At 37.1% G+C, this 72,089-nt stretch overlaps 1 protein-coding gene across 1 annotated transcript; it reads right to left on the bottom strand.

Moving 5' to 3' along the window:
• Window positions 1-48,184: 48,184 nt before the first annotated feature.
• On the bottom strand, window positions 48,185-64,559 carry MS4A13 (membrane spanning 4-domains A13). The gene is made up of 6 exons (XM_057317217.1): window positions 64,506-64,559; window positions 61,964-62,104; window positions 58,528-58,584; window positions 57,481-57,600; window positions 52,984-53,079; window positions 48,185-48,247 (listed from the first exon to the last, which is right to left on the bottom strand). Exons 1-6 carry the CDS (start codon window positions 64,557-64,559, stop codon window positions 48,185-48,187), a joined length of 531 nt encoding a protein of 176 aa, XP_057173200.1.
• Between the last annotated feature and the right edge of the window lie 7,530 nt (window positions 64,560-72,089).

Raw genomic sequence — 72,089 nt, 5'->3', positions numbered from 1 at the left:
ACATGAATAGATAGATCCCTAAATACAGATTGATCATGTAAGAACATATAGCTTTCTACTCAAACTAAATTGCATTATTTAGTGTACTGTTGAATACCTATCAGTTTAAATTCTGAGTAGAAAATTATACATTCTTATGTGTTCAATTTATACTTTTTCTCTTTCAATCTATTCATAGAATTATGAATTTGATATGTGTGTGTGTGTGTGTGTGTGTGTGTGTTCATGCGGATGTGGCTATTTACCTTCCTTTTGGCTAGAACCATAATTTCTTTTTCAATTTCTTAGTTTGAATCGTTTTTGATATAACTAGAGGCATTCCCATTTTACTGCTCCCCATTTTACAGCTTCCCATTTTACTACTTGGCCATCATTTTCTAGTCTCACAAACTTGACCTTTACCTTGGCTTTTTTTTTTTTTTGAAGATTTTATTTATTTATTTGACAGAGATAGAGGCAGCCAGCGAGAGAGGGAACACAAGCAGGGGGAGTGGGAGAGGAAGAAGCAGGCTCCTAGTGGAGGACCCTGATGTGGGGCTCGATCCCATAATGCCGGGATCACACCCTGAGCCAAAGGCAGACGCTTAAACGCTATGCCACCCAGGCGCCCCTTACCTTGGCTTTTTACCTGGGCCTTAATCTCCTTAGGCTCCTATTCTGTCCCTTAACTCTTCCAGCTATACCTCTACAGTTTCTCCATGGGCAACACCATTTATACCTACAGCTTGGTCAACCACATAAATTTACAGCAATCCTAATGCTGAATCTTTATCTCAGACCACTCTAGTTCTAGGCTTATATTTCCAGCTTCTTACTAGAGGTTTCAACCTAGATGATCCCAAAGCCCTTCAAATAAATATATTTCAAACTGAACTTGTCATCTTACCCACAAAATTATTTCTTTGTCTTTTTTCCGTTTAAGAGCACAACCATCACCTAACTGCCCTGGCCGGGTTGCTGAAAAGCTCTCTCAAATGGAAAAAAAAATCTGACAGTCCTTTTGATATGATATAAATATATGTATGTCCTCCTTTTCTCCATCTCCCAAAATTAAAATTTAGGCAGGCAACACTTACAGCATGAGAGTTTGATATTATAGCACAACATTCATTTCTGCAATAATTTAGACTTAATCCACTTTCTTGACTCCCATTTCCCACAACTGACCCCCACAAAGATTGTGTTCCATTAATTTACTTACCATTCCATAAATATGCCTCGTTTAGTTTACCATCTTAATCTGCAGATTGCTTTGCTGAAATAATCTCTATTTTGAATTAATCTGATAAAACTATTAGGCATAGCAATGGGATTATCAGCAAAAATTTTTCCCTTTAGATTTTCCACTCTCTCGATACTCAGAGGCTACATCTCCATTTGTACTGCAAAAGGCAGTTCCTCTTGAGAATATGTGAGTAAGATGTCATTCCATAGCAATTAGGGTATCGGAAGCCTGACATCTGGGTCGCTGATTGCCTTTCAATAAATTTTCTGTAAAGTTTCCCTCCCCATTGCTAGTTTTTGATATCCTAAGAAACACGTTGCTTGAGAAAGTTTTCCCACATTCTGGTGTTCTATAATTTCCATCATCATACATTCCACACATGACACTTTCACTAGGAATAAAAGCCAATAGTCTTGGGTATCGCTTTCAAAGCTGGGATTTACCCATATCATTCTTCCTCACCTCATAGCTTTGATCAAAGGTCTCCTTGGGCTTTTTCCACTTTTTTCACATATTTGGGCAATTTGTATTTCCATACTCCTATAAGAGCAATGGTTGACTTGATATCAGTCATTTGTACTTTAGTATGATTGTTTCAAATGCCTATCCTTAGCAGATGATTGAAGTGGGGTGATATTATCTGGGTATCAATGGCCTCATTCAAGTACCTATGAAGTTTTAGAACCAGGAATATTTGAAAACAGGAGCTGTAAGGATCTCCTTCCCTCTTTTCTCTCAGATATGTTTTCCTACATCTGCTCTAAGACCCCCAGGTCCTGGGCATTCTGATTCTTACTTGTCATTTCCTAAATCTCCCTATGTATCTGGTCTAGAATTTAGGGACAAACCACTCTCTCCTCCACATTAACTTTGTGCTCCTTCTGAATTGTTCTTATAATTGCATTGATCCTTAAGCCTGGGCCTTTGCTATGGGCACTGGGGAGGAAAGGGCAGATATATCTTTTACTAAAGTTCTCAGATACAGTGATGTTGAGGTCAGTTGGAGATAAAGTTTGTCTTTAGCCCTGAAGTAGCCAATGTGGAGGAAGTAGAAGAATGGCTCTTACTAAAAATGGCGTTTTTACCATCTTTTGCAACTTCTCAGTTACTTCAAAATCATGGTTTCTGAAAACATTAAAGGTTCTGCACTTGGATACCCAACATGTTCTCTCAAACTTTGAAAATTGTGAGACTTAAGCATCCCAAATCCCTGCACCTGGTCACAGCCTCCACAAAGCTTGTTTTTGTTTCCAGTGGAAATGTTTGTCAGACTAAACAGACTCAAGCCAGCAAATCACATATCTTCTAATCCTATTCTCTCACAAGGTGTGAACATAAAAAATATGTAATATGACACACCTTTGGCTAGGGCAAATTATTTGTCCTCAATTATAGAGAAACCCGTGTAGTACACAGGAGTGCAGAGTGTTTTCAGCTACCTATAACACAGCTTAGAGAGGACACTAAATTCTTATCAAAACCTTAGTTCAGTTCTTCAAACAGGGTTCATAACAGAAACCAATATCTTCTAATTCACCAAGGAAGAAACGAGATACTCACCACATCTTTATTATGTGTGATATTTTGCTTTGTATCCCCAGTGGGTCACTGTACACGTCAAAAACAACTCGAGGAAGGTGAATAGGAACAGATATTCTGAAAGAATTTTACCATTTCTCTGTTTCCAAAAATAAAATATACAATCCTTACAGATCTTTATATATTAACATGTTAGAAATAATAAAGGAATTGTACAATAGCAAGAAGATGAAAAATAAAAGAGAAAAACTACCCAATATATCCCCATCCCCTAAAGCCATGGGTATTTATATGTAGTTTTCTTGGTCACAATGATAACTGGTCATTATTGAGGATGAGTATAAGTTGACAAATTTCTGCCAAATGGCTAAGGAGAATCATCGATTGTGTTTTCCTGTGTGCTGTTGTGGATAAGGTCAGCGCATTTTCACTGAGGCCAATGAGCCTCTGGAGAAGATGGAACCGGGACACTTTTGAGGTTGAGTGCGACAGAACTTATTTAACAGAGAGATGTTCAGAATTAGGCCTCTTGTGGGAAAGGGCCCTATAGAGGAACTTACAGTGGAGGAAAAAAAGGTTTGGGTTTGTGACCCAGACTCAGCAGAAGGGCTTATGCGTCCTGTGGGGAGGTGGTTTCCTCCTGGGATTGTGCCCCTGACTATAAGGACCAATAGACCTATATCCTTGCAGGATAGTTGGATATCTGCAGGACAGAATACTGGAAGTCTGAAGCACACAAAGCACTTTTGTGACAAGGCCACCATGGGCTACTGGGGCCAGTTTTCAATCCTGATACCATTTAATACTAATCGAAGCCATGGCAGTGAAATTATGGGTATGCTGATAGACTACTGAGATGCTCTGAGATTCTATCAACTAGAAGTCTGGAGTCCATACAGAATCTTTGGTTCTCAGTGTTCTTGAATAACTCGAGAGGGTCAACAGGAAAGGGACCTCAGGAGGAAGATCTTGGATTTCTTGCTAATATGAACATTGGTGGTTCAAGAGATGAATTGGAAAAACGAAAGAATCAAGATTATAATTACACTCCAATCCAGTAAAATGAGACATTCTTGTTATGTAAATATAATCTTAAGCAATATCTGGAGGTTTATATTTATTTAAGATTTTACTTTAAGGTATCCTTCAGGATATGTGTCCTAAAATATAAGCATTTCCTGCAGCAGTAAGATGGCTCTTTGATGTGTCATTTAACTGATTTCTGCTAGAGCTCAATTTTGTGTGGTGAAGTAACTTGAAATTTAGACCATTTTTTATTAGAATGAATGTTCTGCAAATAAATAGCTCTAAACCCTGAGCAAGTAGCTTAACGTTTCTTAGCTTATTTCTTTAATTGATTCAGAGACACAAATAATTCCTTGAGGAAGTTTATAATCCCACTTGGTATAAAATCACTTTCAAAGCTACGTAGAAATAAGAAAAATCAGCAAAATGCAAAACAACATATACTTTGGAACAAGCTGATTAACCAAGAGTTTGGGATGTCGAAGTAAGGAGAGCTTGCTGTATTAGGCTAAGAATTTAAAAAGAGGCAACATCCAATGGGCTCAATTAGAAACTGAGAAAGAAAGTTGGTTTCTAGGTCTTGGTCAAAGGCCCAGCTCTTTTGACCTCTGTCAAGCTCTGGGTAGGATAGAACAGAAAGACAGGAATCCACAGAAAAGGCTTTAGAATTTATGGTTTTAATTTCTACCCGACTTGCTCAGCACTGATTCTCATCTCATCTCCTTGACCTCCTAGCTTCTTCTCCCCTCCACATGAACAAACCTATATAGTTAAGTGCACAGATATCCACAGTCCCACATGGACAGAAACACAGAAATACACACAGATACTGAAACACAAGCACGGACACACTTAAACAGATTCCCATAGACAGGCAGACTGACAGACACAAAGCAGGCATTTAAAAAATGTCCGTATAGTCATGTGCATACAGAACTGAATATACATACATTCCAAATTACATACTTCTATAGAGTCCAGATTTATTCTGTCTGATGATTACATCCCTGATGAACATAAGTTCCTGGGCCTCACAAGTACATAAGGTTGTTATTTCCTTCTTTGAAAATCAAATCTCGCTATAATAAACTTGATCATTTAAGGCCTAGGAAAACTGACCTCAGAGATGCAGGTACCACAAAAGAACTAAGCTGCCTTTTGTAAAAATATCTTGGATACCAGGTGGGACCGGAATTGAATATAATGCTAGATCACTGAAAATATATCTATTAATATTTATAGTACAGTCCATTTGCTTACTTGAGGATTTGGGTGATCCTAGGTTTAGAAATGTAACCTGTAGTTTGAACCACATTTGTAACTATGTACATACACCAGAGTAAACTAATGGTAAAGGTCACTGTCATAGCTTACATAATACTTAAATACTTTGATTACTCACCAAAGAATTTAAACGTAATTCTAAATTTGTGATGAGATTTTCGTAGAAACCTGGTACTTACCTCTGGCCAAATAGGAGTTCGTGTACTCAAAGTATATATGATAAACTCAAGTGATAGTAAAAGCAGACCGAGCACGGCAATGCAGGCGCTCAGAATGTTCACTATTATGGTATAGGATAGCTAAAATAGATAACAAAAGTCACCGGGTCACTGGAAGTTATCCATATACACCACTGTCAAGTATATTTAAGTAGAAGATTTACATACATTCTGATCTTTTCTGAATAGTAAGGTCATTAAAAGGACTGTCAGAACTGCAGATTTGTCAGGATCCCAATAGAACTGAACAATCTTGGAAAAAATAAAACTTTTGATGTAGCATGCTTATATTTATTCCTTCACTGACAAATAATTATTGAATGTTAGTTCTGTAGCTTGCAACCTATTGCCTGTCTTATTAGATAAAGAGAGAGAAAAGAAGTGGTCTCTGCACTCAAGGAAGACTATTGGGGAAGACTAGCGAGTGCATATTAAATATGACTAGAATGTAAAAACATGCTAACACAACAAACAAAAATGCTAACAATATAGGCAAATTCATAACGCCATACAGGGTCAGGTTACCAGAGACCCAATATTCCAGGAGTTTGCCATGGTTCATTTGACAGTGCAAGAAGGTGAGTCATAGGGAATTTTGTTGGAGAGATAGGTGCTATCTAGATAGATATTTAGGATTTTATCTTGAAGATAGTGGGGAATTACATCACTGAAGGTGCCTACTCTGTGTTTAGGCCACACTCCTGTCAGGCTACGTACTCGGGACAATACATATATATGTAATGTTGCTGCATAATTACACCTTGTCCATATATTAGGTCAGAGAGGTGATAAGCCCTATGATACTGCTTTGGGGGACATCCTTCTCTTTTACTTATTTCCTTGTTCTCATTTGCACCAGTAGAATTCTTTCTATCCTATATAAATTAGATAATTAATAAGAAAACTTAAACTGGATTCTGAAACCTATTTCACTGGATAAATCATATGTTTGTCTATATGCTATTCATTGTTGTACAGTGATCTTAATTTATTCTTTTGGAATAAATCTCCCTTAAAGAGAAATAATCACATTAAAATAAAATGTTCATTAACTCATTTTTACCACCTAAACACCTAACATTATTGGTTAGTAAATTGTAGTATGTAAATGTAATTTCATCTTTAAAGTGAAATATTTTATGAATTTTTAATTAGATGAACAAATGGTTATGACACCATAATATTATATAGAAAAGGAGCCACCCTTATTGAGGAAATGCATTGATAAGGCCACATGGAACAGGTGTTCTGTGCAGCATGGGGTTTTACAGGCAAAAATTGAAGAATTAAAAGGAGAAATAGAAAAATCCACAATCATAATAGATTTTGACATGTCTAAGTAATTGATAAAACAAGTGGACAAAAACTAGGAGTAGAAAATTGAAACATTTGATCTTGTTAACCTTTGTAGATGTATGTACATGTATATACATATTTATATATTCCAGTGTGTGTGTATCTATCTATCTATCTATCTATCTATCTATCTATCTATCTATCCCTGTGTGCAAGCTGGATTAAATACACACGTGCACACATGCATGCAGCAATATTGTCTTGATTGTGGTAGCTATATAAGTCTTAAAATCAAGTAGTATTAGTTTTATACTTTCTTCCCAGGATTTTGGCTATTTCCATATAGATTTTGAAATCAACTTATCAATACTGAGAAAAAAATCCTTTTAAAGTTTTGATTGGGATTACATTGAGTCTATAAAATGATTTGAGGAAAAACTGACATCTTAAAAATGTTTGTCTTTCCATCCATGAACATACCCATTTATTTAGATACTGTTCAGTTTCTCTCTGCAATGTTTTGCTGTTCTCTATGTAGAGGTCTTAACAATATTTCATTAATGCTTAGGGAAAATAACTTCTAAGTGTTTTATTTTTGAGTGTGATTGTAAAGGTGTTTCTACAGATTTCATCTCCAATACATAGAAATGCAATGAATTTTTTATATGAGTTTGTATTCCTCAATGTTAATAAATTCTTATTAGTTGAATTTTTTTTCATAGAGATCTTAGGATGTATAAGGGTGTCTATGATTAAAGCAGGTATTACTGTTAACTTTTAAAACCTTATGCCTTTTAGTTCTTCTTGACTTATTGGACTGGACAAGAACTCCTGCACAATAGCTCTCTCTCTCTCTCTGACAAATAAATAAAAAAAAATTCTTAAAAAAAGAAAAACAAAAACCTCCTGCACAATATTAAACAAAGTTGGTGAAATGGTAATTTCTTGCAACACTTCTGATCCAAAAGGAAACCATTTAGTCTTTCACCATTAAGTATAATACTAGCTATAGTTGTTGTTGTTGTTGTTTGTAGGTGCCCTTTAGCAGTTTGAAGATGTTCTCTTCTATTAATAGTTCAATAAGAGCTTTTCAAAAAAACATTTTTTAAAAAGGTTTATTTATTTATTTGAGAGAGAGGGAGAGAGAGAGAGCGGGGGAGGGGTAGAGGAAGAGGTAGAGAGAATCCCAAGCAGGCTCCATGCCCAGCTTGGAGCCCAATGCAGGGCTCGATCCCACGACCCCAAGATCACCACCTGAGCCAACACTAAGAGTCAGACGCTTAACCGACTGTGTCACCCAGGTGTCCCTAAAAAAAACCCAAACACACCCAAATATTTCAAATGATTTTCCTTTGTCTCTTTAATTACCCTAATATATTGAATCACATGGGTTGTTTTCTGAATGTTGAGCTAAGCTTGCATTCCTGGAATAATTTCCACTCCATTATGCTTTTAAAAATATACAACTGAACATGATTTATGATATTTTAAGCATTTTGACATCAGCATTCATTACGGATAGTGATCTCCTATTTTTTTTTTCTTTTAAGTAAGGTTCTTGCTAATTTTTGGTGTCGGGATTATGCTGGACTCCAAAAAATCAGTTGGGGATATTCCTTCTTCTTTGTTTTCTGACATATTTTGTGTACCATGTGATATCATTTGTTTATTAAATCCTTGGTAAATGTATTATTTAACATGTGTGTCTAGAATTTTCTTCATGGAAAGATTTTTAATGATTAATACAATTCCTTTAACAAGTGCAGAGATTATTATGTTTTCCATTACTTCTTGTTTCTGTTTTGGTAAGTTGAATCTTTCACAATTTCTTAATATAGTGTCATTTGTAGCATTTCCTTGTTATTTCTTACCATCTTTAGTATCTGTAGTGATATTTCATCTTTCATTCCTGATACAGTAATTTGTATTTGATTGTTTTCTTGATCAGTCTTATCAGAGGTTTATCAATTTTATTAATATTTTCAAAGAATAAATTTTCAGCTTTGCTAGTTTCTTTATTGCTTATCTATTTTCTATTTTATCGACATCTGCTCTTTATTGTTTCTTACTTGCTATTTACTTTGTTTTAAATATGCACATTCTATTCTAGCTTTTTAAGTTGGAAATTTAGATAACTGGATTTTAAGCCCTTCATCTTTTCTAATATATACTTTTATTTATTTATTTTTTAAAGATTCATCCATGCATTTTAGAGAGAGAGAGAGAGAGAGAGAGCATGTGTGCACATGTGTGCGGGGGCTGGGGGCAAAGGGAGAGGGAGAGAGTCCTAAGCAGACTCTGCCCTGAGCACAGAGCCCAACACAGGGCTCAATCTCACCACCATGAGATCATGACCTGGGCTGAAGCCAAGAATTGGACGCTCAACTGACTGTGCCACCCAGGAGCCCCTCTAATATATACTTTCAATGTGGTAAATTTCCTTCAAGCATTGCTTTATTTATCTCAAAAATATTGATATGTAGTGTTTCCATCATTCAGTTCAAAATATTTTCTAACTTTTGTGATTTCTTTTTATCCATGGGCTATTCATTAAATGTGTTGTATAATTGCCAAATATTTGGATTATTTCTTGGACATGTAATAATTGATTTTTAATTTAATTCTATTTCCTCTGAAGTTATTTCTATTTCCATTCAGCGGGTTGTCTATAGTAAGACTAGTAAACCTATTCTATAATATTTCATTCAATCTTGTGAAATTTGTTACTTTTTTTTCTGGTTCAGTGTATGCTGTATCTTGATGAATATTCTATGTACAGTTTAAAAGAGCACCGCCAAGACCAATGTCAAGAAGCTTATGGCCTATGTTTCCTTCTAGAAGTTTTATGTTTTTGGGTCTTATATTCAAGTCTTTAATCCATTTTGAATTATTTTTTTTTAAGATTTTATTTATTTATTTGACAGAGAGAGACAGCCAGCGAGAGAGGGAAGACAAGCAGGGGGAGTGGGAGAGGAAGAAGCAGGCTCCTAGCAGAGGAGCCTGATGTGGGGCTTGATCCCAGAACGCCAGGATCACGCCCTGAGCCGAAGGCAGACGCTTAATGACTGCGCCACCCAGGCGCCCCTGAATTAATTTTTTGTACGGTGTTAAGATAGTAGTCTAGTTTCATTCCTTTGCATATGGCTGTCCAGTTTTCTTAATGTCATTTATTAAAGAGTCTGTCCTTTTCCCATTTTATATTCTTGGCTTCTTTGTCATAAAATAGCTGACCATATATGTCTGGCTTTATTTCTGGGCAGTATATTCTGTTCCATTGATTGATGTGTCTATTTTTATGCCATTATCATGTTGTTTTGATTACTATAACTTTGTAATATAGTTTGAAATTAAAGATCACAATGCCTCCAGCTTTGTTCTTCTTTCTCAAGATTGCCTTTGGCTATTCAGGGGTAAATTTCTTGCTTTTAGTAGTGAGTAAAGATACTAAGAAATAAAAACCACAATATTTTACCTTTGCCCATATGTGGTAGGCTAAAAAATGGTTCCATCATAGATACCCAGAAACTGTGAATATGGAAATATGTGGCAAAAGGGAATCTGCAATTAAGTTAAAGATCTTGAGATGGGGAGATTATTCTGAAATATCTGGTTTGGCCTAATGTAATCACAAGGGTCCCTTAGTAAGAGGGAGGAGAGAGGATAGTAAAGAAAAGACAATGTGTTTATGGAAGCAGAGGAGAGGAGATTAGAACGGTATGGTTCCAGCCAAGGAATGTGGCAGCCTCCAGGAGCCAAAAAAGGCAAGGAACAAAATCTTCTCAATAGATTCTGGAGGAAAGTAGTTCTGTCAACATCTTGATTTCGAGATTTTTGATCTCCAAAACTGTAAGATAATACACTTATATCGTTTTAAGCCAATAAGCTTGTGGTAACTTATTGCAGCAGCAATAGTGGACAAACAGACCATGTATTTATCATTTCTGGTATTCTTTATTTTTTCTTGTGTGTCCAGATTTCCAAATATGTTATCATTTCCCTTCACCCTGAAGAACTTTAGCTTTCTTTGGTAGTGTAGATCTGATAATAGAAATTTTATTCAGCTTTTGTTTATATGAAAAGGAATTTATTTTACCATTGATATTGAAGGATATTTTCAGTGGATATGGAATTCTAGTTGACAGTTTTTTCCCAGTGCTTTAAAAATCCCATTATATTGTTTTCTTGTGTCTTTTTCAGAAGATATGTCTTGCATATATTTTGGTATATTTGTTTCTAGGAGTCTTAACAATTTTAATATTAATGTAAATTGTATTTTAACATTAGTTTATCCATTAGTTTCTGCAAGCATATAGAAAGATAACTGATTCAGATTTTATATGTTGAAAAATATTCATAAAATTCACTATTTCTTGAAGTTTGTCACCTAAAAATATTTTTTCTTCTTTCCAATCTTTATATAATATATATCCTTTTTCTTTGACTTACAGCAATGGATAGGACACCTTAAATAAAATACTGAAGAAACATGATGATAGCTTATATGCTTCTCTTGCAAAAAGGTAGCAAAATATTAGAGGAAATGTTAAAATTTTCACCATTAAGCATGATGTTATTTCTCCCTCTCTCTTTTGATAGGGTTCTTTTATTGATTTTATCATTTTTTGCATTCATTGAGTTGATCATTTAGTTTTTATGTTTTTAATGTGGTGGATCACATTGGTCTTGCCCTTCCTTCCTTCTTTCCTTCCTTCCTTCCTCCCTCCCTCCCTCCCTCCCTCCCTCCCTTCCTTCCTTCCTTCCGTCCTTCCGTCCTTCCTTCCTTCCTTCCTCTCTTCCAAGAGGGAGAGAGGGGGAGAGAGGCAGAGAGAGAGGGAGAATCTTAAGCAGTCTCCACACCTAGCGCAGAGCCCAACACAGGGCTCGATCTCACAACCTTGAGATCATGACCTGAGCCAAAACCAAGAGTCAGATATTTAGCTGAATGAGCCACCCAGGTGCCCCCACATTGATTTATTTTCAAATGTTAATCTAACTTTGCATTTCTGGAATTAGACATGATGTATCATTCTTTGTATTTTTCACAATAGTCTATATTTTATTTTATATCTATATTTAAAGATTTTTACATCTATGGTCATGAGAGATTTTGGTCTGTAATTTTCTTTTCTCATAAGATCCTGGTAGAGTTTTAGGATCAATGATATACTATCCTCATAATGGGTTTGGAGGTATTACCTTCTTTTTTTCTATTCTCTGGTTTGAAGGTATTACCTTCTTTTTTCTATTCTCTGGTAGAAACTTGCATAACATTTCCAAACATGATTGTACATTTCTTTTTCTTTTTAATTGTGTCAATTTTTATTGTCTTATGTTGAAGCTACATTAATACATGAATAGATATTTAGGATTATTATACATTATGTTGAACTAAACCTTTTATTATTTGCAATGTCCCTTTCTAATAAAAATCTTTGATAATTTTTGCTTTAAAGCCTACTCTGTATAATATTAATATAGTCTTCTTTTGGTTGGTATTCACAAGAAATATCTTTTTTCCAACTTCTTCTTAGACCTGTCTGTCTTTATTTAAAGTGTGTTTTTAAAATAAGTAACAGTGGTATAAGATGGGGATCCAATTTTATTGTTCTGCATGTTGTGTATCTGGTTTTCCTAGCACCATTTGTTGGAAAGATATCCTTTCCCGATTGGGTATTCTTGAGTCGCTTGTTGAATATTGGGTGACTGTAAATGCAGTGATTAATTCTCGATTCTGTTCCATGGATCTGTGTCTATTTTATGCCAGTACCATACAGTTTTGATTACTATAGTTTTCGAGTATAGTTTGATATCAGGAGGTGTGATGCCTCGAGTTTTGTTCTTTTTCAAGTGACTCAGAGACAATGTTACCTCCTTACTGACCCTCTTTCTTTTGGCAAATAAAACTGTTATCTCTAGAGTTACTACAAACGTTCTGACTTACCAAGAACGTTGAACGCCTCCTCTCTACTATTATTGCAAAGATTCCTGAGAAGATAAACTGGAAACAAAAATCATGTTTATTAATACCCAGTCATTAAGTTTATATATAAAGAGTAAGAGAATTCTGGAATGCTATAACATGAAGAATAACATCTTAATTCTTTAGTGGGACCATTGTGAAAATCATTCAAAAAATAATTCAAAGGTTCTATAGTAGAGATGGGGAAGGCACGAAGTCTCTGTTCAGTAATGTAACACATGCATTGGAAATGGAAGTAGGGGCACCTCAAGTTGACTTCAGAGGGCAAAAGGAGTGTCAAATTTTACTTAGATCTTTGTCAGTAATAATTTATTGATCCCATAAGGTGAATTACAAGAAAATATATCCAGTTAATGAATTTACTAATAGACGATGTTATATCTTGGTGATTTCACATGCAAGTACTTTTAATACAATGTTTAAAACATTTTAGTAATGGAAAATATAATTCAGAAAATATTTAAGTTTCATTCTACATATTTAAATGTAAGATCACATAATGTCTTCCATGAGTTGCTTGTTCTGAAACCTTCCATCATTTCCTAAAACTTGTTAGAAACATGACAGGGTGTATCAGAAATTTATTTTTTTCATTGATGCAACTTTATGCATGCATGGAAACTTCCCACAGATTTAAAAAATTAACTATTCAGTTAGTAGTAAAGGGAAGGAATGTGCTTTCCCCAGAAAAATGGGGCCACTAACATGTCAATACTATGTAGCCTTTTGGGGTCTGGAGGATCTGAATTTGAATTCTTTGCACTTTGCTGTCTATGTGACTCAGTAGGAATTACCCACCCTATCATTAGTTTTGCTCTTTTCATTGGTAAGATGGGGATTTGTATTTTATATCTTTCTGTGTTACTGTGTTGTTGTTGTAATAGTTACATATAGAAGAATTCGCTGAATTATTTATAGCCAGCTTGGTCCTACTAGCTTGCACCTAAGGCTCAGAACTATATTTTCCAGAATTCCTTTCCTTAAGTGGTCCTTGGAAGTATTACAGTCCTCCAAACTGGAAGCAACCTTAATGTCCATCCATTAGATTACTTAAACATGGTAGAGTAATATAATGAAATGTTAATCAGCAATAATAATGAATGTCTGACAGCTGTATCAATAACAAGGATGGGACTCAATCCTAAATTGAGCAAAAAAGCCAGATACAAAATAATACATACTATTTGATTCTACTTATATAAAGTTTAAAAACACTTAAAAGGAATATATAATATCTGAAGTGAGCTTAATGCTTAGGGTAGGAGGGAGAAAGAAGGGACATGAGAGAGACTTCTGAGATGCTAGAATTTTGCTAAAAAATCTTTTTGACCTGGGTGTTGATACACTGATATATTAATTTTGCGATAACTGAGATGTACAATTATGATTTTAGGTTTTTGCGTATGTATGTTTTATTTATACGTTAAAAAAGTTAAAAACAAGGTAACAAACAATAGCATCTAACTCACAAACATTCTCTCTAACAGCCTTAGATAATTCAGAGAATTAATATAGATGTTAATGTACCAAATCTAATTCACTGGCAGCAACTTTCTTTTGGAATATCATCCACTGAGTGGCAAAACTAGAGTTTTTTCTCTCATTGAAATTTTGATTCAATGTTTTAATAACTCTGTGCAAGTAGTAGTGATCTAATGTTTTCATGGTTGTAATATTATTTGAGATATTAATACAATTGACTCTTCACTTAGAACTTACATATTTGGTACTTTTAAAATTGAATAAAGGCTCTCATTTTTGTTATGTGAACTAGGGTGGCCTCCTAGCTTTCTCAAATCTAATCTCTTACTACTCATAGAATGACGACAGTAAAACAATCTAACCATGGCACTGGCTTCAGTCAGAATACTCTTGTCCAGCGCTGCCCAATAGAAATATGATGCAAGGAATATATGTAATTTTAAGTTTTCTAGTACACACTAAGAAAAGTAAAAAGAAATAAGCAAGTGTTGGCAAAGATGTGGGGAAAAGGGAATCTTTGTGCACTGTTAGTATGAATGTAAATTGGTACAGCCACTGTGGACAATAGTATGGATGTTTCTCAAAAAAATAAAAATTAGAAATATCATAGAACACAGTAATTCCACTACTAACTATTTCCTCATAGAAAACAAAAACACCAATTCAAAAAGACATAGGCACCCCTATGTTTACTGCAGCATTATTTACAATAGCCAAGATATGAAAGCAACCCGAGTATTCATTGATACATGAATAAAGAAGTGATGTGTGTGTGCACTGGTGTGTGCATGTGTGCACGCACACACACCCACTCACGCACACACACACTGGAATATTACTCAGCCATAAAAAAGAATGAAATTTTGCCATTTATGACAAGATGGATGGATATAGAGGGTATTATGTTAAGTGAACTAAGTCATACTGAGAAAGAAAAATAGAAATGATTATACTTATATGTGGAATCTAAAAAAAGAAACAAGCAAAAAAACAAACCGACTCTTAATACAGAGAACAAACTGGTGGTTGCCAGAGGAGAGTTGGGTGGGGGGTGGGCAAAATAGATGAAGGGGATTAAAAAGCACAAACTTCCAGTTATAAAATAAGCCACAAAGATGAAAAGTGCAGCATAGGGAATATAGCCAAAAATACTGTAAGGATGTCGCATGGTGACAGATGGTGACTACACTTATGGTGAGCACTGAGTAATGTATAGAATTGTCAAATCAGTATGTTGTACACACAAAACTAATATAACACTGTATGTCAATTATACCTCACTAATAAAAAAATAAAGAGATTTACAAAAGTGTAAAAAATTGCAATAAAATGATTATGTTCATTTTTAATTTTAATGTTCAGGTTTAATTTTACACAAATATACCAAGAAATAAAAGTAAAATTAAAAAAGTAAATATAAACATGTGAAATTTATTTTAATAATTTGTTTTATATAACCCTACAGATCCAAAATATTATCATTTCAACATAGAATCCATTCAAAATTATGTTATATTTTACATTCTTTTTATGCATATTAAGTTTTTGAACTCTGGTGTATATTTTATATTACAGCACTTCTCAGTGTGGTTTAGCACCATTCTGAGTGCTCAGTAGTTACACGTGCCCCGTGGCTGCTGTACTGGACAGTGTAACTCTAGTCCTGGGTCATCTTCTCTATTTTCACCCACTTCCTTGGTGATCTCAACCAGTTTTTTGGGTTTCAAACACCTACCTGCCAGTGACTCCCAAGCTCATATTTGAGGCCTAGCTCTTTTGTCTGAACTCTAGATTCCATATCTAACAAGCTACTCAAGATCTCCAGTTGAATATTAAGTACATATTTTAAACTCAACACGTTCAAAACAAACTCATTATCTTCCCTGAAAACCAGCTCTACCCACAGTCTTCCCCATATCAGTTGATGACAATCCATTCCTTCCATTAGCTTAAACCCAAACTTGAGCATTCCCCTTTACTTCTTTCTCTTATATTCCACACCAATCCATCAGGATATTCAATTAACTCTTAAAAGTATGTTATTTTTAACCACCCTCACTACTACCAACCCTGTCTGAGTCTCATCTGGATTTCTTCAGTAGCTTTCTAAAAGGTCTCCTTGGCCCCCTTCATTATCTTTTCAACATAGCAGCCAAAGTGATCCTTTTAAAACTTGAACCAGATTATTTAACTCAGCTCATCAAACACTACGGCAAGTCCAATTTCACATACACTAAAAAGCCAAAGTCTTACAATGGCTCTTGGAGTCTGTTATTTGGCCCCCATTATTTTTCTGACCTTTCTTTTGCTACTCTTGTTCTTTCTCACTCAGCTTCGGTAATCCTGGCCATACTCTTTTTTAGGAGCATTGTAGGCACATCAGTCATTGAAGACTTTGTTCTAGCTGTTTCCTGTCCTAGAATGTTCTTCACATTTGGCAAAAACTCACTTTTTCAAATATTTGCTCAAATATCACTGTGGTATTTTGAATTCTTGGCCACAATTCTTTACTTCCAGGTAGTTAACATATTTCCATACTCTTGCCATGGTCTCATGGTGGTTGGACTATGTTTTCTGTCCCTCAACTTACAACTTGGTCATTTTATTTGCTTTGGTTGAGGTGTTAGCAGATATGAGCTGAGCCAGGACTAGAAATGTTCTTATATGATTAGGCTTGTCCTCTTGTGTTCCTTCATTTTAGTGTGAGAAGAATATGCCTTCAGTAGACAGCAGTCTAAGGAGAATGAGATACAGGTGAAACAGATCCGTATTTGGCCTGTAGCTTGAGCCAAACCTGATTGGTACCAGCCTAGATCACCTGAATTTCTGCCAGCTTACAGATGCAAGAGCAAGAAACAGATACAATTGGGGTGCCTGGTGGCTCAGTTGGTTAAGCATCTGACTCTTGATTTTGGCTCAGGTCATGATCTCAGGGTCCTGAGATCGAGCCCCGTGTTGGGCTCCACACTCGTGAGGAGTCTGCTTGAGATTCTCTCACTCCCCCTCCCTCTGCCTCTCCCCCCTCCGTGCTCTCTCTCTCTAAAATAATAAATAAATCTTTTAAAAAAATCTTAAAAAAAATAAATATAGTTGACCCTTGAACAAGATGGGTTTGAACTGTGCAGGTCCACTTAGATGTGGATTTTTTTGGATAAGTACAGTACAGTACTGTAAAAATAGTTTCTCTTCCTTATTATTTTCTTAATATTTTCTTTTCTCTAGCTTACTCTATTGAAAGAATACAGTATATGATACATATACAAAGTACATGTTAATTGATTGTTTATGTTACTGGTAAGTCTTCTGGTTAACAGTAAGCTATTAGTAGTTTAGTTTTGGGGGAGTCAAAAGTTATACAAAAAAAGAAAAATATTTTCTTTTTTATTTTCTTTGAGTATAGTTGACACACAATGTTACATTAGTTTCAGGTGTACGACGTAATGATTTGATAAGTCTATACAATATGCTATGTTCACCACAAGTCGTAGCTACCATCTGTCACCATACATCTCTACTACAGTGTCACTGACTATATTCCTTATGCTGTGCCTTTTAGTCCCATTATTTATTCATCCCATAACTGGAAGCCCGTATCTCCCACTGCCCTTCACCCACCTTCCCCGCCCCCACCAGCACTCTCTCCTCTGGCAGCTATCAGTTTGTTCCCTGTATTTATAGGTCTGAGCCTGTTTTTTGTTTGTTTATTCACTTTTTTTTAGATTCCACTAATGAGTGAAATCATATGGTATTTGTCTTTCTCAGTCTGACTTATCTCACTTAGCATTATACCCTCTAGGTCCATCCATGTTGTCTTATATGGCACGATCTCATTTCTTTTTATGGTTGCATAATATTTCTATGTGTGTGTGTGTGTGTGTGTACCACATCTTCCTTATCCATTCATCTACTGATGGACACTTAAGTTGCTTCCATAGCTTGGCTATTATAAGTAATGCTTCAGTAAACATAGGGGTGCTTATATCTTTTTGGATCAGTGTATTTGCTTTCTTTGGGTAAATACCCAATAGTGGAATTATTGGATCATATGGTATTTCTATTTTTAATTTTTTGAGGGACCTCCATATTATTTTCCACAGTGGCTGTACCAATTTACAATGCAACAACAATGCACAAGGGTTCCTTTTTCTCCACATCCTTGTTAACACTTGTTATTTCCTGTCTTCTTTATTTTAGCCATTATAACAGCTATAAGGTGATATCTCATTGTGGCTTTGATTTGTATTTACCTGATGATTAGTAATGTTGACCATTTTTTTCATGTGTCTGTTGGCCATGTGTATGGCGTCTTCGGGCAAATTTTTATTCAAGTCCTCCACCCAATTTGTTATCAAATTGCTTATTTGTTGGTGTTAGGTTGTGTAAGTTCTTTATATATTTTGGATATTAACCCCTATCGGATATATCATTTGCAAATATCTTCTCCCATTCAGTAGGTTGTCTTTTAGTTTTGTTGATGGTTTCCTTTGCTGTGAAAAACTTCTTATTTTCATATAGTCTGAATAATTTATTTTTGTTTTTGTTTCCCTTGCCTTAAAAGACATATCTAGAAAAATGTTGCTATAGCCAATGTCAGAGAAATTACTGCCTGTGCTCTCCTCTAGGATTTTTATGGTTTCAGGTCTCACATTTAGGCTTTTAATCCATTTTGAGTTTATTTTTAAAAAATGGTCCAGTTTCATTCTTCTACATGTAGCTGTCTAGTTTTTCCAGCACCATTTATTAAACAGACTGTCTTCTCCTCATTGTATATTCTTGCCTCCTTTGCCACAGATTAATTGACCATACAATCATGGGTTTATTTCTTGGCTCTCCATTCTGTTTCATTGATCTATGTGTCAAAACAGTATCATACTGTTTTGATTACTACAGCTTTGTAGTACATCTGGAAATCTGGAATTGTGATACCTCCAGCTTTGTTTTTCTTTCTCAGGATTGCTTTGGCTCTTCAAGGTCTTTTGTGATCCATGCAAATATTAGTACTACTTGTTTCTAGTTTTGTAAAAAATGCTGTTGGTATTTTGATAGGGATTGAATTGAATCTCTAGATTACATCAAATCTATAGACAACTTGACAATTTTAATTCTTCCAATCCATGAGCATGGTATACCTTTCCATTTGTTTGTGTAGTCTTCAATTTCTTTCATCAATGCTTTAAAGTTTTCAGAGTACAGGTCTTTCACCTCTTTTGTTGAGTTTATTCCTGTTGTTTTTTTGGGGTCCAATTGTAAATGGTGTTGTTTTCTTCATTTCTCTTTCTGCTACTTTGTTATTAGTATATAGAAATGCTATTGACTTCTGGGTATTAACTTTGTATTCTGTAAGTGTACTGAATTCATTTGTTACTTCTAGTAGTTTTTTGTGGAGTCTAAAACTTTCTATGTATAGGATCATGTCATCTGCAAATAGTGACAGTTTAACTTCATATTTACCAATATGAACGTCTCTTATTTCTTTTTCTTGTCTGGTTGCTGTGGCAGACTGGAAGTCTCCAGTACTATGTTGAATAATGTATACAGATTTCCAATGCACAGGGGGTCAGTGTTCCTAACCTCCACATTATTCAAGGGTCAACTGTACTTTTGGTTGTGTGCCACTGGGTTTTGTCATGGTTTGTTATATAACAATGGATTACTAATAGTAATTTTTTCAATGAGGAGAACCTCTGCTCTCCAGTTTAAAACAATAACCTATATCCTTTTGCTACTTTCCCAGAACCTTCATTCCCTCTTACTCTACTTTTTCTTTTTTACTTCTATAGCCTTATCATCTTCTAACATACTACCCCTGCTAGAATAAAGCTCTCTAAAATCTGGGATCTGTTTTGTTTGCTGATATATTTCAGGCACCAAGAACAGAACCTGACACATAGTGGGTACTCAGTAAGTACTGGTTGACTGGCCAACTTTCAAGTATATTATTGTTATTATTATTAAGATTTTCACTCAGGATTTTGTGGGGACAATGTTGCATCATCCATCATACTGTCAGACACAATAAAATTTTCTTTAGAGATTTCTTTTCAATTCCGCCAAATTCTTCTTGGACCAACAGAACAAAAAGATTTCATTTTTCTTTCCCTACATAAATTCTATACGTCCTACATTTCCTTAGCAATTATACTCTCTCATCTTACTTGCCCCACTGGCAAAATAAATGACCTATGGTAGTGGAACATTCATCAACCATTTTCTATTTTCCCCGAATGCCCCTTGTGCATCTTCTTATTATTCCCCTTATCCAAGGAGCATGTAAAAAGTGTTCCTTTAACAAAGACATACTCTTATTATAAAAGAATATTACTGGTCAGAATCTAGGTTTTTTTCATACTGATATATTCCTTTTCAACTAGATATAAGAACTCATTCATTGAGAATAAGGATTGTGAATTTTTTGTGTTCTATCTCTGACACACTGCTTGGTTCAGAAACAGTTATTAAATGTGATGAATAAATTAATGAATAACAATGAGGGATTAGATTATTCACTTACACATGCAGATGACCAATATGGGTATCCTGTTGCTGCTGAGAGGGGAAGATAGGATTTTCCAAATGCAGAAGGTTGTGAGAGAAACAAATATGTCCAGATCAATCCCACGCCATGAATATTCAGACCAGTCATTATTTGCACGGCCTGGGAGAAAAGAATACCACTAATTACTTACTGTTATTCTGGTCCAACCTTTGAAAGGAACAAACATCAAGGAAAAGTAAAGATGGAGAAGGAAGATGACAACCTAACATGATTTTAGGATTCTCAACATTTAATTCAAATGAGGAGGCTTTGTTATCATTTCAGAGCAGTTTTCGACCATTTACATGCCCCATAAAACTGTAGTAGGAGCTTGTTTATTTACTTGGTTCAAGAGATCACATGGTATGAGCCCTGGAACACTGGAAGAATTGATCTCTCTCAATATTCATCAGTCGCTGTGCAGCCAACAATCCATATCTGCAGATACACCTCTTATGTTCTATACGCTACCAGGCTTGGTATTTCTGACCTTACCTGCCCTTCTCTCATCCTCCCCAAATTGGGATTTGAACCCTTGGGATTTCTGGTTTCTTATAACTCTCCCTAGGAACCATTACCAGGTGTGGAGTTTGAGGAGGATCTCTTCCCACTGAAGCCAGACCAGCTGTGATAGTTTCTGAGTCAAAGGAGGAGGAATATTTGAAGCTTACTACATAGAGCCACAACTCATTGTATTGGTTTTCATATAGATGTTTCTCAGGCATGCTTCCTTCTGGCACAGCTGAATAGACCACCCCTCCCTACATCCCTACCAACCAAACACAGGAGTTAAGCCTGAAAAAAAAACCTGAAGTAGTTATACGGTAGTTCAGAAACTAGCATCTCTTGCCTTACTCATATTTCAATGATGCCTGGGGACACTGACATCTTTTTTCTCATAGATCCTCTTAAACAGGATAACTTTAACTTGAAGTTTGCAATAAACTTCTGTTCTGGTGTGTGATCATGAAGCAAGCCAAGAAGTGGCTAGTTGGTGGGGATATTTCTCTCATTTGGAGAGTACTCTGCCTTCCAGGCAACACACAACTACGCATTTAGTGCCACTTCTGACAGGTTGTGGCATGGGAAGGAAACAAGGGGACACTGGGGTAGATAGGTGGTACAGAGTTTCATAGAATACAGTGAATTTGTTTGAAGTCTGAGTTTAGTGAAGGATATAGGATCTTTAAAAACTTTTATTTTTAAATATTATAAATTCACAGGAATTTGCAAAAATAATACAGAGAGGTCCTGTGCACCCTGAACCTGGATTCTCCCAATAGTTACATCTTACGTAACTTATAGTACAATATCACAATGAGGAATTAGACCTTGGTATAATGTCTGCCTCAGGGAGAAACATGTTTCCTACCCCCCAAAATCACTGTCAATAGGCTGGGATGACACAACAAACTCTTAGTAGAAAATATAGAGGAGAATGCTTCATGACATTGGATTTGGCAATGATTTTTGGAAAAATGAATGAATTGAAGTACGTCAAAATCTAAAACTTCTGTGCATCAAAGAACACAATCAGCCAGGTAAAAAAGCAACCCACAAAATGGTAGAAAAATTTGTGAATCATATATCTGACAAGGAGTAAATATCCAGAAAATATAAAGAAACTTCTACTGCTCAACAGCAATAACAAAAACATACACTCCGATGAAGAAATGGGCAAAGGACTTGACATTTCTCTAAAGAAGATACACAAATGGCCAAAAAGGACATGAAAAGATGCTCAACATCCTAACTAATCATTAGGGAAATGCTAATCAAAACCACAGTAAGGTACACGTTTTAACCATTAGGATGGCTGTCATCAGAAAAGAATACAAGCCTTGAAGAGGATGTGAAGAAATTGGACCCTTTGTGCAGTGTTGGTGGGGATGTAACATGCTACTACTGCTATGGAAAGTTTCTCAAAGGTTAAACATAGAGCTATATGACCCAGCATTTCCATTCCTAGGTGTATATATATAAAAGAACTGAAAGCAGGGACTCAAAGAGATATTGAGTTCGAACACCTATGTTCGTAGCAGCATTATTCATATTAGCCAAGTGTCTACTGATGGATGAATGGATAAACAAAGTGTAGTTATACATACAATGGAGTATTATTCAGCCTTGGAAAGGAAGGAAATTCGGACATAAACTACATCATGGATGAACCTGGGAGACATTATACTAAGTGAAATAAGCTAATCACAAAAGAACAAGTGCTACGTGATTCCACGAATCTGAGGTACTAGAGCAGTCAAATTCATAGAGAAGGAAAGTAGAATTGTTACTGCTAGGGGCTATGGAGAGGGAGAGGGAATGGAGGAGTTATTGTTTAGCAGCTATAGAGTTTTAGTTTTGCAAGATGAAAAAAGTTCTGTGGAGGGACGGTGGTGATGGTTGCCCAACAGTGTTCATGTACTTAATGCCCACTTAAAAATGGGTTTGATGGTAAATTTTATGTTTATGTATTTTATTACAGTTTAAAATACGTATCACTTAAATGTTTTGCTTCAGCAAATCTTCTCCTGTACTGTGTTGGCAAGGACATGGGGGCATGGCTTGTTACTGCTAGGTGGGAGTCTGATACCCTATTCTGCCTCTATTGACACTGTGGGGGAGAGGGGCACCTTAGGGCTCCCTACTAAGCTTCCGCTGATATCACCATGGCTGGTTGGGGTAGGGTCACCACATTATTGCTTCCCCATGTGGCCTCTACTGACATTGGGGAGGCTGGGGTAGAGGGCTCATTCCTGCTGAGGGATGATGAGGGTCTTAGCCTCCCACTGAGCTGCCTCCTGACACCACCCCGAAGAAGGGGGGACTTGTTATAGTCAGGTGATGGGGTGATGGTGGAAATCTAGGTTCCTGAATGGCCTTTGTTTATGGAGGTAAGGGTGGGGCTATAGTTTTCTCCTATGATGTCTTTGGCTAGAGTAGGGCAGTTATTGCCTAAAAGCTTTTCTGCTTTTCTAGGCTGTCCCTTTCTTCAATCTATGATAGGCTTTTTTTAAAGCCTCTGCTTATTAGTGTTTCTGGTTATAGGCTTCTTGAGCACTCAGTTTTGGATAAAGCAAAAAACCAAAAACCAACTAAACAAACAAACAAACAAAAATCACAAAAAACCCCACCATGTCATTCCTTGGATTCCAAGGTCTCTAGCTCTTCTGCCTCCTCTGTACCTTTCAGAGTCATCTTTTAATGCCCAAAGTTTTAGCTGTAATTAGTGACAGAAATAGGGAGAAGCGCGTCTACTCCCTCTTGTCCAGAACTGGAAGTTGGAATGTTTTATGGAATGAAATCAGACCTGAACCCTTGGATAATGGTAGATCTCATTAGAAGAGTGGTAATGTGGTAAGTAACAGACCTATTTATTCTCAGACACACTTCATTTCTTCTCAATACCCAGACCAGATAAGTGGGCAAGGGGGTTAGGAATCAAAATCTTTAATATCATAATATTGGGAACGAGGAGAGAAAATTTTGGGTTCATTGCTTGCTTTAATGTAAAATTTAGTTCAATTCTAGCAGGGGATTGGGTAGATCTTAAATAAGTGAAGGCAATAATAGACTTGAGATGTTGGAAATATCCTTGGACCAAGCTTTAATCCTGTTGGTTGGTTCCTAATCTGGCTCTATCACCCAGCAATACAGGTAGATAAAGCAAAAGGATATAACCTGCTACATTTGATGGGAGTTGATTGGGAAAACAGTGGCATGTCTGGGGGATGAAGTCAAGAACATAATGACGTTTTGATCACTTATGTCTGCAGGTTCTGAATATAGTTTCAACAATCTGACCATCTCATTTGGGACCGTGTTATCATTAGCTTAGTGTAAAATAATTTATAGATACCCAAAAGGATTTTCTACCCATTTCCAGACTCAGAGTATATTTTCTGGGAGTATGATGAGGTTGTGATGGGTTGGGGTTATTTAAATGTAGTTGATAGATTAATAAGCTCTGCTTTATTTAACTGTAGCCTGATATACAGCTTATCTGATCAGGCTGCATGTGGAAATGCAGGTATGACATAACTCTTAACTCTCTTCCATTTGGAAAGGTCATAATAGAGGTGATTAAAGTCTTCTCATTAGTCTGTAGTCATTTACTTGCTCAAGTAGCATTTAGTTCTTACCCCCAACAATCTTGTTTCCTCTCTTATCCACAGACGACGTCTTGGCATTTTTCACTAAAGATACAGAAGAGAAATGAAAGGATAAATATGTTTCTCTTCTGTAAGAAAATATGAGGACAAATTAATATTAATGATGTTCTTGGGTAAGATGCTTTAAATCAAGAGGAAAATCTATTTCTAGAGCTGCTAATTTTTCACTGTTTTGTAGTCTCCTAAGAGATGTTTTTCATCAAACCATCACGTTGGCTATCTTGAAAAAAATCCAATAATTATTTGATATTATTTGCCATCCTTGAATTGGACTTTAGCAAATTGTATGGGGTGGCTGCTCCGATCCATCAATCCCTCTAGAAAATACCCATATCCCTGCATTCATGGGGTCTGGGAAATTGGATTTTTGTTTGCTCTGCTTTCTTCTCTTACTCCATGTTATTTCTTTCCAAATTATCTCTGGCGCCGGGGCACCCAACTGACAGAATCCATTCACATGCCTATATCGGCTGGGAGGGAAGCTGAGAAATAAAGTGTTATATATTCTACTTTGGAAAGGTGGCTTCACAAGGTAGGGACCTACAAAAATGTAGGAGAGGTGTTCATAGGCAAGCCAATTAAAACTCATAGATATCTATAATTAAAGTTGTGGATAACCTTTAAGATTTCTGGAATCCTATCAGTCCTCCCTAGAATGGACATTTAATATCCATGAGAATTTTTCCTGATTGGGTGTAAGGTGAACATCTAACTCAGATTGGGTCCATAACATACTCTTTCCCGGGTTGTTTGAGCTGGTCTAATGAGAAGATCTAAAACCTTGGGAGCAATGGTTTGTCATACTCCACCCAAATGGACAAAATGGTAGAGAAGATGCATTTTGAGTGTGAGATGAATGGAAATGACACTCAAAGACACGAAGACAGAGAGAAGGAGCAGAATTTCCTGAGTTTCTGATGGCTTTCAATTTTCTCCTTCCTTTTGGAAAACCGGCTGACTTCTTGCCCTTACATTATGTACACATATCTGTTCATATATTACAATAGTTATATCTTCATTTTGCTGGAACTAGTAAGAGATAGTTTCCAATTCTTGCAATGCAAGTCTTTTTATTTTTATTTTTTTTAATGGCTGTGTCTCCTAACTTTCCTCACATGGCTTTGAGAATCTGCTCTCCAGAATCCCTCATGTCTTATGGCTCTTCTTTTTTTCTTCAACCTCTTATCTATAGCCATACCTTAAGGCTAAGACCTGTCTTCAAATTTCTCACTCACAAACTTTTCCTTCCATTTACATAAACCAGCAAATCTTACAGTTTGAGTTGAGTCCCTGAGATGGACTATTGACGCCTGAAACTCAGAAAATGTAGAAAGGTAGAGTGGAAAGAAACGGAACTTCAAATTTTGTCCTTAACCAGTTACTACGTGGCCTTGCCCGTATTATTTATTCTTTCAAAGGTTGTTTTCTCAGCAGCAAAAACAAAACAAAACAACCAAAACCCCAAAACCAAATCAAAACAACAACAACAACAAAAAATTCCAAGCCAAAAAACCCTGTAGGATTGCGTTGGGGAGCAAGAAAGAGAAACTGGCACAGCACTGAAACTCACACAAGAACCAGCACTGGCAGCGCCTGCTTCAGAGTGGTCCTCACTGACCAGCCCGGACCCCCGCGGTCCCTGGATCACAAGGCTAGAGGGGCGGGATCTCACAAGTGGTGCCCTCAGTGCCCTACCTCTCGGGCTCCTCCCGGAGGCCCGGCAGCAGCGCTTGCCCAGCGGGCGCGGCTTCTTCAGCGGCGCCCCTCATCCCCCTCGCGCGGTTCCAACGCCGCGGTTGCGGTGGGAGCGCGGCTGGGCGGCGCAGCGCGAGGAGCCCCGCGCGGCCAGGGGCGCGGTGCGGACGTCCCAGTTCTGCGGAGCGCGGGCTCCCACAATACTGGCTGGCATGAGATGGGGAGCGGAGGGGAGGCTGACACAGACTCAGCCTGTCCCGGCCGTGTTAGCACGGCGCTCCGAAGACGGGTCTGGGCTGCTCCTGCTTTCCCCGGCTGCCTCGGCAGAGATCTCGCCATCAAACAAATACCCTCCTCTCCACTCTAGTGCTGGGTCAGCGTCAGCAAAAGTCCTTTCTACCTTTAATTTCCACACAGCGTAGAGGAAAGAGTACTGGTCAGCAAACCTGGGCTGTGGTCCTTAACGCTCCTTCTTTAGATACGTGAATGCCTGGGAAGAATATTTCTCTTCCCCGTTCTTTAGATTGTTTCTCTGCACAATGAGATAATCTGTGTTCCCTGTACTTCCCACATTCACCATTTACTCTGAAAACCAAAATCAGGTCATACAAGCTCAAAATTTGCCGTAATCAGTTCCCGACAACTAAGATGTTAGAGTCCTAACTTGAGTGCCATCTCCGTGAGGCCAGGTATCATTTAGAAACTTTTTTTTTTTTTTAAACAAACAAATCACTGAACACTCAGGTAAGGGCACTCTGGCACATAGTAGAAATGAATAAATGAATCAAACGTCATCCGCTCAAATTCCCTTGTTTATACCTAGTCCCAGTTTACCAGAATAAACGCTTTGCTTTAACTAAAGACAACCTTATGACAAGGACAGGAACTAACATTTGTTGAGGCTTTAAGTGTCAGCTGTCTTACATGTTGCATACTTTATTGAGTAAATTATTCGTTAAGCAACACTTTGTGTCAGGTATGTTCCACATATTGGGGCTAAGTCCTGAAGAAAATACATGTATGTCCCCGAACCTCATGGAGCTTACCTTGGAGGTAGGTATGGATGGAGGAGACAAGTGCCTACCTTGGACGTAGGTAGGGATGGAGGAGACAAGTGCCTAACTTTTATGCCAGTGTTAGGAGGTCAGGGAAATGAATACGACTCAGCATAGGAGATGAAAAGCATGGCCACAAAAGGACCTGAGGAGTTCTGCAATCTAAGAAAGAAAGTGCGAAATTATGGTAAAGCCTTCTGGATGGTCAACTAAGATGAGCACTGAGCATTGGTCATTAGATTTTGCAATATGAAGGTCACTGTTGTCATTGACAAGAGTAATTTTAGGGGAAAGGTGGAGGCCAAACTAACTGGAATGGATTAGAGAGAGAGTAAGAGGAGATAATTGGGGAATAGTTAATACAGACAGTTCTTTTGAGTTTTGTTTTTAAGGGAAGGAAAGAAGTGGGGTCATAGTGAGGCAGAAAGGATCAAGAGATTTCTGTTTTGTTTTGTTTTACATAAGAGAAAGAATTACACATTTATATGTTGGTAGGGGTCATCCAGAAGAGAGGGAAAAACTGAAGTCATCAGCTGAGATGAGGGCGGAGTGGGAAGTCTTTCGACTGTGTCCTCCGGAACCTGCTTTCTAGTGCACACAGACTCCTGTACATTTCTCCACCACTTTCTTTTTTATTTATTTATTTTTTAATTATAATAATATTTTTTATTATATTATGTTAGTTACCATACCGTACATCTCTGGTTTTTGATGTAAAGTTCCATGATTCATTAGTTGTGTATAACACCCAGTACACCATGCAATACGTGCCCTCCTTACTATCCATCACCAGTCTATCCCATTCCCCCACCTCCCTCCCCTCTGAAGCCCTCAGTTTGTTTCTCAGAGTCCATAGTCTCTCATGCTTCATTCCCCCTTCTGATTACCCCCCCTTTCTTTATCCCTTCCTTCTCCTACCGATCTTCCTAGTTCTTATGTTCCATAGATGAGAGAAACCATATGATAATTGTCTTTCTCTGCTTGACTTATTTCACTTAGCATTATCTCCTCCAGTGCCGTCCATGTTACAGCAAATGTTGAGAAACCGTTCTTTTTGATAGCTGAGTAATATTCCATTGTATATATGGACCACAACTTCTTAATCCAGTCATCTGTTGAAGGGCATCTTGGCTCCTTCCACAATGTAGCTATTGTGGACAATGCTGCTATGAACATTGGGGTGCATATGGCCCTTCTCTTCACTACATCTGTATCTTTGGGGTAAATACCCAGTAGTGCAATGGCTGGATCATAGGGTAGCTCAATTTTTAACTTTTTAAGGGAACTCCACACTGTTTTCCAGAGTGGCTGTACCAACTTGCATTCCCACCAACAGTATAAGAGGGTTCCCCTTTCTCCATATCCTCTCCAACAATTGTTGTTTCTTGCCTTGTCAATTTTTGCCATTCTAACTGGCGTAAGGTATCTTAGTGTGGTTTTGATTTGAATTTCCCTGATGGCTAATGATTTTGAACATTTTTTCATGTGTCTGTTAGCCATTCGTATGTCTTCATTGGAAAAGTGTCTGTTCATATCTTCTGCCCATTTTATGATTTGTTTATTTGTTTCTCGTGTATTGAGTTTGAGAAGTTCTTTGTAGATCTTGGATACCAGTCTTTTATCTATAGTATCTTTTCCAAATATATTCTCCCATTCCGTGGGCTGCCTCTTAGTTTTTTTGACTGTTTCCTTGGCTGTGCAGAAGCTTTTTATCTTGATGAAGTCCCACAAGTTCATTTTATCTTTTGTTTCTCTTGCCTTTGGAGATGTGTCATGAAAAAGGTTGCTGTGGCCGATGTCGTAGAGGTTGCTGCCTATCTTCTCCTCTAGGATTTTGATGGATTCCTGTCTCACATTGAGGTCTTTCATCCATTTAGAGTTTATCTTTGTGTATGGTGTGAGAGAGTGGTCAAGTTTCATTCTTTTGCATGTAGCTGTCCAATTGTCCCAGCACCATTTATTGAAGAGACTGTCTTTTTTCCACTGGATGTTTTTTCCTGCTTTATCAAAGATTAATTGCTCAAAGAGCCAAGGGTCCATTTCTGGGTTCTCTATTCTATTCCATTGGTCTATGTGTCTATTTTTGTGCCAGTACCATGCTGTCTTTGTGATCACAGCTTTGTAGTACAGCTTGAAATCCGGCATTGTGATGCCCCCAGCTTTGTTTTTCCTTTTCAACAATTCCTTGGTGATTTGGGGCCTTTTCTGATTCCACACAAATTTAAGGGCTGTTTGTTCCAGTTCTTTGAAAAATGTCATTGGTATTTTGATCGGGATAGCATTGAAAGTGTAGATTGCTCTGGGTAGCATGGACATTTTAACTATGTTAATTCTTCTGATCCATGAACATGGAATATTTTTCCATCTTTTTGTGTCTTCAATGTCTTTCAAGAGTGATTTGTAATTTCTAGAATATAGATCCTTTACATCTCTAGTTAAGTTAATTCCAAGATAACGTATGATTTTTGGTGCTATTGTAAATGGGATGGATTCCCTAATTTCTCTTTCTTCAGTCTCATTGTTCGTGTATAGAAATGCAACTGATTTCTGAGCATTGATTTTGTATCCCGCCACATTACTGAATTGCTCTGTAACTTCTAGTAGTTTGGGAGTGGATACTTTTGGGTTTTCCATATAGAGTATCATGTCATCTGCGAAGAGAGACATTTTGACTTCTTCTTTGCCGATTTGAATACCTTTGATCCCTTTTTGTTGTCTGATTGCTGTTGCAAGGACTTCTAGTACTATGTTGAATAATAATGGGCATCCTTGTCGTGTTCCTGATCTTAAGGGAAAGGCTTCCAGCTTTTCCCCATTGAGAATGATATTTGCCGTAGGCTTTTCATAGATGGTTTTTATGAGATTGAGGAACGTACCCTCTATCCCTACACTCTGAAGGGTTTTAATCAGGAAAGGATGCTGTATTTTGTCAAATGCTTTTTCTGCATCTATTGAGAGGATCATTTGATTTTTGGCTTTTTTCTTGTTGATAAAATCTATGACACTGATAGATTTGCGAATGTTGAACCACCCTTGCATCCCAGGGATGAATCCCATTTGGTCATGATGGAAAATCCTTTTAATGTACTGTTGGATTCTATTAGCAAGGATCTTGTTGAGAATTTTGGCATCCATATTCATTAGGGAAATCGGTCTGTAATTCTCCTTTTTGATGGGGTCTTTGCCTGGTTTGGGGATCAAGGTAATATTGGCCTCATAGAATGACTTTGGTAGCTTTCCTTCTGTTTCTATTTTTTTAAATAGCTTTAGGAGAATAGGTATTATTTCTTCTTTGAATGTTTGGTAGAATTCCCCGGGAAATCCATCAGGGCCTGGTGTTTTGTTTTTTTGGAAGGTTTTTAATCACTGTCTCAATCTCTTCATAATTAATTGGTCTGTTTAAAAAAATCAATTTCTTCCTGTTTCAGTCTTGGTAGTTTATAGGTTTCCAGGAAGGCCTCCATCTCCTCCAGATTGCTTAATTTATTGGCATAAAGCTGTTGATAAAAGTTTCTAATAATCCTTCCAATTTCATTGGTGTTGGTTGTGACCTCTCCTTTTTCATTCATAATTTTATTAATTTGGGTCCTTTCGCTATTCTTTTGGATAAGTCTTGCCAGTGGTTTGTCAATTTTATTTATTCTTTCAAAGAACCAGCTTCTAGTTCTGTTGATCTGCTCTGCTGTGCTTCTGGTTTCTAATTCATTGATCTTTGCTCTAATCTTGATCAACTGCTTTCTCATGCGTAGATTAGGCCTGTTCCTCTGTTGCTGTTTCAGCTTCTTGAGGTGAGAATATAAAAACTGCATTTTAGATTTTTCTATTCTTTTGAGTGAGGCTTAGATGGCTATGTATTTTCCCCTTAGGACTGCCTTTGCAGTGTCCCATAGGTTTTGGACCGTTGTGTTTTCATTCTCGTTGGTCTCCATAAATTATTTAAATTGATTTTTGATTTCCTGGTTTATCGAGTCATTCCTGAGCAGGATGGTTCTTAGTCTCCAAGTGTTTGAGTTTCTTCCAAATTTTTCCTTGTGGTTGAGCTCCAATTTCAAAGCATTGTGGTCTGAGAATACACAAGGAATAATTTCAGTCTTTTGGTATTGGTTGAGACCTGTTTTGTGACCCAGAACATGGTCTATTCTTGAGAATGTTCCAGGGGCATTAGAATAGAATGAATATTCTTTGGTTCTGGGGTGTAGTGTTCAATATATATCTATGAGGTCCAACTCATCTAGTATGGCATTCAAAGCTCTTGTTTCTTTGTTGATTTTCTGCTTAGGTGATCTGTCTATTGCTGATAGTGGAGTGTTGAGGTCCCCTACTATTAACGTATTTTTATCTATATGTCTCTTTATTCTGGTTAAGAGTTGACTTGTGTATCTTGCTGCTCCCCTGTTGGGGACATATATATTTATAATTGTCATCTCCACTTGTTGGATACATACTTTAAGAATAATATAGTGCCCTTCTGTATCTCTAACTATAGTCTTTAGTTTAAAATCCAATCTGTCTGATATGAGAATTGCTACCCCAGCTTTCTTTTGAGGTCCATTGGCATGAAAGATGGTATTCCATCCCTTTACTTTCAGTCTGGATGTATCTTTAGGTTCAAAATGAGTCTCTTGTAGACAGCAAATGGATGGGTCATGTCTTTTTATCCAATCTGCAACCCTGTGGCGTTTTATGGGAGCATTTAGGCCATTTACATTGAGACTAATTATTGAGAGATATGATTTTAATGATGCCATGTTGCCTGTAAGGTCTTTGTTTCTATAGATTGTGACTTTCTGTTCTGTATCACTCTTGGGGCCTTATTACTTTTATAGAACCCCCCCTTAATATCTCCTGTAGGGCTGGTTTTGTGGTTACAAGATTGGTCAGTGGCGATTCTGGAAGGTCTTTATCTCTCCATCAATTCTGAATGACAGCCTTGCTGGATAAAGGATCCTTGGCTGCATGTTTTTCTCTGAAAGAGCTTTAAAAATGCTCCCCCAACCCTTTTTCGCATTCCAGGTCTGTGTAGACAGGTCTGACATAATTCTGATACCTTTGCCTTGGTACGTGAGAAATTTCTTTGCCCTGGCTGCTTTCAATACTGTATCCTTGGATCTAATATTCGGGAATTGTACTATGATGTGATGTGGTGTAGGTTTGTCGTGGTTGAGCTTGGGAGGGGTCCTCTCTGCCTCTTGGACACGAATGCTTGTTTCCTTTGCTAGATTAGGGAAGTTTTCAGCTACAATTTGTTCAAATATCTCTTCTAGACCTCTGTTTTTCTCCACCCTCTCAGGGATGCCGATGATCTGACATTGGAACGTTTCATTGAGTCAGTAATCTCCTGTAACCTACATTCTTGAGATTGGATTTTTTTGAGCCAAGTTTCTATTTTAGCTTTGTCTTCTACTAACCCATCCTCCAATTCACCGATACGTTCTTCTGCCTCATTCACACTGGCCGTCAGAGCATCTAGTTTTGACTGCATTTGATTCATAGAATTTTTAATTTCTGCCAGATTCGCTCTCATTTCCTCCCTTAGAGATTCTATATTCTGGTTAATATTTTCATTAATATTTTTTTCAAGTCTACACATCATCTTGACCATTGTTACTCTGAACTCCATTTCTGATAATTTGGTTATATCCATATCCATTTGTTCTGTGGCAGAGGCCACAGACTCATTGTCTTTTTTTCCTGGGGGGGAATTTCTCTTTCTCGTCATTCTGATGAGGAGAGGTTGTGGGGTTGTCCAGAGCCCAAATTATTGACCAGGACCCAGGCAGTGTGCACTTGTTTTATAGGGACCTTAGGGATATGGGCTTCTTGATTTTTCAGCCTGCCTTCTGGGGGAGGGGCCTGCCGCGCCCATACTCAGGCAACCCTGTTTGGGTAGAGTCTCGGTGTCCCCTCCGAGGGGGGGATGGGGGTGGGCACGCTGTGAGCTGGTGTTTCCAGGCTTTTGTTCTCTGGCGGCTTTCCCTGGCGGTTTGCTGTGCCTCTTCTGAGAGTCAGAGCAGCAGCGGCCGAATCTCAGCCTCTGTCTCAGAACAGAGGGATCGCGGACCGTTCTCCACTGATGTTCTGGCCACTTTAACTCTGTTTCTGTTTTTGCTGCTCAACCCTGCAGCATCCCAGGATGTGCGCCCCACAGCCAGTGTCCCAGCCCTCACTTCCAGGGCTGGCGCGTCTCTGTCCTTTGTGTTTCTAACACTGCCAGCCGCCCCCGCACGCTCCGGAGCTCCGTTTCAGTGTGGTTTGTACACTCCGGAGCTCCGGCCCTCAGACTGGTCACGCGCGGTCCCCGGCTCACGGTCTCAGTCTGCTCTCTCGTGGGTGCGGTCCACGAGACCGCCTGCTCCCCCGTGCATGTGGCTACCGCTTCCCGGCGCCCCAACGCGGCGGCTCCCTCCCCCTTCTGTTTATCTTCCGATATCTGTGCGTGGTTTCACGGCTTCCCACTTCGCACCTCAATACTCAGCACTGGAGATGTTCATTTGTAGAAATCCAGATGTATCTTCCTGTGTCTCAGGCTGATTCCGTGGATGTTCAGGATGGTCTGGTACCTATCCAGCTCGACTCAGGGGACTGGCTGAAAAAGGGGTCCCCTACTCCTCCGCCATCTTAACTCCTCTCGAGCTCTCCACCACTTTCTATACCTTCTTGGCCTGAAACCTAGTTTTCCTTTGAGGGTAATACTTTTTTTTAAACACTTGCTCACTCTCTAGAGCCACAAATCCTTGGGTAGTGAGAAGGAGGAATGCGTTTTCTATGAATTCTGCTGAAACTTCAAGACCCATACTGTCCAGTGCAGCAACCATTAGCTACATGTGGCAATTAGACATTTCAAAGGTAACCTGAGTTGACGTGTTTTAAGTGTAAAATGCACAGCAAAATTTGAAGGCTTGATATGCTAAAAAGAATGTCAAAAGGCTATGTATTTTTGACATATTGAGCTAATGAAATTTATTATTAAAATTAATTTCACTTGTTTCTGTTTATTTTCTTAGTGTGGCTACTGGAAAATTTTAAATTACACACATGGCTCATATTATATTTCTTCTGGATAGCGCTGTTCTAGACCTTTTTTTTTAATGATTTTTTATTATATTATGTTAGTCACCATACAGTACATCCCCGGTTTCCGATGTAAGCCTCGATGATTCATTAGTTGCGTATGTTCTAGACCTTCTTACTGTCTTACAAACCTCTTCCCTCTTTCAGCTCTTCTCATCTTCTTATGTCTTTTCTTTACATTTATGTAAAATCCTAACTTAACAAGGCCAAAGAAGTACTATGTGAGCTGGCTCTGTCTATCCTTCCAACTCCATTCTTAATCACCTTCCTTTTTGGTCAATGAGTTCTAGCCACACCATCCTCTCAAATTAGCCGATCCCTTCCCCTCCTCAGGACTTCTTCTATTTCCTCTGCTTGGAGCACTTGTCTTCTGACTTTAAAAATGTTTGGCTTCACTTTTTCTTGCTGGTTTCAACCTAAAAGTCACATTCTTAGAAAAGCATTTATTTCTTATCTAAAATAGCACTCACTGTACACCCCACCTCTCTTCCTATCATCCTGCTGATTTCTTAAAAAGCATTTCCTAAAATTCTCTTTCTCTTTTTTAAAACTTATGTATCATTTATCTTCTTTATTTTTTTATTTTTATTTTTTAAGATTTTATTTATTTATTTGACAGAGAGAGGGAGAGCGCACAAGTAGGGGGGGGGAGGGAGAAGCAGGCTCCCCTGCTGAGCAGGGAGCTGGATGTGGGACTCCATCCCAGGACCCTGGGATCATGACCTGAGCCAAAGGCAGATGCTTAGCCAACTGAGCCACCCAGGTGCTCCTCATTTATTTTCTTTAGTTCCGTTAGAGTAGGGGTCTTGTTTACACCCAGTGTCTAAAACAAGGGTGGATGCCTAAACCTATGCTAAATGAACAAAAGCAATAACAATGGGTTATATGTATGATAACATAGGAATATTTAATTTTTTAGTCAAAATAGTACAGATGTGGCTTGGTAGTATTAGAAACTATGTTTAAGTGTTAATTGTAGGGACTAGAAATTAGTGATTAACAGTTATTTTAATTTAAGTTACAGTTATTATTGTTAAAACAACTGTGGGGTTTTTTGTTTGTTTGTTTGTTTACCACTGTCTGTCTCTTCTTTAATTTCCAGCATTTGGTTTGCTCCAACATTTGGTTCTCTTTGGACTCCTGTGGATTCCTTTCCATGGCCTTATATTTTGGTCTTAAATGATATTCTTCCCTAGGTCCCTTCTTTTTTCATTTTCTTCAGAAATCACAGTTAGAAAGATATTGAACTGAACTTAACAATTTAGTTTACAAACTTTAACAGGTTTTGGTTGTTTGACTAATTCTGTGATTTGGTTTTTTAACCCTGATTTTGAGGGCCTTTACGGGGGGCTTGGGATCTCTAAGATATCATCTGGCCTCTACTTTGTACAGTTTTATGCCTGGTTTATTGTGGACACTTGGATTGCTGGACCTGGGGTTCTCGATGGGACATACCATTTGCATATGCAGAGTGTACTACAATCGTATAAACAACTTCCAAAGCTAAACTTTCATCTTAGAATTCTCCCCTGAGTTCTTAGTCTCATATTTCCAACTTCCTATGATATGTTTCTACATATATTCAAAGCAACTAGGATCCGATCTAAATTCATCAGTTGCCTATAAAGAGTTTCTTTTTCCTTGATGTCAGTTAACAGCATTGCTATCCAGCTAAGTGCCCACACCTGAGCACTGGAGTCACTTGCAAATCTAAATAATCTCTAAATCCTTTTGATTTTATCTTTCACATACGGTTTAAATTTTTCCTCCCTGTCTTTGTCTCCCACAGTTCTAGTGGAAGTATGCATCATTCCTCCCCTGGAAAATGGTAGTAATCTTCTAGTCTAGATAACCCGCTGTTAGTAATAACAGCTGCTTTAGTTCCATCCTCCACATTCCAGCTACAAGGAACTAACCAAAATTCTAAACATAATTTCATTTATTATGTTTCCACAGTACTCCTTCACTTACAGACTGAAATCACAATGCCTTAGTGTGTCGTTCAAGTTGAATGACATCTGTCCCCTGTCTACCAATACGCCCTCATTTACCACTTTCTCTCTGCAGGCACTGTGGTTCACCTTCATCAAGTTACTTGCCATTCTGCAAATACGCCGTGCTTTTTTCCCTTGTTCAGAGCAGGTCAAGTTGTCTTTGCCATATTAAGTCATTCTGATTAAATCTCTATTTCTGAATGAATCTGACGAAGTTGGGTAAGTCGAGAGATACCATTATCATTAGGCATTAGAACATTTTTTGTGTGGGTAGAATTTATCTATTTTCCTTTTTTTTTCCATTCAATCTCAGAATCTGGATCTTAATTTATAATGGCTGAAAAGATTTTTTTCTTAAAATTGTGTGGGTTTTATGTCAGTCCAACAGTTTGAGTTCTTGAGAATTTGGTTAATTAATAAAACTGAGGCATTATTGTCAAATCATCTCTTTGTTTTTTCTTCCCCCTTACTGTTTTTACCATAGAATTGTCCCTTTGGGAAGTTTTTTCATATTTCAGTTACTATAATCTATATTGTTGGGTATTCCCTATTACCTGATATTTGCTATGAGTAAAACCCAAAAGTCTTAGGCCTAAATTTGATAAATGAGTGTGTTTATTGATATCCTATTCTGCCAGCCTAAAATGTGTACTGAAAACTCCCTTGTAATTTTATTTCTTCACATAATTTGAACTCTTTGTTTTTATTCCCTCTCTTCTATCGATTATTTGTACTTTAATATGAGTGAATTTCAAAGTTGGAGTTGCTATTAGTCTATTCCCATGAGAACCTGGGATTAGAACAAAAGGATTTTCTTAGTATCTCTGATTTTACACAAACATATATGCAGTATCTGAAAACAGGCTCTGTTACCATCTGGTTCCTAATCCCCTCCTGCCTCCCAAGTCCCAACCTTCAGCACTTCCCCTACGCCAAATCTCATTCACTTCTAATACTCCCAGGTGTCAGAATCTGTTCCCATAAATTCCCGACTCTCCGTATTCTTTTGGAGCAAGAGCCCCCATTATTGAAACCTAGTATTGTCTTTGAATTGTTCCTTAAGTCTGGGCCTGTGATATGAGTTTTAAAAACAGTTGGCATGGATGGGGCGCCTGGGTGGCTCAGTCGTTAAGCGTTTGCCTTTGGCTCAGGTCATGATCCCAGTGTTCTGGGATCCAGCCCTGCATTGGGCTCTCCGCTCAGCGGGAAGCCTGATTCTCCCTCTCCCGCTCCCCCTGCTTGTGTCCCCTCTCTTCCTGCCTTTCTCTCTGTCAAATAAATAAATAAAATCTTAAAAAAAAAAAAACACAAAATAGTCGGCATGGAAGTATGTGCCTTTGACAAGAGTTCTCTGAGTGAGTAATAAATGAAACAAGTTGAAGATAAATTTTTTTCTTCCAGATTTGGAGTGGTAAATGTGGAGAGAGTAGAACTATATACAGCTTTACTTCTGCACCAACTTTTCTTGGGATAATAGCTGATGTTCTAACTCTCTAGCTCTAAAACATCTGATTTTTGAAAACATTAGAATATCTTGAATTTTTATATACAGCAAATTATAAAATACAGGGACCACAGATTTCTGTTTTTTAACATTTTATTTATTTGAGGGAGAGAGAGAGAGAGAGCAAGCGAGCAGGGGGAGGGGCAAAGGGAGAAGGAGAGAGAGAATCTCAAGCAGACTCCACGCTGAGCATGGAGTCTGATGTGGGGCTCGATCTCACAACCCTGAGATCACGATCTGAGCGGAAATCAAGAGTCGGACACTTAACCGCTTAACTGAATGAGCCATCCAGGTGCCCAGGACCACAGATTTCAATGTGCCTTTAATCCTGTGCCTGGTGATGGTGTGCCAAATGTCCTTGGTCCCAGGGGAATATATATCAACTAAAGCAGCTCTGAGGCAGATAATCATGCCTACCTATCTCTATTGTCTAGGGAGAGTGAAGATATAGAAAAGAAACTTCTAATTTATTCACAGTTTTGTATGGGGGGGTGGGTTTTTTTTTTGGGGGGGGTTGTTTTTTTACATTCAATTACAAGCCAAACAAGCAAACAAATAAAACAATGAAGTACACATTTATCTCGGGATTTTTCAACTTTCTAGGAAAACTCTGTAGAGGGAACATTTTCAGTTTTCCAATTCTATGAATATATTAGCCCTTCATAGTGGGTTTATGTCTTGATTTACCAGAGAGAAATGAAATACTACTCTAGCAGTCATAGATGATTAAAATGTTGCTTTTTATGTCCAGTAAAACTTTGTGCTCACTCCAAGAGGCTGAATTGGAATAAAATACTGTTCCATAGCTTGAAAAGAAAAATGTATTATGTATATAAGTACATAAAAATACCGGGGCGCCTGGATGGCTCAGTTGGTTAAGCGTCTGACTCTTGGTTTTAGCTCAGGTCATGACCTCGTGGGTTCTGAGATTGAGCCCCAAGTAAGGCTCCATGCTCAGCAGGGAGTCTGCTTGCAGATTCTCTCCCTCTGCTCCTTCCCCCACGTGCATGCACTCTCTCTCTCAATTAAATAAATCTTTTATATATATATACTTAAAGTATACAATAATGTAAAATTATAGGAAGTTTATAAAAGAGAAAAAAACACCCATAATAGCATGATGATTTTATGAATTATTCATATCAGTATCTTTAGTCAGTTAAATTTTATTATTTTTTCTTTTTTTCAAAAGATTTTATTTATTTTAGAGAGAGAGAGAGAGAGACTGTAAGTAGGGGGAGGAGCTGAAGGAAGAGGGACAAGCAGACTCTGCCTGAGCACAGATCCTGACTTGGGGCTTGATCCCACAACCCTGAGATCATGACCTGTGCTGAAATCAAGAGTCAGATGATTAACCAACTCAGCCACTCAGGTGCCCCAGTTAAAATTTATTATTAATAGGTATTATATATTATGTGAGACTTAAACTTAAAAGTATGCCACATGTGTATGTTTGGTGTATCAGACTTGAAAATAATTTTCAGCAGAGTGAGCTGTTGGCCATTTCTCTGTGTAAGTGGATACAAAATATTATTTTGGAGTGTTATCTTTTTGGATTCTTCTCTGGCCCCATATGTGGTTCTACAGATTTCAGGAAATTGGCATCTAATGGACACAGGGAAAAACATAACAGAACTTTTTTTGCGGGGGGCATAGAGAAGACTTGACAAAAGATGCCTTTCTAGTATTTATTGGGATGTAGAGGTGGCTGTTGAGCAGATAAAGTGAGAGAATTTGTATAGGGGGCAAGGGGTATCTGACAAGAAAGGAACTGAGATGGTGACACGCTCCCTTTGAATCACAGCGACTAGAACCTCCCTGGTGGACTGACATGGTCCCAAATTAACTGTGCTCTCAGGAAAGGGCATGATAGGGAACTCACCAGGAAGGAAGGTATCTGGATGGTGTCTTTGGGCTCAACGGAAAGGTGCAAGCATTCTTGGAGGCCTCCCTGTACGACGTGGGACTAGTTTTTCAGATTTACCAATTGACTCCATAGGTTGACATTTGCCATCTTCAATCAGAGGGACTGAAATTTAAAAATTAACATTAAAATGTATGAAAAATTCATGAAGCTAAATGTGAAATAAATTTGAATAACTAAATACTAAAATGATTTGTTAAGTTTGCACTTCTGAAGTTACCTAAGCTTAAAGCTACCTTTTAGGACACTATATAAATTGAAATAACCTTTTCCTAGTCTGGCTTGCCTTTCCATTTTTTAAATAGTGTACTTCGTTGAACAGATGTTCCTAATTTTAATGTATACCATTTTTTAAAAAGATTTTATTTATTTATTTGACAGAGAGAGACAGCCAGCGAGAAAGGGAACACAAGCAGGGGGAGTGGGAGAGGAAGAAGGGGGCTCCCAGCAGAGAAGCCTGATGTGGGGCTCAGTCCCAGGATGCTGGAATCACGCCCTGAGCCGAAGGCAGATGCTTAATGACTGTGCCACCCAAGTGCCCCTAATGTATGTCATTTTATCAATATTTTTCCCATGCTCAGTGCTTTCTATATCTATTTAAGAAATCTCTACTTGCCTCAAGATCATAAGGATATTCACCTATATTAAAATATAAAAGCTTGTTGTACTACCTTTAAAAATTGTGGTAAAATATATAAACATGAGATTTATCAGTTAACCATTTGTAAGGGTACAATTCAGTGGCATTAAATACATTCACAATGCTATATACACATCACCACTTCCTATAAGCCTAAACTTTTTCATCATAAACTCTGTATCCATTAATAAAATATAACTTCCCATCTTTTCTCCTTGTAGTACCTGGTAACTTCTATTCAGCTTTCTGCCTTTATGATTTTGACTATGCTAGGTACCTCATGTAATTGGAATCATACATTATTTAACCTTCTATGTCTGGCTTATTAACTGTGTATTATGTTCTCAAGGTTCATCCATGCTGTAGCATGAATCAGAATTTCATTCCTTTGTAAAAGTAAATGCTATTTCATTGAATGTACAGATCACATTTTGTCTAACCATTCATCTGTTGATAAATATTTAGGTTGTTCCCACCTTTTGCCTATTGTGAATAATGTTCTTGTGAACATTGGTTTACAAGTATCTATTCAAGCCCTTGTATTCAATGCCTTGGGATATACACCTAGAAGTGGAGTTGCTGGAATGTGTGGTAAGGCTATGTTTAACTCTGTTTAATTCCACTGCTTTCCAGAGACTACATTTTATATTCCCACCAACAAAGCACAAGAGTTCTAACTTTCTACATACTCATCAATATTTGTGATTGATTGATTGATTTTAATAATAGCCATCCTGGTGGGTGTCAAGTGATATCTCATTGTGGTTTGGCTTTGCATTTTCCTAATGATTAATGGTGTTAAGCATAGTTGCATATGCTTATTGGCCATTTGTGCCTCTTTGGAGAAATGTTTATTCGAATCCTTTGCCCATTTTTGAATGTCTCATTTAGTTGGAGTTTTTATACATTCTGGATATTAATCCCTTGTCACCTATATGATCAGCAAATATTTTCTCCCATTCTGTAGGTTGTTTTTTCAGTTTTTGACAGTGCCTTTTCATGCACAAATCTTTTAATTTTGATGAAGTTCAATTTATCTACTTTTTCTTTTGTTGCCTATGCTTTTGGTGTCATACCCACAAAATCGTTGAAAATCCAATATCATGAAAATTTTCCACAATTTTTTTCCCTAAGAATTTTATAGTTTTAGCTCTTAAGCTTAGGTCTTTAGTCTATCTTGAGTTAATTTTTGTGTATGTATATGAAGTAAGGGTCCAATTTCATTCTTTTTCATGTGAATATCCAGCTTTTTCCCAGCACCATTTGTTGAAAAACCTGTCCTTTCCCCATTGGATGGTCTTGGCACCTTTGTCAAAAATCGATTGGCCAAATATGTGAAGATTTATTTCTGGTCATCCTGTTCTATTCCATCAATCTATGTCTATCTTTGTGCAAGTACCACATTGTTTTAATTCCTAAGCTGAAATGGCACAAAACAAAGAAGCAATTACCATTCACTTATGCGGGACAAATTTTGAACGTTCTCAGACCCCAAAAATAACCTCTTAGGCTTTTCCGATACCTTAGGATACATCTTGCTAATGGATGCACAGAACAAATTGAGATAAAGCACAGATGCTCAAAGACACAATTCAAAGTTATGGCAGCTCGATGCTGAGACGCTGAGTATAGTTCTCTAGGGAAGGAGCTTGGCAGAGCTATGTCTGCTGCTCAGGATGCATAATACCTCTATAATGGCTCACTGCAAAACAAATGCTAAACATTATTTTCATTTTTTGTCCTTTTTTGTTAAAGCAAAAATCTTTGGATTTCTTTCAGGCACTAATGTAGGTCTTTTTTCTTCTTTCTTTTTCTAGGTCTTTTGTAAAAGTGAAGTGACACAATATGGACTTCTGAAAAGTCTGTGTGTGGGGAATACGTGTATAATTTTGTAAAATAATTTAAAATCAGGAAGTGTGATGACTCCACTCTGTTACTTTTTCTCAAGATTGCTTTGGCTATTTGTGGTCTTTTGTGGTTCCATACAAATTTTAAGATTTTTTTTTTCTATTTCTTAGAAAAATACCAGGAATTTTGATGGCTTGCACTGAATCTGTAGATCCCTTTAAATATTATGGATATTTAAACACTATTAATTCTTCCTTCCAGGAACATGGGGTATCTTTTCATTTATTTGCACCTTCTTCAATTTATTTCATCAATGTGCTCAAGTATTCAGGGTACAAATCTTTCACCACCTTGGTTAAATTTCTTCCTAAGTATTTTATTGTCTTTGATGCTATCGTAAATGGTATTCTTTTATTTCTCTTTCAGTTAGTTCATTGTTAGTATGTAAAAACGTAATGATTTTTATGTTGGTTTTGTATCCTTCAACTTTAGTAAATTCATTTATTAGTTCTAAGAGATTTTGTGGAAAATTTAGGGTTTTCTGCTTATAATACCATGTCATATGCAAACATGATTTTACTTCTTTTCTAATTTGGATGTCTTTTATTTCTTTTTCTTGCCTAATTGCTCAGGCTAGGATTTGCAGTACTGTGTTCAATGGAAATGGCAAGAGTGAGCATCCTTTATTGTTTTTTATCTTAGAGGGAAAGATTTCAGCTTTTCAACATTTGAGTGTGATGTTAACTGTGGGTTTGTCATATACAGCTTTTATTATTTTAGGGCACATTCTTTCTATTCCTAATTTTTGAGGTTTTTTTTTTTATCATGAAGGTTATTAAATTTGGTCAAATGCTTTTACCTCAACTATTGAAGTGATTATATGATTTTTATCCTTCATTATGTTTATGTGTTATATCACATTTATTTATTTGGGTATGTTGAACCATCCTTGCATCCCAGGGATAATCCCATTTGATCATGATGTATGATCCTTTTAATGTATTGCTGAATTCAGTTTGCTATTTTGTTGAGGATTTTTTTAAAAGATTTTATTTATTTACTTATTTGAGAGAGAGAGAGAGAGCATGAGAGGGGAGAGGGTCAGAGGGAGAAGCAGACTCCTTGCCGAGCTGGGATTCTGATGCAGGACTTGGTCCTGGGACTCCGGGATTAAGACCTGAGCCAAAGGCTGTTGCTTAAGCAACTGAGGCACCCAGGCATCCTTTGTTGAGGATTTTTGTATCTATGTTCAGTAGGCATATTGGCCTGCAATTCCTTTTTTTTTTTTTTTTTTTTTTTGTAATGCACTTGTCTGGCTTTGGTGTCAGGGTAATGTTGGCCTTGTAAAATAAGTTTGAAAGTGTTCCTTCTTCTTCAATTTTTTTGAAGAGTTTGAGAAAAATTGGTATTAATTATTTAAATGTTTGGTAGAATTCAGTGAAGCCATCTGGTCCTGGGCTTTTGTTGTTTGGGAGTTTACTAATTCAATATCCTTGCTTATTATTGGTCTGTTCAAATTTTCTATTACTTCATGATTCAGTCTTTGTAAGTTGTAGTTTCTAGGAATGTATCCATTTCTTCTAAGTTATCCTGAACTATGTAATATTTTGTGTGTGATATTTTTGTTCAACATTAATCCATTCTATTACTGATGAGCATTTGGATGTGGAATTTTAGATTTTTTTCATTTGGGGTTTGAAATACTGATTCTGTGACTGATTCTATGGATATCTTATGTTAAACATATGTACTAATTTTTAGGCTATAAACCTAGGAATGGAGTTTCTAATATTGGATATTCTCAAACTGTTATATCAAGTCGTTTTAACAATTTATATATTTCTACATGCTGGGCATGTAAGTTACAGGTTCTCTACATGATCCAAAAGAGTTGATATTATCATTCTTTAAATTTTTTAAATTTTTAAATTTTTATTGTTGCCATTCAGGCGGATGGGTAGTGTTATGTTTTATTCAACTTATACTCTGATTTTTTTGTCTGTTCCATCAAGTAAGAAAAATTGTTAAAATTTTCCCAGTATAATGGATGGTCTATTCATCATTTTAGTTCTTTCCACCTTTGCTTTATGTATTTTAATGATATGCCAGTATTTACATACAAATGTAGAATTATATCTTCCTGGTGGATTGACACTTTTGATGAAATTTCCTCTTCATCTCAAGAATTTTTCTTGCTTTAATATTTAGCCTAGTACTAGTTTGTCTACTTCTGTTCTATTTTTCTTTCCTTTCTTGCTCTCTTTTGGATTTCTCATATTTCAGTTTTATAAACTATTAGGTTGTTATACAGTCTTTTATTATTCTTTCAGTGATCACCTTTGAGATTACAGCATGTACCCTCCCTCAACTTATTAATGGCTATTATAAATCAGTTAAGGCAAGGATCCTAGAACACTTTAACTCCATTTATCACCTGTCTTGTGCTATTTCAGTTCTCTTTTAAATATGTTTTAATATGCCTAGAAGTTATTGTTTATATGGGCACATTCATTTATCTTTACTCAGATATTTATCCTATTTCATTTTTTTCCTTCTTCAAATTTCCATGTGTGATCCTTCCCCTTTTATCTTAAGAACACTTACTGAACTTTTCAATTCAATGCTAATGACTTTTGGCATTTATTGTTTTTGTTAACAAATCAGCTGCCATTCTCTTTTATCACTGTTCCTTGAAGGTAAAATATCTTTTCTCCTTGTCCACTTTTAAGACTGTTCTCTCTCTGGCTGGTTTTATGCAGTTTTACTATGACGTGTCCTTAGATGTGGATTTCTTTGTATTTGCTTAGTTTAGGATTATAACCCTTCTTGAATCTATGATTTGTTATTTTTTAATCAACTTGGAAAAATTCCCAGGATATAATTTCTTTGATTATTACTTATTTGTTTTTATCTCTACTCTCCTGAAATTTCAAATACGTGGTATTAGAACTTTTCATCAAGGCCATATGTATCTTATTCCTTTCATACTCCACATTGCATTTTTAATCATTTTCTCAATGTTTGAGTCTTATTTTTCCTTTTTCTTTTACCTCACTGATTGCCTTATCAGTTATGTCTAGTAGCTGTTATATTCATATATTTAGATTTTAATTTGTTATCTGAGTTCTCATTTCCATTTGATTCATCTTTATAATTTCCATTTCTCTGCTAAAATCTTGTCATTTAAGATTTTATAATTCTGTTATTTGGATCTATTGTAGGCCTGTGGTTTCTCTTGGATTTCAATTAATTTTTTTTTCTTTAAAATCTTGTTTTGAATAAATCCCAGACACTGTGAATGAAAAACTGTAGCAATAACTTGATGTTCAGGATAATGCTATCTTCCTCTAAAAATTTTTACTTTGATAGAATATCAGATTTGGAGAAGCTCACTTTAGTACAATCTGTAATCAAGGTGTTTGGGGTCTAAGTATCAATCTGTGAGAGGGAAGACCCATTTTTGCTTACCTTTACCATTAGGATATAGCCCTTGTAGGGAACGCCACAGAAAATTCTGGGTGTTTATGAGCTTCTCACACTTCAGTGAGCCTGAGTTCCAATTAATTGTCTTTACAATCCAAAAGAACACCGGAAGCTCTTTTCAGCTTCTTAACCTCTCATTTGCTGTATGTGATTCAGAAAGTGCATCTGGGAGAAAATCTATGTCAAAAGCCTGGATTGTATCTTATCTTCAACTCTGGAATCTTGGCTCCTTAAGTCCTAGCTCCCTTAAATCCTAAATCTCAGATACCCTCGAACAGATGGTGTTTTAAAATTTTGGCTTGCTTTTGTTGTGTTCTTTCCAAGAAAATAGTCCTTGTTGAAAATGGAAACTCATTTCCGTATTTTACTACCACCAAATCAATCAACATATAGCTAACTTTTGTTCAACCCCCCGGTATTTTCAACTGCCTAATAGATATCTCTATTTTAATGTCTCATTATGATCTCAAATTCAATTTATCCAAAACAGAACTTATCAGTTCATTCAATCCTGCTGTGACTTCTACATTTTCTATCACTGTGGGTATCACTCAATTCAGAAACTGGGGAGTTAAATTCTTTTGTTTTCCTTAATAACTTATGTCTAATCAGTCATCATAGCTAAAACTCACCCTTTTTCACTGCTTGTCTGAATCATTGTAATACTTATCCTTTACTCTCTCCCACATTCTAGGTGTTCTAGATGGAAACGCACTTCCACCTAATTAATATTTTTTCCTCAAGGTAAATCCAAGCCTGTCATTCCCTATTTAAAAACTCAAGGACTTCCCACTATCTGCAAGATATGGTTCAGTACAATACAGTCATCAGTCCATCAATCTTTGATGATTTGACTTAGCCTTCTGTCTTTTTACTTCTCTTGACCTATTTCTTTGTGTCATTGTGTTTTAATGATATATATTTATTTTAGCTACTGGAATATACTATGATCTTTTTCACATTTTGGTGTTTGCATGAGCTAATTTCATTTGAAATGTCTTCCCACTTCCTGTCTGCTTTGTAAACTAGGATTAATCCCTTGCTGAGAGGCTGTGTCCATCATAAAGCTTTATTCCCTCTCCCTCTTATTTTCCAACAAAAGGATTGTTAACTTTTCTGTGTTACTTCAATTTATTTTCATACTTCTGTTAATATATGTATGACACTGCATAGTCTTGATTTGTTACCATTTGTTTCTTCCCCTAAGACAAGAACTCTTTGTGGTGAGGTCCCTTATTAATCTTTGATACTCCTGAGTTTAATATAGTCATTGGCACACAGGAGACACTCAGTATGTGTTGAACTGATGGACCTACGCTGAACACTGAAATTCTTAGACCCATGAAATCTTTTTATAACAGTAGAGAACAACTGATGAAACCTCTTGAGAGACAAGGCAGAAAATAACAAAACAGCAGCACATTTAAAAGAGAGCTATATGAACTCAGTGGCAGGGTTAATACTGCTGAGCAAGGTTGTTTGAAGTTCTGTTCCCTGTTAGAAGAGATGGGGAATCTGAATTCAGAACAGATTTTTGGGAAATTCTCCTTATTATGGAAAAGGACCTTGTTTGCTTTGAAAAGCAATTGAACAGATGATCCAAGCAATGATAAGAAATAAGAAGCAAGGGAAATGAAGGGGGAAGAAAGACAGCAGAGACTTTCAGGGCAGAAAGGAACTTTAATGAGGAGAGGAGCAGTCAAAGAGGAACAATGAAGGGATTATGAGTTGGATGACTTCTGATTCATACTTTGTTCAGGTAGAAACTAGTTCAGGTAGAAGAACTCATACTGGAATGTACTCTTCACTTGTAGGCGCATAAATTATTTAAAGTTTTCCTGAGAATTACACAGTATCCTGCTCCGAGTCTTTATAGCCTGCACTCTGGAGACAATCACAAATCTTTATGGTCTCTTACAAAAGCTCTATTAGGGAGAGTTGACAGCTTCAGAGTTAGACACAGTTGACAGGTTCAGAGTACCTAGAAAATAAATTTTTCCTTGTAATAATATATTTAAATAGGGAAAAGCTTTCTACTTGGAGCCTACAAAAATATGTGCAGGGAAATTTCTTGAATACTGAGAAGAAAAACCCAACTTGTTTGTATTTTCTTTTGCACAAAATCTGTGGGCCTTGTAGCAGCCTTGTTATACAGAGATATCATTAGGGCCCACATCAGGTATGAGCACAGGAAAAATCTCCTATTTCTAAGGTTTTTAAAAAGAGCTCTCAGCTTCCTCTGTAACAGCTGTGAGAGTATCTTCATTATGATGACGACTCTGAAAAAAAAAATTAACCTCTTATAAATCATATCATGCTTCCTAAGATTATACATGTAACAAATACTTAGTTTTTTAAAAAAATAAGCAGTACTGATGTTTATAGAATAAAATGTTAAAGTGCCATGTGTCTCAACTCTACTTCGACCCACTCTCTTAATTCCTACTAGACATTTGTAACTTTTTTTTTAAGTAGGCTCCACACCCAATGTGGAGCCCAATGTTGGACTTGAACTCATACCCTGAGATCAAGACCCGGCCAGAAATCAACAGTTGGATGCTTAACCAACTGAGCTACCCAGGTACCCCAGGCACTTGTGACTTTTTGGCATACTTCCAAACTTTAACAACAACAAAAAATTCTTCTTGAACATGAACAGATGCCAGCACCCCAAAAGATACCTTGTCATGATATTTCCCAATTATTACCCATTTCTTCCTTCCAAAAGTAACTTGTCATTTTGACTTTTAGGTAATTAATTTTTTCTTTTCTTTCCAGTTTTACTAGCTTGCATCCCTCTGTAAACATTATAGTTCAGCTTTAGTTTTGCCTGGTTTCAAACTTCATCTGAATGGAATCATAAAGTATGCATTCTTTGGGTCTGACTTTCTTTCTTTCTTTTTTTTTTTAAAGATTTTATTTATTTATTTGACAGAGACAGACAGCGCAAGAGAGAACACAAGCAGGGGGAGTGGGAGAGGAAGAAGCAGGCTCCTAGTGGAGGAGCCTAATGTGGGGCTCGATCCCAGAATGCTGGGATCACGCCTTGAGCCAAAGGCAGACGCTTAATGACTGCGCCACCCAGGTGCCCCTGGGTCTGACTTCCTATATTTTACCATTATGTATGTGAGAGTCATCCATGTTGTTAATTATAGGTATAGTTCATTTTAATTACTATGTATAATTTTATTAGAGTAATGTACTTCAATATATTCACCATTCACCCATTTGCATTGTTTCCACTTTGGGACTATTATGAGTAATATTGGTATTTTCTTGGAAGTGTATCTTAGTCCATCGCTCTCACATTTCTGTTGGGTATATACAAAAAACTAAAATTACTGACAGGGTATGCACATCTTAACTTTCCATAATAATGCGTTTTCAAAGTTGTTGTAATAATTTATATTCTAAGTAGGAGTGAGAGAGTTCTTTTGTCCATTGGCATTATCATCACTTAGAATTGTATTTTGAAACTTAATCATTCTGTTAGGAAATGAATATCTCAGTGCAGTTTTATTTTAATGTTATTATTGAAATGGTTGGATTTTTGTCTCACACCTTGCCATGAGTTTCCTATAGGTCTTGTATTTTATGTTCCTTCTTTGCCTATTAATACTTTCTGTATATTATCTTAATTTCTTTGTTATCTTATTATAATTTTTGAGTATTCTTAGTTATTAGTCTAGGAATTAGAACGTGCATCTTAATTTATCACAAACTGCTTCAGGTGCATGCCACTTTAATATATATGTGTATATATATATATATACACACACACACACATACTTTAAAATATAGAAACTTCATTCTCATGTAGCTCTATTCCTTCCACCTTGCTTTGTGCTATTATTGTCATGTATATTACACCTACATGTTATATACTCAACAGTATAGTGTTATAATTTTTAATTTTATAATCTTATCTCTTAAAATTTCAGGGGAAAAAGGAGAGAATATATATCTATAGAACAGGGCTTAGCAAACTCTGGAATATGGACCCAATCTGGCCTACTACCTGTTTTGGAAAGTTTAACTGGAACAAAGCCATATCCATTCATTTATATATTGTCTGTGGCTGCTTTCATGCTGTAAGGTAGAGTTGAGGAATTGTGATAGTTGGAATTAAGGCTGATAATAACATGACTTTAAAATAAGGAGATTATTTTGGATTATCTGAGTGGGCCCAATGCAATTTATGCAATTGTCTTTTCCATCAGTTAAGAGAAGCACAAAAGTTATATTTATATTGTTTTTTTATAGTCATCTGCAATAATTACCTTTATTGATGCTCTTTATTTCTTCATGTGTTTTTGAGCTCCATCTCATATACCTTCTTTTCAGACTAAAAAAACTTCCTTTGGTGTTTCTTGTAAGGCAGTTCTCCTAGCCACACATTCTCTGTCTGCTCATCTGTGTGTGTCTTTATTTCCCCTCCGCGTCTGAATGGTTAGTTATAGGATACAGAATTCAGGCTTGACCGTTTTCCTCCAACACTTTGATGTGCCATCTCATTGACTTCAGGCCTCTGTTGTTTCTGATGAGAAGTCCGCTGTTAATCTTCCTGTGGTTCTATTGTATAGGAAATCATTTTTCTCTTGCTGCTCGAAAGATTTTCTCTCTTTTTTTAGTTCAGTTTGGATCTCAGATGTCTAGGAGTGAATCTGTTTGTGATTATTCTAATTGGAGGTTATTGAACTTCTTACATATGTAGAAGAATATTTTTCATCAAATTTAGGAAAATTTTGGCCATTATTTCTTAAGTATTTTTCCTGTTCCCTCATTTTCTGGGATTTTTATTATGTATACGTTGGTGTACTGGATGGTGTCCCAAAGGTCTCTGACATAATATTAATTTTTCTTCTCTTTATTCCCCGTTCTTCAGATTGGATGATCTATATCATTTTATCATGTTTGCTAATTTTGTCTTCTGTCAGCACAAATCTGCTATTCAGCCCCTCTGATGAGTATTTCATTTCAGTAACTGTATTTTTAAACTAAAGAATTTCCATTTGGTTCTTTTTAATAATTTATATTTTTTATATAAATTATATAAAATATAGTAATATTTTAAAAATATTTTTAAAAATATAAAATATTATAGAAAATATAAAAATATGTTAAATATTTTAAAATACATAAAATATATTTATATTTTATTTATATTATTATTTATTAAAAATTAATAGCTTTATTGAGATATAACTGATATACAAAGAACTGTACGTATTTAATGGGTGCAATTAGACAAATTTAAACATACGCAAACACCATGATACCATCACCACAATCAAGGTAATAGACATCCATACTCTGATGAATCATTATTATCATTTTTAATGTTAACGTTAATTAACATTAATATTTTTAACATTTTTTCTTTAGTTCTTTAAAGTCTTTCTTTGTGAAGCCCAACATTTGTCATTCTCTTCCCCCCAAAACCTGTAGCTACTGACTGTTTTCAAGTGTATATGTCACCATTTCCTGTTCTTTGCACATCATATTTTTGTTGTTGTTGAAAGATGGACATTTTAGACAATATATTGTAGTGACTCTGGATTCTGATTCCCTTATCTTCCCCCCAGAGTGGTTGTTATTACCACCTTTTGTGACTTGCCTGTACTAATTTTGTGGAGTCTGTGTCCCTTGACTGCGTGGCCTTTGATATATCTACTTATGTTTCTCATTTATTTAAATTCATGTTTTTGTTTTTAAGATTGGTTTAATGGGGTTCTCCCCTGGTCAGCGTAAGTAGTCAGCCAATGACTGGTCAGAGGTTGTGATTAAACACCATGTTAAGGGCTGCACCGTGTCCCCCTAAATTCATATATGTTAAAGTCCTCACTCCCAGTACCTCAGAATCTCACTGTATTTGGAGATAGAGTCTTTAAAACAGTAACAAAGTCATAATAAAGTCATTAGGGTGGGCTTTCATCCAATCCAAATATTTACTAGTCTTACATATAAAGATCATTGTTTATAATTTATATACACATAAATATCTATATAGATATAGATCTATATTTGTTAATTGTCCACAATTTGTTAATTGTCTCCTCCACTGAAAAGAAAACTTCCTGATGGCAGGGATGTTGTCTTGTTAATCATTGCATCCTTATGCCTATTACAATGCCTAGTAAATAGTAGGCCCTCCATAAATATTTGTGAAAGAATGAATGAGTCTAGATATCTAGTTTCTTTCTTTTTTTTTTTCTTGAGAGAAAAAGAGCACAGCACACAAGAATGGGGTAGAGATGAGCAGAGAAAGTGAGAGAGAGAATCCATGCCCAGTGTGAAGCCCTACATAGGCTTTGATCTCATGACCCTGAGATTATGACCTTATCAGAAATCAAAAGTTGGATGTTTAACCAACTGAGCAACCCAGGAACCCTGATACCTAGTTTTTTTTTAAGCTTGTGATAAAATAATCATTCTCATAAGCTTTTGTAGTACTGTGGATTATTACAGCATTTAGGGATGTTATCAAACTTGTCATTACACTTCTAGGAATCAACTACCTACAGAAATACTAGTCTTACATGTAAAGATTGTTGTTTATAATTAAAAAAAAATGGAAAAAAGCTAAATATGCAGCAAGAAAAAAATGTCAAAAGAAATACTAAGGAAAAGTATGACGCTACTAAAAGCCATTGTTTTGTTTTATAATGAAAAGATGTTTATGATAGTTGAGAAAAATCATGTGACAAATATGAATATGATCACACGAGTAGTAAACAAGGAAACTGTGTGTGTGTCTATGTCTTTTTTGTTTACACGTGGATGTGTGGGTATGATGAGGACTACAGTAAAAGGACAATAACTTTTTACTCTACAATTTTACTTTATAGTTTCATGTATTATGTTGTAACTTTATAAACAATAAAAGGGAAGATTTTAAAGGAAATATTGTGACATATTCCATTTTCTGAGTTCTAACATATTATATCATCTCTTTATAGACTGTATGTGCTAGAAATCAGCATCTTTTGATTTGCTAGAAGAGATAAACACTTACCAAACCAACACAGCCAAAGATTGAGTATGCTAATGCAATAGAAAATTCCAAGGGGTAAGATATCAGTAAAATCCGTGAAACTTCCCTTCCAAGTTTCTGAAACCAGAAAACAAGGAGAAATCTTGCATTATTATCTTTAATAAGTGTAAATATGTTCATATCAGGAGCTCCTACCATGAGTCTCAAGGAAAACAGGAAAAATAAATAAGCTTTCACCATTCGACTTCGTCATCTCTACTACTTTGCCTTCCGCTCTACTTTTCCCACCCTTAATTCCCCCTGCTCATTAGCTTCAGCTTTCACTGGTGGTCTTCATCACTCAGCATTCTTGTCTCACTTCTTACAAGTTTTCATTCTCATTATTCTCTTCATGACAGAGTCTCTATCTGTTGGGGTTAATGTAGAGCATGAAATCGTCCATGATTCCTGGCTTGCTAAAATGTAACACAGAGGTCGCTGGGGGTAAGGGAAGGTTTTGAAGAAGGGCGTAGGCCTTTGGAATGCTGAGGCCTGCGTGACCACTCTGCGGTGGGAATGCTGCAGGGAGCTGCCTTCCCAAAGTTTTCTTGGCCCAATTCTCCCAAACAGCCGCCCTGTGATTTAAGAGATGCGTGCATTGTCCCCTAGGCTATGTTTAGTAGAACTAGTAGAACATGCAGATTAGCATATTGTATCTTCCCCATAAACAGATCCTCCTAGTTCCAGTAAGATCCCTTGTCACACATCACATGTTTGAGAAACAGTGATAAAGATTTATGATTATCTTGAAGGACCAATAAAGGCGGGGGCAAAGAAGGACAAAGGGTCTTTGTCTCTGAGCGTTGACCGCCTTGCCTTCTCCCCTCTTTCAGGGCAAAGTTTGGAGTAATCTTTCATCTGTCGGTACAGGGATTGCTGGCCATTTCCGGCATCTATCCAAGCTCTTCAGTCCATAAGATTTGACTCTCTGTCTCCAGTGATAAGATGGCTACTAAAAGAGTTTATCAAGCAATTCTCATATATTAAAACAACTGTTATTAATTACAGACTTACTTAAATTTGTATGTGCGGTGATAAAAATCTCACATAGAAATTACTGTAACGTGATGTGGAGGGATGAGTAAAACCTCAACCAACAACATCTCACTTGGAAGTATACAGTGATTATGATTTTGCTGGGATAATAAAGCAGATCTGTTGTGATCAGAAAGATATTTTCAACTACATATCAGGATGAATGATGTTGGTCCTAATCCTGAAAATAAATGTAGCTTTGTGCTGGCTGTAGAAAGACAAGAATGATATCCAGACCTGGAAAGAATAACTTTACAATCTCTCTCCTTCAAATCTTTCTCTTTCTCTGTTTTTGTTGGGCTTACTTAATATCTTTTATGCAAGAAACTATTAGGTGGTAGGGAGTAGATGGTAAGAATGAAATGACAAAAAATTCCTACTTTCTCAAGGTTTATATTCAAGTAGAAAAGACAAAAAGATAATATAAGGTAACATATAATAAGGTTAAATATGTCAGAATGGATAAAAACTTGCTCAGGAATTTTAGAGGACAGGAGATTTGCCCTAAGCCTTTCATATCCAGGAATGCTTCATAAAGAGGTAAGACATTGCGAAGAAGAGTAAGACTGAGAAAAATGAAGGAGGGAAGCAACATTCTAGGCAGCTTTAAATTTTCATTTACTGTTTTTTTTTGTGGCTTATCCTGTTCCAGTAAAAATGTAATAGCATACATTGAAAGTGTGACAAAATAATTAAGAAATGGAGACATAAAATAAAAACAGTAATAAAGCTAAAATACATATCACATGACCTATGGTTTGATAATGTGAGCAAAAAAATGAATGCAAGAATGAACATGTTTTAAGAAAATGATAAAGCGAGTTTAACTCAGGTATGGGAGTGTATGATAGTAACAGGAGGATAAAGAAAAGACTTTAGAGGGTTTGAAATATCGTTACTTTATCAGAATTCTGATTTAATTTTGTTGTCAGAAACACAATTGTAGCATTTTAGCTGAGAAGTACTGGTGACCTCTTTGTTGCCAAGATTGTAAAATCTGTCCACAAAAAGATTTGTTGCCAAGATTGTAAAGATTTGTCCACATTCCTTAACTTGTATATGTTAGTGTTATTCTCAGACAAATTCTGCCCCTGAAAATAGCAAGATATCCATCTGCCAGAGAAGTTCAAACAGGCAAACAACACAGTGACTGAGTTCTCCACAGGCGACTTAAGCCTTTGATTCTAGCATAAGTCATTAAGTGTCCTTTTCTTGCTTAAGTCAATTTGGGTTGTATTTCCTGTGACAACTAAGAGAGCCCTAGTTAATAAAAATTAAAATAAATAATAAACAATACTTGGTAATTGGGAAGATAATGGAGAGAGAAGGGTGAAGGATTACATCAAGGTTTTCAGCTTTAGAGGCTGAAATAAGGGAGTCTTGCAGCACAGTACTCTTGAGGAGGCAGAAGCTTTCCATTTTCTATCTGTTGAATTTGAGATGGTGACAACAGAAGCATATCGAAGCGGAAACCTCAAGCTGGCCATTAGAATAACAGGCCTGGAGTCTGGGAGACAAAACAGTTTAACAGGTATGTGTTAGCACTTTCTCTGTTGGAACAAAGAAGTTAAGAAACTTGTCCACAGGGTCACACACAGAGTACTGAAGACAGCGTTTGAATAAAGTCAGTCTGGTTCTGGATTTAGACTATCAACCATTTTGCTATAAGAGAAGTATGTTTCAGAGGCATGCACTTTTTGGGATAGCCGAACGTACCTGGGAACACTGATAACTCGAAGAGTTTTTGGGTTTAGCCAAGCAGCTTGCTTATATTAGAAAAGCTGGCATGTGGAAAATCTTGTAAAATGTTGGCTGCCTTAGGAAATGTAGGAATAGGATTCTATAATGCCTCTAAGAGAAGATTGTGGGTTAGAGATGTAGGTCTAATATATAAATTCACTCATGTAATTAATCACCACAAACAAAACTGAAACTTCTGCATTTGGGAGATTGTGAAATTGATCATTAATACTGAGTTCAGATAAATACAGTCTACAGTGGTTTGTAATACTGCTTGCAAAAGGGGAGTCCTGGAAATTATGCCATTATTATCTTAAACTAATCATTATAAGCTTATGAGTAAGAGTGGTCAGCTAAATAATTTGATACAATCCTCCACTTAACCTAATTCTTCCTCCTTATCTCTGCCACCAAAATTAGAATTGAAGATTCCCAGAATGAATTTCCAGAGAAAATGGAGAATTTTCTTACAATGTATAGGGAAAATCTGATGCGTACTTATTTAAATCAATCCATCGTTCATTACACACAATCCATTTTGGGGTACTACTGCATCTTCTCTCATCCTTTCATTGTCCTCCAGGCTTTTGTTCTTCATGCTAGGATTCCTTCCACTGATGGTCCCTTTATAATATGGTGCAGGTATAGAGAGAGGAAAGTTGAGGTAGGGGAGCAGGAAGTTTATGCCTCATCTACGATGATTCTTCTCTATAGAATTATTTTTGAATTAAAATTTCCAAGTTGTTATTTTTTGTTTTGCTGTTCAACAATAAAGAGGAGCTCTACTCTAATATAACATATTCTCATTTGAAAGTCTTCTGCAGCACTAATATTCTGTAATTCTGAGTTTAAAGCCAACACAATTGAAATAAATCAGTTGTGATATCAGTAGAGATATTCACATTTACTGGAGAATGTTACTATCTTAAGAAGAAATACAGTTATTTCTCTGGTACAAAGTATGTAATTGGATATTCCATTAAACAGAAACAAGACAGATTCACGCACACTTAGCATTTGAGCACATAAAGCTTTTCATGTGAGACACAAAAGTAAGCTGTTTATGGGGACGCCTGGGTGGCTCAGTTGGTTGAGCATCTGACTCTTGATATCGGCTCAGGTCATGATCTTAGGGTCTCAGGATGGAGTCCCACATTGGGCTCCACACTCAGCGGACAGTCTGCTTGAGGACTCTCTCCCTCTGCCTCTCCCCCCACTTGCACTCTCTCTCTTTCTTTCTAAAATAAATAATTAAATCTTAAAAAAAAAATAGGCTATGTATGAAAAGCTCTGTGTTAAGCCAGAAACTACCAGGTGTCTACAATTCCAAATACATGCATCAGTAGCAGAATTCTTCTGTTGATTTTAGGAATGGTTTTAAGGTCTAGGATTATACTTTTCTTTCATTAACAGAATCATCAGGGACCCCATGCCTAATGCATATACACTTATCACTGAAGCTTTCACATTATCTACTTGCTTTACTTTAATTGGGCATGTCAGGAATTCAAACATTCTATTAATATTTACCAAAAAAATCATGTTAGGATTACTTTTGAATGGAAACTTTCGATCAAGAGCTTACTACTTAAAGCAAAGAATTTCATGAAGACTAATAAAAGCCTTATTTCACCTCCAAAGGCTTTAAAACCTTGGAAGACAATTGTTTGAAATTAAGATGTTCCTAAAGAATTGGTCACTTACTGCTTGTCCATAATTCCTATATGACACGGAATTAAAAGAAGACAACTCAATTGTTGTTAGAATTGATGCAATAACTGCAACAATTATGCAGAAGATGTTCATGATCAAAGCAAACGTAATCTGTAAAGAAGACACATGGTAAGCTTGTTATAGTCTGAATAAACAGCTTAAACAGTTTGTATTGCTGAAAAAAAATCATTTCGTCAAAACTCTGATCTAGTTTCTGAAGCTTTAGAGGTGCTGGAATGTGTGCCGTTAGAATAAAATATTTTTCTTGTTTACATGAAACCCAGTTAATCTGGAGGGAACAGGGAAATATCACACCAATAAGCATCGGTCTTCCATTTGGGCTAAAGAATGTTGTATTTTACAATCTTCTGAATCATTTGGAAGAGAGTTTGTTAAGATAGGATTTGAACAAAAGGAGATCCACTGTAAAATGGAAAAAGAAACAAAAAAGGATGGAAAATGACTGCTTGTAGAAATAAGCCAAATAAGATTCAATGATTTTTAATTCAGGATTTTTACTCTCTAGGGAAATCCATCAATATTGTTGGATATGTTTTTATCTGTACAATTGTGAGATCAGACTCACTGATTTCTTAGCTCTAAGAGACTAAGATTTTTTTCTTTTCAGTATCTTACCTATACCATAGATGGATCTTCTCGACAGATCCTCTATTTTATTACAAGATATAATCCTGTTCCCAAACTAGATAGATAGGAAAATGAAGTTTTACAGTAATATTTTGTCTATATATAAAGGCATTATTAGGTCCTATTGAATTTTTTCTACTAGTGAAGTTCATACAATGTTAAAATAAGGTAGAACACCAAATCAAAAAAAACCCTGCATTTAAATTTAGAACCTTTATAATGATTCTAATTAATATAGAAAGTTTGTCTACATTAAGTTATGTGCTCCTACCTTTTCACTTAATTCTTTATTTTACAAGTAAGGGAGATTCCTTCATTGTTTAGATACTCACTAAAACCTACTTAGCTTGTGACAAGTGATTTCTAGGATACCTGAAGCACTCCACTTACCACGCCTTGAGTTGGATGCCTTGCTGCTCTTATCATGGAGACTCCTGCAACGATAAACTGGATATAAAAACATATTTATAAATACTCATTGACAATGCTCATCAACTTAAGTTGTATTTTTAACAACTCCCTCTTCCAGGTCAAATATTTTTAGAATACCAAGAGTAACAAAACATAAAGATGTTTCATAGAGGGGGTCAGGGCAAATTTCCATCATATAGTAATGAACTGAAAGCTAATAGCCGGGTCACTAATCATAGAAACACAGGGGACAGTGGGCCAAATTCAGGTTGTGGTATATGCCAAAGATGACTTAAAGAGTCCTGAATCAGGGGCCAAGTTTGCTTATATCTGTGCATGCTTTCTGAACTCATTTGATTATCATTTCAAATGCTATCTTTCCTAATAAAACGAAGCTTCTGATTTCAATTACTGTATACATATCCAAATGTGAAAAAGTGGTTCATGAGTCTATTCCAAATTGAGTTTGTACAAAATATATCTCTTGAGGCTGTGGCCATTATTAAAGTAACAACTATAATTCATGTTTTTGCCTTTTTTTTTTTTTTTAAGAGTTTCCACTATTTCATACCAGGTTACTTTGTCTATTCCCGGAAGTGTAAACTTATGCCATGTTATTTGAAGGTGAGCTACATAATTCCCTTGGAACATTCCTTTTGTCTTATCTGTTTTAGTGGCTTTTACAAAGATCGAAGTCAAAGGATAATCTGTGGAAAACCAGCACTCATGCTATACCATCTATAGGAAGGCCAAACCTTAAAGCTTACTAACTCCTCCGGAATAACTTAAATTTACACACACAGCACTTCATTCTGTAATAAAAGCTGAGATTTCTAAGGAGGTACACCGTGAAAGGAAGAACTAATATAAAGATGAATTATGACCTGGAGTGCTCTGTAGCTAGATTACCAAACCAGGTGCTTCACAAAATGCCTGTCAAAGTTTATGACAGTTTTGTATTGGATTAAATTTAACTGAAATTTTAGATAACTTATTCTAGGAGCTACACATGCTATTTCTATAACATATACAATTAAACACTGAGGGACAGGAATCATTTATCTGGATTTTGTCTGCAAATTCACTATTGTTTTCTAAAGCAATGCTTTGACACTTGTGAGCCAATGTATAAAGGCAGGCCTTTATGCAGCCCTCTCAAGTTGTGCCCATTTTCTCTTTTAGCCCTTATAACACTGTTTCTAAGTGTGGGATAATGGTCTCCTTGCTCCTTATTACTTCCAATGCTTCTCTCTCCTCCAGCTTTGAATCAAGTGTCCTCAGATTCTATCACCCACTATCCATCCTGGTTGAAGTCATCAATTGATGACTTGGTCACTCTACTCTTGGTGATTTTAATTCCTGTCTCACTCTCTCTCTAACACCTCTTTATTTTTTTATTTTAAAGGTTTTTATTTATTTGTCAGAGAGAGAGAGAGAGAGCGCGTGCACACAAGCACAAGCAGGCGGAGCAGCAGGCAGAGGGAGAGAAGTCTCCCCGCTGAGCAAGGAGCCCGATGCAGGACTCCATCACAGGACTCTGGGATCATGACCTAAGTGGAAAGCAGGCACTTAACCAACTGAGCCAGCCAGGCGTCCCACTCTAACACTTCCTGAACCTTGGTCATATATATATGAGCCTTCTAATACCTTGGTCGTATGGTTCTTTGAATTTCTCTTCTCTAATCTTCTGACCCCATCTTATCTCAGTCACTCACACCCATATTCATTCTCCTGTGCTTGTTTCTGCCTGTAAGTGTAACAGCTTTCAAATCTCAATTCCAGGTATCCCACTATGACCACCAGCTTCTATCTTTCTACATCATGTCCTGTAGTATCACAACACTAACAAACCTTAGAACCCATCTGGATCTATAACCAAGCTCCGCATCTCCCTGTTTTACTCTCTCCTTCACCAGCTTAAATTCCATGGTTAACTATTACACTCACTTATATACACTTTCAACTCCTTTGCACTGTTCTTGTTTGATCACAGATGCATGGTTAAATCCAAATCCTGGTTAAATGCGTATTCCTTCTCATTGAATGCCTGAACCCATGCAGCCAAATAGGACCTGAGAAAGACACACAACCATCTTGACCCATATCTCACTCCACAAATCCTGTTCCTAAAGCTTAAGTGAGCTCTCTTCAAACAACCAATCCATTATTCCATTCTCATTCTCAGCTCATGATCTGGCTTCCTAATTCACTGAGATATTTGAAGCCATCAGAAGAAAAGTTCCACAATCTCCCAATATCCCATCTACCTACCTATCAAAATTTGTCCTTTCTCTTTGTCCTCTACTTCTCCATCCTGTTACCCACTTTGGCACTATTTACATTAAAGATGGCTAATTCTTTCTTATGAGGGCTATCCTATACTTTGTGGGGTATTTAGCCATATCCTTGGCTTCTGCCTACTAGATGCCCACCCCAACTGTGAAAACCATAAATGTCTCCAGACATCACCAAATGTCCTCTGAGAGGCAAAACCACCTCTCATTGAGAACCACTGCTAGAGATGAACTGTCCATGAACCTAAGTATTTGTGTATTAAAAGTCATCATCTCTTGCCTACCCCAGTACAGGATTCTAACAATGCCTCCTTCCCTCCATTTATTCATATTGATTTTCTCTCTTTTTGTTCAGTCCCCTCAGTAAAAAACATACTTCCAACTTACTGAAACAAATAAGCGAACCTTGTTTTCACCCAAACTTCCTCCTGCTACTACCTCATTTCTCAATGCCACATTACACCACAGTCCTTAAAGAAGTTTTATTTGCTGTCTCTATAGTTCTTCTCCTTCCATTATTTCTTAAACCAACTTCAGTCAGGTTTTGCCTCACCATTCCACTGAAACTACTTGTCAAGTTTATTGATGACTCCCATCTTGCTAATTCTCAGCCCTATTTGGCAAAATAACAGAATTTAATATAGTTTATCTTTCCCCATTTGTTCACTCAGCTTTGAGGATGCCATACTCTTCAAATCTTCCTCTACTTTATGGCTGTCTAGAAACCACAGAAGAATGCAAGTAATGACAAATTTAGAAAGTGTGTGAGTATAGACTCATTTGTGTGAAGAAGGTAAGGACCCTAAATTTGAAAATTCATCATGCTAATGGATATTATGCTTAAGGTTCTTTGTCTTTCACATATCTAAAGACAATCCAACCTATGGTTGTCATTGTGTATTCACTCCTGTATCCACATCTCTTGTAACAGTACTGGTAAGTTGAAGGTACTAAAAAAACATGTGTTGAAAAAAGGAATTTGATTTTGAATAAATTACCAACATGGGATTTACTTACATAATTCTCCTGAAATCTCTGTTAAAAGACTGTTCCCTATCTTCCACTAGTGGCATGAACAGTATTTACTGAGTGATTAAATTATATAAATATATTCTACTCACAATAACTCCCCATAAAGAACATCCTGTTTTGTAAGTTATAGGTTCATATGTCCCAAAGACTCCTTTAATTTGTCCCATATACAAAATCAATAGGAAATACCACATGAAAACATGAAATATGCCAATCATAATCTGGACAGCCTGTAAGAAGAGAATGATATTAGTAACGAAACCATGTAATTTATAACATAATTCCAATAAGTGTTAACTATAAGAAATATACGATACTTTTATGAAAGATAAAAGTTAAATAGCAATGCACTTACCATGTATTTTCTGGACTGGTTAGGCCCAAAAGAAAGTCCTAACCAGGAAGTACTGAGGTTTACCAAATAGGAATCAGCCATTTTTGGAGTACCAGACTACTCAGTAATAATTCTAGTCAATTCTCCCATAAAAAAATTGACAGTCTGACTCTTACTACTGGCAATCCTCCCTACCTATCAAGTAATGGCATAAGAGGAGAATACTGAAGGTATTTGGGGGAAAATATGGTTATTAATCTATTTGGATACAGGAAGCCATGTATTCAATATATTCTTGCATATTAGTTTCTTGCATCTTTTAAAGGTTTACTTTTGCCTTTAAGGCATACTTGTTATGTATATTTATCACAAGCATGCTGGGGTGAGGTACAGTCCAACACATAGATACAAAGAATATCCAATGCAGACTTGCTTGTACAAGGTCTTCCTATTGGGTAGGAGATGTGTTGGTAGAGGGGAGAATTGTTACTCAACTTTAATTTGTAAGAAGATAATTATAATCTAAGTAAACATGTGCCAGTAAATTCATTTTTCAATTTATATGTGAACTGATATTTCCTATACTGAATCATATTTTTAATTGCTCTAAAAGTTTCAGAGGATTGGGGCACCTGGCTGGCTCAGTCAGGAAAGCATGTGATGCTTGATCTGAAGATCATGAGTTCAAGCCCCACATTGGGTGTGGAGCCTACTTAATTAAAAAAAAAAAGTAAAAATTTCAGAGGATACATTATTTTAACTATAATATAAACTTTAATAGGAGGCTATTTAATGCTTTAACTCTAATAGTTCTAGCCCTTTGTAAAGCAAGTAGTCTAAAAACACATAAATGCAATTAGCTAATATTAAAGATACATTTTAGAGAAAAGAGATTTTATAAATCTCTTTAATAAATCTCTTTTATAAATCTATAAAAGAGATTTTATAGAAAGACCACTTTTTCAGGAACAATCTTATGCATTTTTATAGGTTTAGAATTTTAGATTTCCTCTGCATCATATTTGGAAGAATAGCATTATCTTTAGAGATTCTTTGGATTTGATTGGGAGAAAACCCCCTACAAGATAGCAAAATCCTTAAGAGCCTGGACTTTATAGTTGTCTTGCTATTGTCACCCAGTAAATATCTCTTGAATAAGCACATCAGAATGAAGGAAATTAACTCCACATGACTTTGCCAACTCTTAAGTGGGTTTGAAAAATAGTGTCTCCCTTTATAATTGGCAGTTGTCCTATATAATACTATGAAATATCTAAGTAACCAAAGCTTGAAAAGAACTCCATAAGAAAGCAAGGCTGCTAGTGTGTGGAGAAGAACAAGATAGGTTTTCTTATTTAAAAATGGTTCTTAACCTAGAGCCAACGAATGGGATTTTAGGAGGTCATAGGCCTCTTGCCCATACACAAAAATATGAGTGCAAAGGATTACAATAGATACATGAAGCTGGGGAGAAGATTCAGAGCTTTCTTCCTATGTCCGAAGGGGTCTGTGACTCCAAAGAGATTAAGAATCTCTGCTGAACAGTCAGGTGGGAGACAATCTACACAGTGGCCAAGTTCAAAGGAAAAGTTCACATCCAGTGGAAAAGTTCTTTCTCTTTCAGATGTGAAAGAAAATGATCTTCATAATTCCTTGGTGTTTATTAAGAGATAGCTAAGCTCTGTTTATAACTGAAGAGACAAATTAGTAATTATTCTATTGCATAGACATCAATACAGTAATTGAAAGAGATCAGCAAGAGATCCCTCTCCCAGTTTAAAAAACAACAACAACTTCTTTTATTCCTTTTTGGGATTTATCTGTTACCCTATGTATGTTGGTTTAGTCAGTATGCTTATATCTAAGCACATATTTGTTTATGAAGAGACATGAGATCAGTCAAAATTTGTAGAAGACAATCAGTATTAAAAAAACATTTTTGGGTGAAGGGGAGTGGGAAATACAGGGAGATTCAAGTTATGGAATGAATAAGTCACAGGAATAAAAGGTACAGCACAAGGAATATAGTCAATGATACTGTTACAGAGTTGTATGGTGAGAGATGGTAGCTATGCTTGTGGCAAGTGTAGCACAATGTACGGAGATGTCAAATCACTATGTTGTGTACCTGAAACTGATATAACATTGTGTGTCAACTATACTCAAAAAAAATTTTTTTAAACCCATTTTCACCCATTTGACTTAACCAAATACACCCGCTCCAGATTCAAGAATAACCGTTAGTAAATTGAAATATTGCATATTCCTGAATTTAGTTAAAGTGAAGTCTTACTTACCCCTAAAACGAGACTATCTGCTGTAGAGATTTTTGAACACCTACAGGGAGCCATACTACCCGCATTTCCTCTAGATGATTACGCTTCTAATCTTTGGTGATATTTTTTATTAGCCAACTTCTACAAAACAATACAAAACACGTATACACACTTTGCTCAAAAGAAAATACTCAAGTTTGATTCTTTCCCTACTGTTTTATAACCACCTCCCCAAACTCTGAAGCAGTTGCTTTCTTCTTTCTGTACCTAACTTTGTAAAGGCATCAGCTTGCATCTCCCTGTTCTGAAAAACAGCCTCCATAAGTGAAAAGCCTCTCTCTATGACTGAAAAATATAGGCATATTACAGTTATTTTCTCTGAGTAGTAAACAGTGACTCTGGATGATAAACTATGAAGAACACTTGGGGAGCAGTGTTAGAGAATTTTCAGTAAAGCTTTTAACAACTTATTTGCAATTCATAATCAGTTCAGTGCAATTCATAATGCTACGTTTGTATGTCAAAACTAAGTTCGTGTACTTAAATTCATCATGGGCTCATGATTTTTTTTTCTGTCACATACTTGAGATCTAGTTCTTTATATAAAAGAACTTTTTCTGCCATCAGACAACTTACCAAAGTTGCTTCCACAATCCTAAAGGCTTCTCCTAGGAATTCTTTTGTTGTTATTGTCCCCCCCCCCCCATTATTCCTGCATTTCTCCCTGGTGTTCAGAAAACCTGGCTAATCACTGTATCCTTTGCGGTTCTGATATTACATTGTTCTACACCTTCTAACATGTCATATTCAGGTCAATAACATGAATCATGCTTCTTAAACCTTCAATCTTGATCCTTTCCAAAGGAGGGTTTGAGTAAATAACCTCTCATTCCCTGCACTCTTAAAATCTCATGATTTGATTATTTTAATGAGTCTTCGGTTGCTAAAATTGATTTTCTGAATGTCTCTTAATTCTATAAAGTACGGAGACAGAAAAAAGCTAGGTAAGAATACAAGAGCTATTGACAGTACAGAAAACAATATGTTAATAACTTAAGTATAAATAATAAGTTTCATATATTAAACAGCACCTTTGAGAAACACCACAGAAAGGGTACAGGCCTAAAGGCAACCAAGATTAATCATTCTGTCATGATTAAATAAAAGACACAGAATTACAGAATTCATATATAAAGTAATGAGGAAGTCATATCTAGATTGCTATCATCACTTTTAAGAAAAAAGGAAAATAATAAAAAATAATTAGCCCTTTTGTATATGTATAAAAATTCTTCTCACAGTTGATAGTGGAAGCACTACAAGTGACTTGGGGAGAATATTTAGCATCCTATAGTCTCCATCAGGCCCCCACTGAAACCACCCCAGGAGAAGTATGCATTAAAGTACCAAGAAAAAACAGGTTGTGTGTGTTTAAAGTTCTTTAGCGTAATTGACGGAAGGAAGAAAATAAGAATTTCTGCAATATTATTTCTGGAATAAATGATGGTTAGAATTTTTTAGAAAGACATTCTACATTCAGTTACTCTATAACCCAGTTAAGTATCTTATTTTGTTAAAAAAAGATAAATAAATAAAATAAAAAATAAAAATTAATAATTTGTTTTTATTCTCTGGTGATCTCATCACTAATCCAAAAGGCAGCTGCAGAACAAGCCCTTGGCCCTTATTCCCAACCCTATCCTCATCCCCTACACTTGCCTTTAAGACACAGAAATTCTGGAACAGTCACAGAGAACTCATGTCTAAAACCACTTCTCCATCTTTAGCAGGGATGAGACTCCTGTCTTCAGAATAAAGTTCAAACCCTTCGGCAGGGCCGAGAAAACCCTTCATGAACTGTTCCCCGCCCACCTTCTCGGCCTCATCCCAGCCCCTCTGTGGATTTCGGCCCCAATAGCAACCTTCTATTAATACTCCTCTCCTTGCTCCCCTACACGACATCACAGCGCTGTCTAACTTGGGATCAGGACCGGCTCCCAAGGCAGCGTGAGCTCCCGGAAGCCGAGGAATTCCTTTCTCCATGTCCAGGGCCAGTCCTAGGCTGCGACCGAGGGACTCACACTTGATGAAGTGGACTGGGCTGGGCGCGCAGGGGGTGGCTGAGGCCCAGTACCTGCACAAGGCTGGACGGGGCAGAGGAGGGAAAGTGGGGGGCTCGGAATTCTATCTCTGCCTCCCTTTTCAGCTTTTAACACTTAAGAAATACCGTAAGTAAAGCGACATCATTACCCTTCATTTTACTTGTTCAAGGTCCTAAGGATCGAGTTTCGCCCTCTCAGGCCCAGGCCCAGGCTAAGGGGGCGGAGACCCCACGTGGGCCGGTCCCCTCGCCCAGGAGCGCTCCTCCAGCACCCCGTCCGGGTCCTCCTGCCAGCGCCCAAGCCCAGGTCAAGAGGCAGATCTCCGCGGGCCGCGCCTTCAGGGCCAGGTCCCCAGACGCTGCCAGGCAAGCATCACTGAAGCAGCAAGGAGCCCAGGACCCAGCAGGCCCTCAGGCTCCTCAAGCCACGCGAGCCTCCAACGGCAGCGGCTGGGGCAGCGCCCCCGAGCGCCTGCGCACTCACTCCTGGTACGTGACGGGGGTGGAGGAGAGCGTGTGCGCAGACTCACTAGGGCTTTGCGGACCACGTGGTCAGACTCGCGGGAACTACCGCGCGGTGTCTGGAGAAATGGTTTCTCCAAACTTCCATTTCTGATATGGGCTCTTCTCGTGCCTTCTCTGCCGAGCGACCAGGATCACTGATGAACAGTCAGTCACTCACCTTCTCTGTCCTCGGAGGAAAATTATAGCGCAAATGCATTTTAGGAGGTGTAAATATTGAAAAAACGGTTGAGTCAGTGACTACCCTCCACCTTTTTAAAAAAAATGTAAGAAGCCAAAGAAGGAAATTAATGAAGAGACTATTTGGCAAGACACCAGAATGACTTTTTCGTCCACCTGCTGAGGTGAGTTTACGTTTCAGGTTATACCTGGTATCAGTTTTCTATTTGATGTGGAGAGTCGTTAAAACAATGTGTGTGAAAAGATGTGTAAGGAGTAGAGGTAGAAGCTGGAAGATAAATTAACTTGTCAGTTAATTTAATATCACGGTTTTTGCTTGAGGTTCACCCCCCGACTTCCTCATCCGCCTCATCTACCACATCGGACCCTTGTCTTACACCCTTGTGTAGGTCCAATGTGGTAGATGAGGTGGATGAGGAAGTCGGGGGGTGAACCTCAAGCAAAAACCGTGATATTAAATTAACTGACAAGTACAGCTACTCCGGTTATGCAGCTTTCATGATTTACGGAGATAGTGAAGTACCTGGAAAGCAGATATTCCTGCAGCTACTGAATGTTACGAAGTTTCGTTTGTTCCAGGAAAATGTATATTGGTATTTTGGGAAATTAAAATTCAAGCTTGTGATGTAAATATTTAGTAAATAATAGTGAGTAAAACATTCGGGAACAGAGACTCATTTTTCTTTTAAAAGAAATTGACTAAATGCCACTAACACCCCCCCTTTTTTTTTTGCCAAAGCCAAATTACAATTATATCTTAAAGCCACCAAGAACTTTATGATCATTTATAGCTCAAAAATCAGTTATAAGCTCAATAACTTTATTATTAGCCTCACAGCTAGCTAGCTTCCTTACATTGTGACTCTGCAGCCCCCTCAATTAAAAGAAAAAAAATATGTACAGGCTGTTCTAATGCCTTTACATTTTGTATTGGTCAGTGTATCACTGACGTTATCAGTTTTAGTTGTAAGTAAGAAGGCAATTTAGTTTCTGACATTAGAATTGTTCTTTTGTGCTTTACCTGTCTGTGAGCAGAGAGTGATCTGACAATACTAAGCGTTCTATGTGTGTAGAAGAACTCACTTGAATGTGTTTTCAGTGTCAAGATTATGGATTTAGTAGAAATGAGAATCAGGTCTGATGAGATGACTCCCTATTGGAACTTGCTGCCCTGATTGATTGATTGTGAGAGAAGAGAGCTATCTTTTCTTTTCATCTAAGGTTTACCCAACAGTCTGTGGAAATTAGCTTGGATTTGATGATTTTCTTGGATGGGGGATGAAATATGTATTTGTATTCAGTGAATACAAATACATATTCATTTGTGTTCAGTGTGAACATAGGCAAGAGTAGATTAAGAAGTCAAACCGTGGGATAGGCAAAGTTCCTTGGTACTTCTTAATTCCTTTGATAACCAGTTTTGCTTTTCTCTGTCCTTATAAACTGGGTTTCGAAATTTAGAATTAATTTCATTCTAATTTTTGTCACTTAGTTCTCAAAACTGCTTCCTTCAGCAATGAAGAGGCAGTCGGTCATGGTATGACATCCAATATGGCTTACTTTTTTTTTTTTTTTTAGTTTTAATTTTTGTCATTTAAAATATTTTCCCATGCAGGTTGTGTTGTTAATTTCCCTTGAAGTGGTCAACAAAGACATTATGAGGATAACAAAGACATTACAAGGATATTTGCTGAGACCACTATGCTTGATATGTTGTTAAGACCATTGTTGGGGGATCATTATAAGGACTCCATGGGCTTTAAGCCCTCATAAAATATTTTGTCCAAATTGCTGTGAGGAATTGCATTTTACTCATGCAAGGGATGAAACATACTTCCTCTGTGTAAACCTTAGGTTATTCTAGTAAGAAAAATGGAAATAAATCTGTATAACACTGGGGAAACTAAGCAGTTGAGTTTACTGTAGATGTGCAATATATGTATATATGCATATAAAATATGGTATATATGTATACGGATACATATACTTGCACACATACACATGTATGTAGTAGATTTTCATTTCCATATAGTTAGCATTATTACATAAATACAGTTCTTTAAGGAAATGCTTAAAAATTATTTTGCCTTTTTTTTCTTTTTGTATTTACTGTCCAGGCAAAATGTTATGTGCTTTACATGTGTTTAAAGATAGACTGAGATACATCAAAAATTTGAAGAGTTTGAGCAAACATTGATTTGAATTGGGCAACACCAAACTGAAAATGGTTGGGAACACCTCATCAGCAGGAGCTGGGGGGAAGGTTTTTATCTAGAAGATGTGGAAGCAAAGCAAGGAAATTATTTGATCAGCTATGATTTAGACAGCTGCCTTATTTGAGAGAGCTTAGTTAGCTGTGGTTAGTTCTTAAGTTTAATTTTCTCAGGTTGGAGTGCATTGATTCTGGCTGGGGTTTTGGTTTGCCTATGTAGGCTGTCGAAACATTAGAGCCACTCTGGTCTAATGGCCTCCTTGTTTAGCTGCTTTAGCACATTGGCTTATCTTACTTAAACTGCACCATTTTTATTATTTTAACTGGTGAAAATACTGAGGCTTGGGGAGGTTAGGGATCTTGTTCATAGTCACACAGCTTACAAATGTGCAAGTTGCAGTTCTAACTCCAGCAATCTAGCTCCAGAATCTGTACGCGTTTGCTTTCTCAGGCCTCCTTCAGGAAGAGCTATGCCATATGACTGTCGCAGAATTGTGTTAAGGAATACTGTTGGTGAAATCAGAAGGTCTAGGGATGGTTCTCAGCTCCAATTCTGGCTGTGTGTACTACTCTTTGACTTTGTTTTCTCCTCTTACAGTGTAAGTCTCTGACATTAAGCTTTTGATTGCCAGTGCATCCAATTCAAACACACTCCTCTCAAGTAAATGAATTGCCAGCTGTATGACACAGCTACTGGCAAAACAACTAGAGAAAAAGTAGGCTATGCACCCCAAAGACTCCCTTTTAGAAAGCTCTCTCTGGGGCACCTGGGTGGCTCAGTTGGTTAAACGTCTGCCTTTGGCTCAGGTCATGATCCTAGGGTTCTGATATCGAGCCCCATGTCAGGCTCCCTCCTCGCAGGGAACCTGCTTCTCCCTCTCCTCCCTACTCATTCTCTCTCTCTCTCTCCCTCTCTCTCTCTCTGTCTCTATCTCAAATAAATAAATTAAAAAAAAAAAAAAAGCTCTCTCTGGTTAACATAGATAACTAACCACTTGAATGACCTTGCTTTTCCCTTCCCTGCCCTAATTCCTGCTCTTATGTCTTAAATTCACCCATAAAGAGTGTACCCAAGAAACTGTAGGTACTCTACATTCAACCCTAATAAAGGCAGAACCCCAGGTTTGTGCTTTCTCTCTCTCCCTTGCTACATGGCCCTTGGGGCATGCTGTGTACCTTCCAGGACTTGTGAGTAGTAAGTCCTGTCCTTCAAAGTTTCCTGATGGTTGCTGCTGAGGTGCATCCTGCAATTACAGTAAGAACCACAAGGATCAATCCAGCCATAGCGCTTATTCCAGTAGGGGCAACGTCTGTGGGGGCCGCCATGAGTAGTAAGGCTTAGGCAAGGGCCTTAGGTATTCAGGTCGATAGCATCACTATCAATAGGCTGAGACCACAGAACTAGACATTGCAGCCAGCATTCTATGACTATATGAAGTGATATTTGGCCAAAAAGTCTGTACCAGATTGTAAGTGTTGCTAAGTTCTTAGGTGAGTGTCAGGAATTGTGAAAACAAGGTCAAATTGTGTGTGATCTTTAAATTGGGTAGTCACCACGAGTGGAGAAAGAGATTGGTGCAGTCCACTGAATACCAGTGAGCCAGCCAGTAGAATTGAATAAAAGGGTACCCATTTTTATTTTTTTAATTATTTATTTATTTTTAAAAAAGATTTTATTTATTTGAGAGAGAAATACTTATATTCCTTGAGTGAAGTCTTTGTACTCAAACCCAGCATTTATTTATTACTTGTAAATAATAAGTACCTGCTTGGGGGGACGGGCTAAGGGAGAGGGAGAAGCAGACACCCTGCTGAGCCGGGAGCCCGTTGTCAGTGGTCATCGCAGGGCAAGGGATATCCATTTTTAGTGTGAAGTCAGGGAACTGAGGAGTGGAGCAGAGGTGGGTTTGGGGAGAAGAGTAAACATTTCAAAAATATAGATTACCTTGTTGAGAATAGTCTGGAGAGGGGAAGGCTTTGTTTGTTTTAATTGGACAACGAAGGGAGAAAGGAAAAAATTAGCCAGTTTTAGGAAAATGCAGATGTCCAAATCCTCTCCATCCCGTGGGAATTAGGACACACTGGCCTCATTTGCCTGGCTTGCCTCCCCATCTGCTCAAGCACACCTCAGTTCTCTGCAAATCCCTACTTCCAGAGTACTTCTGGGAGTCCCCAGAATTTTCACATTGTTCTGTAGCACAGCAGCCACTTTCCATCTTCATCTTTGTCTTCCCAGGCCATGCAGCTACCTTTTTTGAGAAGGCCACTTTGCCCTGGGTGCTGTCCCCCAGTGCTTCCCAAGCTCCAGGGCCCTGGGGTCCAGCAGCCTTGCATTTTCTTCAGGCCTCCTCACAGAGCAGGAGCTTTGTTATAGTTCATGTGCGAATGAGAGCACCTCCTTCTCCATGGGGATCAAACCCGGTTTGGCCCAGGCTGTGAACTGGACTCCATGTCCTGTTCTTTCAGCTTGAGCTCCAGATACTGAACTCCAAGCTTCCTGCAGGAGCTTTTCCCCTGATTCAATTCACTCCTACAAATAGATGCCTGGGGTCCCTGGGCACCTCCCTCCCAGTCACCCAAATTGAGGATA

Source organism: Ursus arctos, unplaced genomic scaffold (assembly GCF_023065955.2).
Source record: "Ursus arctos isolate Adak ecotype North America unplaced genomic scaffold, UrsArc2.0 scaffold_23, whole genome shotgun sequence".
Lineage (NCBI taxonomy): Eukaryota > Metazoa > Chordata > Mammalia > Carnivora > Ursidae > Ursus > Ursus arctos.
The sequence above is the reverse complement of the archived record's forward strand: the minus strand, read 5'-3'. Positions and strand labels throughout refer to the sequence as shown.

What these genes read in the sequence shown, in the direction of transcription:
- MS4A13 (XM_057317217.1), bottom strand. Translation starts at nt 64,559, where the DNA reads ATGGCTCCCTGTAGGTGTTCAAAAATCTCTACAGCAGATAGTCTCGTT. An exon ending in GTTCTTTATGGGGAGTTATT is followed by an intron (nt 58,585 to 61,963) that starts GTGAGTAGAATA and finishes TTTTATATCCAG; the next exon opens with TTTATCGTTGCAGGAGTCTC. An exon ending in TCTTTGGCTGTGTTGGTTTG is followed by an intron (nt 48,248 to 52,983) that starts GTAAGTGTTTAT and finishes TTTTTTTTTCAG; the next exon opens with AGTCGTCATCATAATGAAGA.